We start from the raw sequence: 72,089 nt of genomic DNA, 5'->3' as shown, positions 1-72,089 counted from the left end.
ACAGATGTAGCAGTCACAAGTGACGACAAAAAACGTTCGATAGCTCAGCCCCCGTTTGAGCTATTAACACCAAAATTGAATCAGCACCTGTACCTGTTAGGAGCAACATATGGACCAAATTTCGTTTGATCCCGCCAGTTACTTCTTGGGGAAAAGTAGGAACGCATAACTCAAGAAACGTTACATTGCTCCACCCCGCTTGGAGGAATTTGCGCCAAAAAATGATAGGCACAAGTTCACATAGGGGCACATATGTGTACCAAAATTTCGTTCGATTTCATGCGGTAGTTTTTACTGTAGAGCGGCCACAAAAAACCGGTCACACCCATACAGACACACGGACGGACACACAGACAGAAACTTTCCAAAAGTGGTCGAAATGGACTCAGCACACCTCAAAACGTTCGAATCCGGCAAAATACGAAATTTAATTAGCACGAAACCAATACTTTCTTCTGTATATTAGATATAGAAGAAAGTGAAAAGGAATATTTTTTTAAAATGTAATGAACAATTATTTTTTTTTAAAGAAATCATACATACGTTTGCGATTCCTTAAGCACCAAAATTTTGTTCTTTTAAATTATTAATTTTAATGAAATATATGAGCTGTCATGTCCTTGACAAAATGATCGTTTTTCCGTGGAATGGTCTTACTGCAAATGGGATTGTTTCCTTCGGTCAAAAGTCGGTCAAAAGTCTTTTAGTCACTGAAATTGATAGAATAAGCAAAAATAAAATAAAATAAAATAAAATAACATGGACCCAGAAAATTCTTTCATTCTCCCAACAGTTATTTTTAAATTAATTTTTTAAAATTTTCGATTTTTCAAACAAGACGTGGTCTAGATGACGTCACAAATGATGTTTTTTGGCGCATCTTTGTACCGTGTTTCCTACTTTATGATAATCAAGAAGCGAATTAAAATTGCGCTCTACGCTTGCTATCAACCATATCGTTGCCAATACACGTGAGTAAAAATGCGAATTAAATATTTTGTTCTGTAAATGGCAACACAGAATGGCATTTCATCATTTGTGATGTCATCGGCAAGAAATGTAAACAATGAAAGATAACCGATTTCAGTAATTTTTTAAAAATATTAAACTTAGACAAATTATTTAAAAAATGGTTAGATCCTATGTTTTTAAGCATGTTCTTTCAGAAAAAAATACTTTTAAAATATTGGAAACGACCCCATTGTACCATATATGTGATTTAAATACAGATTAAAAACTTAAGGTATTTTGAGTGCCAAGTATTGTTTTTTCTTTTCTTTTTTTTCAATTTGAGTTCTTATCATTATATGTGTCTCTGAGCTTTGAAGTATGGTGGGATTAGGGCCAATGTAGTTTTGCTTATATTCGCAACTCCAGAGCTCAAATACGCTATCTTGCGGTGATTCATAAAATTGCCGAAAAAGGTAAAACATTGCGTTCCACGTGTACCATTTTGGGCAAAACATGCAGTTTGTTTTGTGTAATTTTTTTTATTTGCGTAACTCATCAAATCGGAAACTTAGAAAAATTAATTAAAAATGAGCGTTGAGAAAATGAAAATTTTTTCTTGGTCCATTTTATTTTTTATTTTTTGTTTATTCTATAAATTTCAGTGACTAAAAGTTGTACTTTTGACTGAAGGAAACAACCCCATAATGTATAAAACGCAATGATTTAAAAATTTTATCTGTTGCCAGTTTCTATTTAATAGCAAATAAAATACTTGACATTGACTTCTTTACTAATAATAAAGCTGAAAGTCTCTCTGTCCGGAGGATGTCTGTAGGATGTCTGTGACGAGCATAGCCCCTAAACCGTTCGGCCGATTTTCATGAAATTTGGCACAAAGTTAGTATGTAGCATGGGGGTGTGCACCTCGAAGCGATTTTTCGAAAATGCGATGTGGTTCTTTTTTTATTCCAATTTTAAGAAAAAAACTATCATAAGTTACGAAATGATCATAACGTGGAACCGTAACATGGGCACAAGCCAATTGGCGAGATACGAAATTATCATAACGTGGAACCGTAACATGGGCACAAGCCAATTGGCGAGAAAATTCACCATACATTATTTGTAAATATACAGGCGAACCAAAAGACCTTTAATTTTTCTATTACGGGCGAAGCCGTGCGGGTGCCACTAGTTTAATAATATAAGACTTTTAAAATTATTTTCAATTTTACCTCTTGATTTTATTCGCAACTCCAACGAACTATAGGGGGCACTGCAGTCACTGACTAATGGCGAACGAAAAAACTAAAACAAACGCATGTGGTAACGAAGAAAATGGTAATAAGTCTAGTAAATTTTGTTCGTATCCATGATTTTTTCGCTTTATTCTTTTTCAATTAATTTTCAAAGTCTTGTGGCTATTCTGGCCCACGTAGAAAGAAATGAGAATTCAAGAAGCATTACTAAACGTCATAGATTAATGCAAACTACGTAGTTCGTAGTTCTAAGCAGCTATTTCCACGATGTTGAATTCGATATTTATCAATTCTTGATAAAACTAAATAATAATTGTGGCCTGACAAGAACAACAATTGATGCTAGAAAATTCAATATGACATTACAAATTATTATCGAAAGAAGATGATACTTTTTTGCCTTGCTTGGCTAGCGCTTATTGTTTTGCATTTGTAGCTGAGTTATTTCTCTAGAATTCCCGAATCGGTTAATTTAAAATTTTTCTGTTTCGATTTTTCTAATTTCTGAGCTACGATTTAATTGTGTCATGTTATGCGAATCATCAACAAAATTCTCACGGATATATGGTGGTAGTTTTCTTTTCAGTTGATTGACCATTATTTCTTTTTACTTATGGAATTCTGTAATCTTACTACCATTTTATTCCACTCATGATAAAAATTAAAAATGGTTTAACTAAAAACGCGAAATCTCGCCAAGGATACTTAGCTCGCACAATACTAAAACTATAACCCTAAACAAATTTGGCGAAACCTTTCAGCTGAGAATAAAAGCAGCAAAATAAATTCTTTCTCGGTTAAACATTTTTCATTTCGTTCTACGATAATATATTCACGAAAAAATTTTGCATACTGTCTATTCCAACTAAATGCTGCTGAAAAATATGAAATGTAAAATTAATTTAAGATTTAAAAAAAACCCATATTCTTACAAATTCACACAAAACAATAAAATTTTTACCTGGTATAACGTTATCCAAGTTTGTTAATCCAGAGTTTTCTGGTGTTAAAGTGCTTTCACCATTTCTCAATCAAATCACTTTTTAGAGGGAAATAATGAAAACCAACATTATTTTGAGGAGCTCGAACACTTTCTGTTGCTGAAAGCAATCCAAGACACATCGGTTGCGTTAATAAATACTCAGAACAAATTGCCTATGTTTAAGTCAACAGACTTACGTGGAACGCAATGTGGCAATGTTTTAGTTTTTCCGGCAGTTTTGTAAATCACCGCAAAGTAGCGTATTCGAGCGCTGGAGTTGCGAATAGTTGCGACTTAGTCGGGGTTTCAAAAATTTTTAACTTTATCCTTGCTTGTTGAATATAGGCACAGCCGACATTTGCGATATGCTTTCATTCAAAGAACGCATTTTTACAATAATCACAAAAATGGCAACATTCGATAAGTGAAAACATAAAACTAATTTGTAGTCACTTCAAATGGCGAACGAAATACTTGCAACATTATTGTTTCACAGTAGAGAAAAATCTTTATTTGTTGATAAATTCAATTAATAAGAGAGGTTTAAAAAAAAAAATATGTCTCTCTCTAAAGCTAAAAGCATTAAAGAATGTAATATCGTTACATTTAATGCATCAAAAAATGAAATATTGAAGGTTGAACAAATGAAAGTTTTTCTTAGGAAATTGGTATCAAAAGGTTTTACTGTAGCCGTTAATAATGGTCGAATTTCAGCTAAAGTTTTAGCTAAATCCAAGATATATGTTTTGCTGTGTTCAAGGAGTAATTTTGATGGTATTGAATTAAATCTATTTCGTACGTTCATCAAACAAGGTGGAAGACTGTTGGTGACATCTACAGAAGGAAAAACGACATCAAACATCAATGTTCTTTTAAAAGAATATGGCGTAGAATTTAGATCTGATACCGTGATTGGAATAGTTAGAAATTCTAATTACTTCTATCCCAAAGAAGTATTAATTGCAGATGGTATTGTCAACGAATCAATTCATGCAGTGAATTTGCAGTTCAAATACTGTGAGAAATCACCCTTGTTCGAAAACAAAAGGCCTTTTCCGATACTGTATCCATTTGGTTGCACAATTAATGTCGACAAACCAGCAGTGGTTCTTGTGTCCACAGGCAGTTTTTCATATCCTTTGGATAGACCTACGTGTGGTTTTTACCAAAATTCAAGCAATGGAAGAATATTAGCTTTTGGATCATCGTGTTTTTTTGCTGATATATATATACGAAAAGAATTAAATTCAAAAATGGTGGACTCTTTCTTGCAACTGCTTTCTGACGAAAAAATTGAATTGAGTATTGCAGACATCCAGTGCCCCGATATCGCTGATTATGCCCAAATGCCATGTACTGAGAAAATGTCTGATATGCCATATTCTTGTCTTACAGAAGGTGAAGAGATCCCCTCGGAAATTGATTCGCTCTTTAATCGCAAACTTTACCAAGTGGACATGAGATATTTACCTGGAGTTTTATCAGCATATAAAACTTTAAATATGCCAAAAGAACCTCTGAAAATTATTAAACCGAAGTTTGAGGTTCCGCTACCTCTACTTCAACCTGCATACGTTCCACCGCGATCCAGAAGCGCTCCTAATCCTTATTTAGAGTTAATGGATCTGGATGAATTTTTTACCAATCCATGGACGAGATTAGCCCAGTTAACAAATAAATGTTCGAACATGGACCTGGAATATTACATTATAGAAGCTGCGGAAATATTAAACATAATGATGGATTGCGAAGGAAAAAAGAACACTAAACGTGTTTTAGAATTTGTGCTTTGTAAAATAATAGAACTTAAAAAGTATCGATATTAAACTTGTTTTGTTTTTACGAAGATACATATGTCGTATGTTTTCTCACTTTTTGAACACTTTTTTTTCATTAGTATGCAAGCATTGTTATTATACTCGATGGAATTATCCCATCATGGAACACTTGGCGTTATAAAATGTTTTCGCCAAACTAATCTAAGCAAAGCGCTTATCTGCTTCCCAAACTTTGACAAAACAATGCAGATGAAACTTTAAACGAAATGTCTAAATTTTAAACGAAACAAGGTTAAACAAAACAAGTTAATTTTTAAACACTAGTGGGCTCCGCCCTGCGCTCGTTAGTGCTCACTAACCTTCAAAGATTGCTTCGCAATCTTATTTGATTTGCAAAAATTTAAATTATCTATTAGAATGAATGAGAATAAAAAACGCGTCACAAGTTCCGTTTCGAATAGGATGAAAAAACCCCTCTCCTTCTCGCAGAAAATAGAATTTAAGTATAGAGCTTATAATTAGAACACAACTCATTCCGAGTACAAAAAGAACGTGATAGAAATATGCACAGCCGAGATATTTTTATGTATAAAAAAAGGCGCTTTGAAGAGCACTCCTTTACAGAATTGCAAACTAATTTGCACCTACCAACTTGCACAGCTAAGGGGCTCATGAGTATTGCAAAACAGGGTCGAATTTAGCTTCATGCCGCCCCTATAGGGGCGGCATTTCGAAATCTGCCGCCCCCTCCATTTACCCAAGGTTAATTTTAATACTGAAAAGCACTTATTTTCACGAGCCCGTCGTAAGAGAGAAAATTTGAGATTCGCGAAATATTTCAACTTTATATATTACTAGCTGCGTTGCCCGACTTTGCCCGGTCTACTTTGAAAATAAAAATTGTGTCAAGTGACGTATAGTCAACAATCAGGCTTAAATAAAAAAATAAAAAAAAACCATCATGCAAAATTTTCCCTCCTAAGAATTCGCAACTCCAGCGCTCGAATACGCTGCCTTGCGGTGATTTACAAAATTGCCAAAAAAACTAAAACATTGCCACATTGCGTTCCACGTGTGTCTGTTGACGTAAACACAGACAGTTTGTTCTGAGTATTTATTAACGCAATCGATGTGTATTAGATAGCTTTCAGCTACAGAAATTATTTCCTCCCTTAATATTATTCCTGAGCTTCTCAAAATAATGTTAGTTTTCCTTATTTCCTTCTAAAAAGTGAGTTGATGGAGAAATGGTGAAAGCGTTAACACAAGAAAACTCTAGATTAACAAACTTGGATAACGTTATACCAGGTAAAAAAAATTATTGTTTTGTGTGAATTTGTAAGAATATGGGTGTTTTTTTTTAAATCTTAAATTAATTTAACTAACCATATTTTACAGCAGCATTTAGTTGGAATAAACAGCATGCAAAATATTTTCTTGGATATATTAACGTAGAACGAAATGAAAAATGTTTCACCGAGAAAGAATTTACTTTATTGCTTTTATTCTCAGCTGAAAGGTTTCGCCAAATTTGTTTAGGGTTATAGTTTTAGTATTGTGCGAGCAAAGTACCCTTGACGAGATTCCGCATGTTAGTTAAACCATTTTTAATTAATTCATCATGAGTGGAATAAAATGGCAGAATGATTAAATAGAATTCGATAAGTAAAAAGAAATAATGGTAGATCAACTGAAAAGAAAACTACCACCATATATCCGTGAGAATTTTGTTGATGATTTGCATAGCATGACATAATTAAATCATAACTCAGAAATTAGAAACATTCGAAACAGAAAATTTTTAAATCAACCGATTCGGGAATTTGAGAAAAATAACTCAGCTACAAATGCAAAACAATAAGCGCTAGCCAAGCAAGGCAAAGAAGTATCATCTTCTTTAGATAATAATTCGTAATGTCATATTAAAATTTCTAGCATTAATTAATATTCTTGTCAGGCCACAATTATTATTTAGTTTTGTCAAGAATTGATAAATATCGAATTCAACATTGTGGAAATGGCTGCTTAGAACTACGAACTGCGTAATTTGCATTAATTTCTAACGTTTAGTAATGCTTCTTGTATTCTCATTTCTTTCTACGTGGGCCAGAATATCAATATGACTTTGAAAATTAATTTAAAAAGAAAAAAGCGAAAAAATCATGCATACGAACAAAATTTACTAGGCTTCTTAGCATTTTCTTCGTTACCACGTGCGTTTGTTTTACCTTTTTCGTCCGCCATTAGAAAGTGGCTACAGCGCCCCCTATAGTTCGTTGGAGTTGCGAATGATGACAGATATTAAAATACTTTTAAGAAATTTAAATGAGAAAGATGGATTTAAAAAGCGTAACCATGGAAAACACAAAGTAAAATAAGTTTAAGAATTGAAAATGAGAAAGATGGAAATAAACAATGGATTTAAAAAGCGTTACCGTGGAAACGGAAAAGAAAATGGTTAAAAACTAGTATAGAGAACAGATTTTTGAACTTCATTTAATTCGCATGTAAGTTTTTTTCTAACGGAGATAGAGAGTTAAACTTTCGACCATAGGTCATGTTAGATCTGGAGTAAAAAAACCGCTCTTTTCAGTTTTGTGGAAAAGAAAACTGTGGGACAATCCTTTCACTTTATATTAATAGATTTAATGCAGAAAGTAGTGCCTAAATTTCAGCTAAGCCTAAAAAAATTCGAGCTAAAAATGCAGATAACTCCCGTCGTAATTAAGTTAGATCATTGAAACAAATTGCGCAGAACGCGGAAAGTTCTACTCTTTCCAACGATATATAATATTAATATGTGCAAGTAATTTTTTTTTATCACCATAATCGGGAATTTATGAGAAAATTGGCCCTAAATTGGAATAAAAAAAGAACTAGTCATCGAATTTTTTTTCGAACTGGTCTGCAAACCTTTTCAGGACTTGAAGGAACAAACCGAAAATTTCATCGAAATCGGCCGTGTAGTTCTCGAATTTTGCGAGTTCAAACACACAGACGCTTTTTGGGGACTTCATTTTATACTTAGAGAAAATTAAATTTTGATTCTGTTAATAGTAAATTCACAAAATATTCTAAAAGCGAAATCACCGATATAACTTTATTTTCGTGAAAATATATATGTGTATGTACTCTTTATACTTCTTATAGTCATGTAGTGAATCTCTATGGGGCTTTAAATCTACACAAGACTTTGCGAGTTTTTATACGCACACACACACACACACACACACACACACACGCACACGCACACACACACACACATATACACACACACACACACACACACACACACACATATATATATATATATATATATATATATATATATATATATATATATATATATATATATATATATATATATATATATATATATATATACTAGGGTGGTCCTTATTTATATGGGAAATTTTTTTTTGCGGAATTCAACAAGTGACCCCCCTAAGTTTTGTGACACTATAGTAAAAAGTAACGTGTGCAAAATTTGAACTCGACCGGTCAATAATAACACGTGCTCCTAGGCCGTTGAACTTTAACACTTTTGATAATTTTCTCACAAATCTTCCGAGTTTTTACTTCAGACGATTACGTCGTTTCTCCTAAGTTTGCAAAATATTTTACAGTGAGGTAGCACTAAAATTAAACTTTTTAATTACTTTATATCATCTAAAGATTTTACTTTGAATAAGAATGAAATAATGCTTTAGAAACTTTCCTGAATCGTACGCGTTTCTCAATGTATCTCGATAGTGTGTATTTTTTTCCGATAGTCTTGGACGGTCTGTAAAATAAATTGCTTTGTGACTCATATTTGTTAAATCAGTTGTGAAATTCTTCGATTAATATTGTGCTCGCTCCTCTTTCAGTTGTATCATTCACAATTTTCAGTATTTTAACAATCTCTCTTCCCTTTAAATAGCTTAAACATTTTGCCGTGAATCAGGATCAAATAGGAAAAAATCTTTTAGTGTTTTCAACTTATCAAACAATTTTATTGACTCGTAATTGATTCCATCAAGAGGAAGATCTTTACTAAGAAAGTATTCTAAATCATATACTGTTATCTGAAATTTGTTAAACAGTCATCAGACACGTCTTCCTTATCACAAGCAATTTTTGGACTAGTCTTTTCCTATCTTCAAAGTGAATTCCTTCATCCAATACGGACAAAGCTACTAGTTGATCCCCTAAATACCATAAGTGATTTATGAATGTTCCAATCACTGCTTCTGCTGCATGTTTGTCGTCATTTTGTACGCTGCTAGTTTTTCAGACATATTATATTATTCAAAGGAGCCTCGATTGGGTTACTGCGAAAAACCATATCTTCATACAGCATTTAATTGTAAAAGAGCTTTGTAAAACAGCATTAAAGGGCTTTCTTTTCATGTAAGGTCAATTTAAATTGTTTTCTAAATATAAAAATTTTCAAACAAAAATTCATTTTGCCACCCATGTGGCTCAGAGATAAGCTCCAAGTTGTCGAAAACATATCCCTGTAGGAGGAAATTCTCCAGGAAATATTATTACAAGTTATGAGAATTCTCTGTAATCTTTCTCAATTCCGCTTTTTACGAACACTAATATGTCATCCACTTCGTCTTTTAGAATTTAAGTGGTATGTGTACTTGATTGAAATTTTATAAGTTCTGAATGATGGAGATCTTTCCACAAAACTTTGAAGCGCTTAAATAATTAAATATCTGATCTAGGAATAAGAAAGGCAAGAACTTCTTTAACGACACACTCTGCAGTACGATTTCAAGTGATGATGATGGCAATCCAAATGTAATATATCACCGTTCAATTTTTGCTCCAAAAAATTGCATGCACAATTTATACGGTTAGTATTTCAAGTCGTTGTATCAAACACTACAGCTAGAACAGTTAGCAATAAAGAGTTATCATCTAAGATATCATATACAACTGAAGAAATATCTAAGGAATTCCGAGTAGCTGTTCAATATTAGGACCCGAAGCTATCACAGTAATCCTGTCGGCGTTCTTTTTCCAGTTACATCTGGATGTAGCTTTGTATCCCAGTGAATAACTACAAAATCTAAATTTAAATTAATGAAATTTAATTTTACCTCTCGAAGATTTTCTTTTGCTCGATCTTAAGGAATGAACGATTGATCACTAGGTCATTTGGATTTAAATTTACTACATCTACATAGGCTGTAAATAAATGAACAACATCTTTATTCCTAATATGGCATTTGTATAACAGTGATGAAAGGCGAGCAGATATCAATAGTTGTCAAGCTTTTTTGCATTGTGGTAGACCAGCTGTAGAAAACAAAAGTTTAACAGGTTAGGATAGATACCCATTTCGGTTTCTAAATCTTGTGAATCACAAGAATTTGACGATAATAAAGGACTATGTACTGAAATAGAAGAAAATTAATTTTAAGTATAGATTTCTACATTGTTCCGATCTGGATATTTTTTTTTAGTTTATATTTTTTAGCTATGGAAAATACAGTATATTTTTATGTTAGCAGTAATCGAGGATTTTTCGAAATTTATATTTTAAAAATTAAAAATTGCATAAGCATTTAGGTATGTTTATAACTAAAGAACAGCGAATTAAAATATAATTACAGTTACTTATATTTATAGCATTGAAACCTTGCGACTCTATTTGACACACCTATTACATACACAGGGAATTTTGTAAATCAACACCCCCAAAGCCTGGAGGAGGCAATTTGTTGTTGTCAAAGATCGTTCATTAAGGGCTTAGGTCATACATTAATGGACTATAGAATCTCTTGTATCCATCTTGATGGGAAGAAACGTTCCCCTGCCGCTTGGTTGGAACCAGTGCAGAAGAGCGGTACGCTTGACCCAAGGCCATTGGTGTACATTTTATTCTCTGTAACATGTTAAATTTTACAGAATGAAAGTGAGAGAATGGTCAATCTGCAAGTAGCAGCACCTATTGAGGTTCAAAATTACTTTAAATATAAAACGTTAGAATATTTTTGCATAAAAATGAGAAAATCCGCAATTTTTTCTTCTAAACTCAAAAAAGGGGGCCCTAGGGGCACGTGTTAATATTCATGGATTGACTTTAAATTTTGCAAGGATCATTTATTTGTACAATGGAACAAATTGAGGGGGCGTCGCGTAAAATATCTGCAACTTCAAAAATAATGACCACCCTAATATATATATATAAATATATATATATTTTAGTTCGTTTCAAAAGCGTGATAATTTCAAAAACTATTTATTACAATTATATTCTTCCTTTTAGTATTTGTGTGTCTAAAATTTTGCCTTCGATTTTAAACACTTTCATAAGACAATGACAACGGCATTTAAATTGCCAAAAACATAATCTAGCTCATTTTTTCGTTTCCAAAGTAATCGCACAAAATTAAACTAAGCAATAAAAAAACACCGTAATTTCAAAATCATTTGGTTCACACACAGCACGTAGTAAAAAAAGACAGGTTAGTAAAAAAAGTATTTAAAAAATATTATTTATGTAAAAAAATGTTTCTTTAAAAATGACCGTCTAAATTTCTTTGAATATGAAGCTTAGAGCTGCTTTCATTTGAAATATACATTAGCGTAGATTTTTCACTGCGCAAATTTGTAAGTAAAAATTTATACTTTTAATTTGAACATTAGAAAAACTAATTTTTTGAAATGAATCATTTTTTAATCAAATTGGAATTTCCTTTAGTCGCTCTAAAAAAGGTTTTTAACCATTTTTGAAACTTTCTCGGGGTGGCTATGGCTCCCTCTCATTTTTTCCCTTATTGTTAGACTTTGAAGGGGTGCTCACCTGGAGGGAAGGGGGGTCACGGTACAGACTGCGCCATTAAAATTTGTTTTGGGGGGAGGGGCGTTTTAAATGCTGTTTTCCTCTTTTTTAAGGGGCTTCCGATTGGGGGGTCATGTTATTGGCATCCCTGAACTTTGTATGTATCATAATCAAGGGTGTCCACCTAAAAGGGTCATGGGGCATTAAAATTGGGGGGGGGGGTCTGCGCGATATTGGGAGGCAGCGCCCTTGTCCTTAAGGGGACACTCCTGTTATAAGGGATATTTTTTGCATTTTTGCTCAAAAAAGGGGATTTTAACTATTCTTGAAATTTTCTTGGGGGGGGGGGGGGTGGCCCCCTCCCTGGATCTGCCCATTCGTGATTATAAAACTATATTTGGAAACATTCAGGCCGGTACTTTTTCGAAATTGAAACTCAAAAACGCAATTTTAAGCGATTTTCTATGTTGTTAGGTATTTGGAGGTATCTTTGCGAAATGTATGATTTGGAAGTAAAAATTTGAGATGCTGAATAATGTTGTGTGTGTGTGAGTAGGGGAGGTTGGTCGGAGGAGTAGCATTTTGAAGACGTCTTTTAGATGAGCTAGGAAAAAAAGAAAGAAAAAAAGAAAAGGCCAGAAAAATAGAAGGATTGCGGGGGGGGGGACACTATTAGATGGACCACTAAACTGTAACTATTGAATCAAAAGATTTCTTTTAAAAAGAAATTAAGGTTTTCCCCCAATATTATTATTTTCCTCTACTCAAAATCACTTTGTTTTCCCAAGACGCGTTATTTTCTTCTCTTCCAATAAGAAAGATGTTTTAAAAAACATTCAACTCGGCATCCTGGGGTGAGGGGGGGGGGAGCACGGGCCTGTGCCTATCCTCTGGTTGCGCCACTATTAATTACTACTAGTGATGGGAATAATCGAGATCTTTTGATAATCGAGATCTCGGGAATTGAGCACTTCTGATAATCGAGTGATAACTAATCGAGATCTTTTTAGATCGAGTACTCGAACGATTGATAATCGAGTGATGGATGATCGAGATCTTTTGAAATCGAGAATTCGAGCGATTGCAATCGAGATGTTTTGAAACCGAGAACTCGAGCAATTGACTTCTCGCGATCTTCTGAATCGAGTACTCGAGCGATTGACTCCTCGAGATCTTTGGAATCGATCAGTCGAGCGATTAACTTCTCGAGATCTTTTGAATCGAGTACTCGAGATGTTTCAAATCGAGATCTCAAGATGTTTGAATCGAGTACTCGGTTAGTTCATTTTCTGAGCTTTTTTTGAATTGAGTTGAAATTTAAGGGGTGCCCACTTAAGGGGGGTAGGGGACATGGCGCAGCCTAAGCCGTTAAAAGTTTAAAGGCCTGTTGTTTGAGAGGTTTTTTTTAATCTCATTTTCGGGAGGGGGGAGGGGGTTTCCAGGGCGCATCCTGCGAAACTGAAATTTTTGGGAACGGTTTTTTGAGAGTTTTTGTTTTAAATCTCATTTCGGGAGGGTGGGGACGAGCTTTTTCTAGAAGGATGCTCCGTAACATTTGAGAGAGTGCGCCATTGACCTGCGAGAGGGGGGGGGGGGGGTGGCACCCGTGACTTTTGGAGTTGAATTCTCGAGTTGTTTTGGCAAGGATGCGCTTGAGATACAGATGTGCCATCAAGCCTGTCATTTAGGGTTTTAAAAAGGGACGAACCCTCCTGGCTTTTAGAAATTATTGTGCTCATATAAATGAAATTTTTATTGTTATTCGGCACAATATGCACTCCGTAAGATGCTCTTTAAAACCCCTCCTCTTTTCTTGTAAAGTTCGAAATAACGGTCCTGAGTGTCATGAGGCATACGTAGGCACTGAAACTTCAATTTATGGTTGTCATAGGGGGGGGGGGGCAACCCTATGACAACAGGGCAGTTGATCGCTCGAGAACTCGAAAAGTGATAATCGAGAACTACGATAATTGAGAACTCGAGATACGATAATCGAGAACTTGAGATACGATAATAGAGAACTCGAGATACGATAATGGAGAACTCGTAGTAATCGAGTTCTCGAATGATTTTGAATAATCGAGTGATTCGATTATGAGAACTCGATTATGCCCATCACTAATTACTACTGCAATTATATTAAGAAATAATAACCAAATCCTAAGAAATCAAGCATAAAATATGAAAAAAAAGGAAGGAACCATTCTAAAAACAATTGGAAAAGACATGATTCATTATAGAATAACATAGCAAAAAATAATAGCAGCCTTGAGTAGGTTTCTCTGCTAGTGCCATTTGCTGCAATATTTTCGAAACCGGAAACCCAAAGCCATGATTCAGTGCTTATTGAAAAGGAGAGACTTATATAAACGAATTTCTCTCATTCCTTTCTCGCTTTCTGCTGAATATAATGTAATTATGTTTCTCGTATCAAAAGGTGAAAATTCGCGCTTTCTTTAGGCCATGTGCGTTGTTTACTTTGCTGCCTACCTTTTGTAAACCCCTTTTCTGAAAATATTTGAAACTATGGCATTTGAAAAAAATATTAATGATGTGTCTTCCGACGAAGAAGTTGAAAATATCGAAATGGAAGGTACAGAAGAATCGGGAAGTGAGGAAGATGGTGAAGATATGGAAGAAAATACAGCAAATGGGGAAAGCAGTACGTCTAGAATATACCTGCCGGGTAGTTCAAGCCAAACTGACGTTGAATTAGAGTGTGATGAAAGTGCATACAGATGTTTCCATGCCGTGAAAACAGGTTATTTCTCTTTTGTTAAAGCAATTGTTTGTTGGTTTACATAAAATTTATAAAGCAAAGATTCTAATACTTCAATCTAAATGTGTTAAAAATGCAATGACAATAGAAATACCCTTTTAGGCTATGACGACGCCTTGTGTGCAAATGCTACATTGCTTGTTCTTAAAAAGAAAACCAGTAAGAATGCATTAGCTGTCTTATTAAGGGTGTATTTAACGGGGGAGTTGGAGGGGCCCGAACTCCTCCCTAAACAAATTTGAAACTACTCATTTTGAGTAAGGATTTTGATATTACTAAACTTAAATCTAAGAAGCTTTTAATTTGTCTTGGGGCACCTCCCAAAATAAATTCCATCCTATATATGCTCCTCATGCTGTCAACTTGCATACTAAAGTAAATATTAATTAAAGAAAATAACTAAAATTTTTAAATTGCTTTTCACCTTTTAATTGCTCTTGATCAATGCTCAAAAGGTACAGTGAGCCTCGTTTATTGCTGTAGTTTCCGACTGCCACATGAAATGAATTTCCTCAAAGTACGATTCTTTCTCTATCTATAATTTTCTACTTAGAGCATTAAAAACTTGTTTGGCCTCTTGAATATAATTTTTAGTAGAGCCATCTTGACTTAAATAACCACTCTAGCCATTCTTACACTTACCAAATAGTCTTACCAAATATATGAGACAAAAAATGAAAAAATAAGATCATAAATGAGACAGTGAGGAGCAAAGGGTAACATGTAACACACATGTTAGTGTACATTTTTATGTTTTGAGTGAAACACGTTTAAAGATAACGTCCTGAGTAGGCTTTCATTGAATTTTTTTCTAAATCATACTGTACTGCAGCACCTATCAGGGGGGCTAGTACTATCTCTTGCCCCTAGAGTTTCACATGCCATTTGTGCTTGTTATCTCTGCCAAATTTTTAATTTTGCCGCTTACATCCCTTTTCTTCTCACTGCCTCAAATGTTATAAATATCTTCTTATTGTGCACTGCTAGATTTAGGGGGAGCAAACGGCAATTTTTAGGGTGCAACAAATTCATCTTTTTCCGTTACAAGTCTATATAAAAGATGGAAGGTAGTTGGGTAAGGGCGGCTGTTGCAAGATTTGTCGTGACTGGGAAAAATCAGATGCAGCAGTTACTGTGCATTAATCCCACACAACCGCGCACTGTTGTTATTTACCACCACCAACCTATGAAATGCAACTTGTTCAATGATGAATTAAAGGGAAATGCATGGTAGTATCTCCATTGCTAGTGCATTCTTTCTCCATTAAAGATTTTGCTTGCTGTTTTAAAAACAAGTCGTGAACATCATTTTTAAATACAATTGAGGCAGTGAGAAACGAAGGGATGTAAGTGAACAGTAAACATTTTCAAGTTTCGAGTAAAACACGTTTAAAATGAAGGTCTTAGGTAGACTTTCGAAGGGTTTGTTCAGGATTTTTCACAAGGTCTGTTTTTTGTGAAAAATCAAATTTTTTTTGTTAAAAATCAAATAATTTTATAAAGAATCAAATAATTTTGCAAAAAAAAAAAAAATCTTTTTGTAAAAATGAAATTTTAGAATTTTGAGATATGGCAAACTGCATCATTGACACTTTAAGTTGAGTTTTCTCTGTTGAGAATATCATTCTTAAGCGTTTTTCTAGTATTCGGGAGGGGGGAGGGGGGCATCGCTCTCTGGGAGATGGGCACCCCTCAAGTATCAATATTTATCAACCATTCTACATTATGTTTAATTAAACTATAAATGTTACATGTATTATAGTATTTGAAACAATTATAAGAAAAAAAAATCAGGCAGGGTTTCAGCATTTAACTTTTTGCACCAAGACACTGTTAAAGAGCACAGAATTTTGGTTTAAAACTTATAAACTTCATGATTTATACAAAAATAATATTTTTTTATTTGTTTACCTCTTAACAAAGCATACATCAAAAATTCGAAAAATCCGATTCCCCATGGATGGAAAGAAATGGCATTGCAATCCATAAAGTGAAGGTATCAAAAGTATAAAAACAGCTTGTAAAATAAGTATTTTTGATAAAATTATTTTGAAATTGCATTTTAGAGTCCTATGATAAATATATCATTAATATCTGGACACAGTTGAAGCAAAAATAAAAAAATAAACCATCGATTCAGCATTTTAATTTTTGACTCATAAAAGAAAATAGAATTTTGTTTAAAAAACTTGAAATAAGCGTTGTTACATAAATAGACGTTTTATTTATTTGCATCCTAATAAAGCGAAGTTAGCTTGAAGAAAGAAGAGGGGTCTGTCCAGGATTTTTCACAGGGTCCGTTTTTTGTGAAAAATCAATTAATTTTTTGAAAAATGAATTAATTTTGTAAAAAATCAAATAACTTTGCAAAAAAAAAATTTTTTTTTTTGTTAAAACAAAATTTTAGAATTTAGAGATGGCACGAACTGCATCAATTAAACTTAAAGTTGAGTGTTTTCCTCTTCTATGTGGAGAAAATCATTCTGGAGTGTTTTTCCGATATTTGGCTCGGGGGGGGGGGGGGGGGAGGAATCTCCCTCTCAAGTATCAATATTTATCTACCCTTCTACATTATGTTAAATTATACTAGGAATATTTCTGTACAGCATTTAAAATAATTGTAACAAAAAAATAAATAGCATAAAATTCAGAATAGGTGGTTCAAGCATTTAACTTTTTGACCCAAGACACTCTAAAAAAGCACAGAATTTCGTTTAAAACTTATAAATTCCGTGATTTTAACAAAAATAAAAGGATATTTTTAATTGTTTACCTCTTAACAAAGCGTAATAATCATCAAAAATTCGAAAAATCGGATTCCCATAGCGGATGCAAAGAGATCGCAATTCTCAAAGTGAAGGCATCAAAAGTATAAAATCGGCTTGTAAAAAATATTTATGATAAAATTATTTTAAAATTGCATTTTAGAGTCCTATGATAAACATTTCATAAAAATCTGTGAACACAGTTGACGCAAAAAAATAAATAAATAAATAAAATAAAAAAAAACCATCGATTCAGCATTTTAATTTTTGACTCATAACAGAAAATGAAATTTTGCTTTAAAAACTTGAAATGAGAGTTCTAACAGAAATAAAGAGACTTTTCATTTATTTGCATCCTAATAAAGCGAAGTTAGCTTGAAAAAAGAACAAAATATATGATTCTCATATCGGATGTTAAAAGATTGCATTTTTCAAAATGTAGACATCTAAAGAAAAAAAAAACGGTAATTAAAAGAGTTTATTAAAGTTAATCATCCTTGTTAGCATTGAAAAATCAAAACCCATATAATTTTCTCCCAAAATAACAATTAAACATTGCACCGCACCCGTAAAAACGCAAATATTGACAAGCTGGTAAAATGATGAGAATATTTTCGAGTCAAGTCATTTTAAAGGTTCAACGCCAGACGCCAGACCCTAAGTGGTGATAATTTTGAAGTTGGTAACCCTATCTGAAAGTGATCATATTTTTCCCCCACCCTTACTATCCCTTTGCAGTTCTAAGTTCATTTCGCAGATATATATTAATTACTGTTTATTAAATCATGAGCGGGGGGGGGGGGGGAAAGTGCTTACCAATGCCTTTTCAGAAAAGTTTACAACAACACCACTGCTAATTAGCTGTGATAAAACAACAACCATTATATTTATTTGGCAGTAGCAATTATTTATCACTTGCAGGAGCATCCCTAGACTGCAGATTTTTTTTTTTCAAAATTAGCCGATTTTGTAAAAGCTGATCCCTCTAATTTGACTTTAAAAAAGGTTCCAAAAATTATCGGTTTATACACAGAAATATGCGGATTATACACAGAAATATGCGTTATTTTGCTTTCAGATTTGCTCTTTCAATAAACAATTTCTGAAAGATCCGATCTTGTTTATCAGAATTTTGTGAAGGGTCCGTTTTGTTTGATCGGGATTTTGTGAAAGGTCCGTTTTGTTTGACCGGGATTTTGTGAAAGGTCCGTTTTGGTTGATCGGATTTTTGTGAAGGGTCCGTTAACGGACCCAAATATCCTCTGGGCAGACCCCTGAAGAATAAAATATGATTCTCATATTGGATGTAAAAAGATTGCATTTTTTCAAAATTTAGGCATCTAAAGAAAAAAACGGTAACTAAAAGAGTTTATTTAAAGTTAATTATCCTCTTCAGCATCAAAAAAATCAAATTTATATAACTTTCTCCCAAAATAACAGTTAATCATCGCACCGCCAGGGGCAGATTTATGGGGGCGAAGGGGGGCAATGCCCCCCAGTCTTGGGAGGACTTGATACATAGTCTAGTAACAATAAATCTTCAAAAATCTTAAAAGAAAAAAATCATGATTTTTTTTCTTCTTTGAATAGTTCAGAAGCGAAAATGAAGAGAAAAGCGACTGTCCTTTTCTGGGGGGGGGGGAGAGAAATCCGTAGAATATATTACAAGTAGTAACGTGATCACTGGGATGCTGAAATGTGTTGAAAATGACTACTTTGCACTGAAAGCTATTAGGACAAGTATATAAGTGAAAATATCGACTGAACGAGCTATGTATTCAGCTGCATTACTTAAAATAATCAAGGATTATTTCAGCAAATTAGAAACTGAAACAAAGATTTCAAAAAAGCGGATTTGCCTATAAACTAAACAAGCTATATAGCTTAGGACACCCGCTTTGTTGAAGTCCCCCAACTCCAGAAAAATTCATGATTTGTTCCTTACCAAAAAGAAGGGGGGAAGGACTTGAAAAAATAAATTTCACTTTAAAGTGCTTAAAAACCTTGAAAATTTTGGAAAAGTACGGATACAAACCATAAATTTAATTATTTATAACAACTGGGAGGGGATAGACGGTAGAGGAATAAATGCCGAAATATGTTAAATTCAGTTCCTTGCCTCATCCTGCGTCAAAAATGTAAAAATCATGGTTCTCACATTTTTTGTGACATAGTACTTGAGATAGATTTTTTGTGACTCACATGTTTCACATCTTGCTATTATTTAATCCCAAATGCAGTGCAGTATTTTGGAAATTCTTTTGTATTGCTTGCTTCTATCTTACTTCTACTGCATATTGTTATTCTGTTCAGCATGGGGGAAATAAACAGGGTTGGCAAAAACCTGGGTTTTTTTTAAAAAAGCCCATGGACCCAGGTTTTTTGGGTTTTTTTAAATAAAACCCAAAAAAAAACCCAACTAAAGCTGGGTTTTTTTAAAAGAAATGTGGGTTTTTTTTGTCTTTTTTTAGGGAAAAATGTAGAGTACTTGTAGCATATTGTAGCGTAAGTATATGAACAAAGCACAAGAATTGTCTTGGGGTAAAAAAAGCTGGAAAACTAGTTAAAATTCAGCGTTTTCTGAAGAAGAGTATGAAAGACAACGAAACCCAAGAATGGTGAAGTTTCAGATTTTTTAGTTTCCATGATTACCAACAGTTAAGGCAAAATTACTTCTTGAGTGATAAAATCTATTGTTCGTTTTTAATTGACTACTATTTTTTTTTGCATTTTACTTTATTGTATTTCATTTTTTTTATGCAAAACTACTGTAGAACCTCAAGTAGTTTAAATCCCTATTTGCTGAATTCCAGCTTAATCAAGACATTTCTTTGAATTTTATGTTGCCTGTTTTTCTATTTCTGTGTACAGATTAAGAAATATTAAACTTTTTTGTAAGATAATGAAAATACTGTACATCCTATTCTGTTTTCTGTCCGACCATTTGTAAAACCTGTTAATTTCGTAAAAAAAATATAACTTGTTAATTCGAAAATTTGTGACGTGTCGGGTTGCAGAAAATAATTCACATGAAAGCCTTTTAGCTAGAGTAGTTTCCTCTGTACAATCTACAAATATTGAGAAAACCAGACATGACAGGACTTAGTCAAGATAATTTTGAGTTATTTATTGACCAGTTAAAGATAAAAGTTAAATATATATTTTTTAAATCTTTGAAGTATTTTTAATTGCCGTTAAGAGTTAAGAAATACTATTAAAGTTCAAAATTCATTTTTTATGTCCATTGTCTGTGGTGAAGAACAAATAAAATAGAAGTTTAAATTGTAAAAGTATTTAAATTAATTGTTTTTTAAGAAACTTCTCAAAAAATTTAAAAAAACCCAAAAGTGCGCTAAATAATGGGTTTTTTTAAATGGGGTTTTTTCAAAAAAACCCATTGGGGTCCAACCCAATTGGGTCCAATCCGGCCAACCCCTGGAAATAAAACACCACCTCTATTCCTTTTCGTTTTCTGCACTTCTTGTAATTAAATAATTTTAATTGTTCACAGAGTCCTTGAAACGGATTAGATGAGTCTTTGAAATTCCTAAGCAAAGGGTGCTTCAATTTAATTTCTTATTGAGTGTATAAATTATGAATTGTCCAAATGGACAGCGTGGTACTCTCCTGTTATCTATTTTCTAAATTTGTACACCATGTTTTTAAAAGCATTTTATACTATTGATCATTTTGTACTTAATTCATTGTTGTATTTGTGGGTGGGTTAAAGGCTTGACCAAAAACTAATTGAATTGAACCAACAGCCAGATGTAAGTAAATAACAAAACATAAATCTTATCTTCTCCCTCGCTTTTTCTCTCTGAGGACTGCTGCCACTGAATTGTCCAGCCCAAAACAATTTTTATTGTGTATTATCGTAATTGGCAAAAGAGTATTTTGATATTTTTTTCAGAGTGGTTCGAATTGCAGAAGGCTTCAAATGCAGAAATTTATATCTATTTTACAAAAACTACCGGGGGAGAACCCCCGGACCCCCCTATTCTACTGTATATTCCCTACTTAAAAGGGACACCATTTCCCATCATGTAACATATGGAGAAAACATAGGTGGGGGGGGGGGGCACTTTGGCCTTTTTTGCCACCGACAGAAAAGTGTCCGGGTCTACAAAACATACCAAAAAATTGAAACAGCTTAGGGCCATATTAAGTCTAAATCCAGCCTTGATTACAACTCATATTGCTCAAAAAAAAAAAAAAAAAATCTTGCCCCCCCCCCCCCCCCAGGAACTTAGTCCTAAATCCGCCTATGCCAGATAAGTGGCAATAAGTTTGGATAAGTTTGAAGTTTGTCCCCCCCCCCCCCCCATCTGAAGCGATCACATTTTCCTCCCACCCCTACTATCCTTTGCAGTTCTGAGTTCAAGAGCATCATAAGAGTGCCCTTTTTTTGTTGCAAATTTAGCAGATTTTGTAAAAGCTGATCCCTCATATTTAACTGTAAAAAAGGTTCCAAAAATTGTAGTTTTTGTGCACGGAAATATGCATTATTTTGATTCGAGAATTGCTCTTTCAATAAACAATTTGTGAAAGATCTGTTTTTGTTTATCAGAATTTTTTGAAGGGTCCGTTTTGGTTGATCGGTTTTTTGTGAAATGTCCGTTAATGGACCCAAATTTCCTCTGACCAGACAACTGCTTTCATTAAAAAGTTTTTCAAATTGTGCTGTATAAAAATTTTAGAACTAAGGTGTGTCAACAAATAGAATTTTGCCAGCCTATAATGCTCCACAAAAGCTAATAAAACTGGCAAGAAAACACAATATTAATTTAAAATTTAAAAAAAAACTAAACCCATTATTATTCTTTTTGAATATATATAAAAAATCTTTCATTCATTTTTCATCAAATAACTTAGATTACAAAATAGACTATATTTCATTAAGAGAGATAACCTTAACTTTTTTTCTCTTTGAGAATCTAGTTTTACAATTTCAAAGCAGATGATAATTTGAATTGTTGGTGATGTCAGGAGCATTATTTGATCAGTTCTGGCTATTATATTATGAAGATGTAAAACTCTTGAATATTTATAAGGTCATAAAAAAATTTAAAAATCAGAAAGCAAGAGAGGGGCTGTTGATAAATGACGTCACACTTTTTTCCCAACATATTAGATCTGTTTGTGGGCAAGTCACACACTTGACCTTACCCCCAGCCCTCATCTTGTCAGTGCCAGTTGCAGTCGGTGTTTTACATAAACATATTGTCATAAAAAATGTTTTATTTCAGCCAAAATGTGATGTCACCCTTCGTTTTACCCCCTACTTATTACAAGCTGTCACAATTTGCTGCCCCCACCTCCTCCTCAAAGCAGACATCCTTTGTAGATAATCCTAAAAGCCATTTATTTATTTATTTATTTTTTGAAATGAGCTAAATTTTATGCGATAAATAATTTTTCTGCTTGAGTTCTATAGTTTTTATTTTTATGGTCTCATTGGCTTGTAATATTTATATTAATATATGTATTTACAGCATCTTCATGCCTTAGTTTTGATATTATTCCTGATGAACTGGGTGATGACAGAGCGAATGCATATCCTTTAACAATGTCTATTGTTGGTGGCACACAAGGAGAGAAAAAACACCTGAACAATTTGTTGGTAATGAGATTTTCTAATATGGGAAGCACGAAAGGAAAAAAGGAAGAAGACGAAGAAAGTGAAGAGAGTGATTCCGAAAGCGATGATGAAGATTCCAAGCCAGTTATAGAATGTGCTTCTGTTCGTCATTCTGGATGTGTAAATAGAGTGAAGGTAAGAATAAATAATGAGTTTTTAATTATTGCACTTGAAATGAAATGAATGAAAGGGGGCTCAACCGAACTAAGCATTGCAACCAGAGGTCTATTGTACTACTCCCCAAACAGAAGTCTTAAAACAGACCAGTAGTTGAAGCAGAATTCAGCAAACACCTAATAGGAATATCATGAATTACGCATGGTTCAAGCAAATGATGACCAAGGTGTTCAAACCTATAGGCAGAAAACACTTTGCAATCACACAGGGGTGTGAGTAATAGTTTCCTCCTTAAAGAGGAAACCTCTGCAAATTGAATCATTACTGACACACATTACAGCAAGGTGCCACTTTAAGGTGTAAAGTCCAGTAAGAAGACCAAAAGCCTTCCTAATACTAATTTTGTTAAGAAGCCTACTGCATTTTGGGCATGTGATCCTCAAAAAGAATCAGGTCTGTCCTCCTTAGAAAGACAAGCTGAATGTCATCGCAAGATAACCTCTCCTACGGGAAGGTGTCCCTCATTTCTCTCACATTCAGCCACCTTAAACATACACACTGGTTGAGCATAGGACTGGTTGACCAGTCCTTACTCTTTAAGATGCGGCAGTTTGTGCAGAAGAAGGAGTCCGAAACCTCCGATCGATGGCGTTTGGTTTCCTCCTACCTTCTCAGGAATGACTGGCCCAGTGAGGCTTTTGCCTTCTGTAACAGCCTCCCCTCTCCTGCCAGCGCCTGTTGCATTTCTGTGCATGAATGAGTACTCCCCTGTCCCCCTACTGCAGTGTTGGTGGGTTGCAGAAATGCCCCCCTCACCAGTCGGTGGGTTGCAGACCAGCACCCTCACCTACTCCAGCAGCAAGGTTGCTGGGTCTCTCCTTCAAGCCAGTAATCCAATTCCAAAGGAGCTGGAAACTGGATGGTCGTAAAAAGTCAACACCAGCTCAACCACCCTGTACGAGTGCAAGGCTAATTACAACAAGGTTTCGCCCAGTTCCTCGAGGGGACCATTTAGACATCATACAACCCAGATGCCATCCATCCATCAGCACAGTGCCTCACACCTTAGATTGGGTATCCATTTTAGTCGCCTTTTACGACAGGCATGGACTACATTAGGACTATTCTGCTCCGGTCACCACACGGAGTATTATTGCACTTAGTTTTAATTGTAACTGCAGTTTTATTTATACAGACCCACAAAATTTAACAAACGTGTGAACGCTGTTCACAGAAAAATTTCAAGGTTTGCATAGTTTGACATTTTCTTTTAAAATTTCTTTATTTATCCAGTTTTCTATTTGCAACATGTCTTGCCTTTGTTGATTGTGTGGCTTAGTACATATGAAACTGACACATTTATTAATAATGATGTATTAACACAGGGTTCGCCGATATATATCAGTTCATAATATATCATGATATGTATCACGATATATATCCAATATTTATTTTTGAAAATATCATGATAGTTTAATATTTTTGATATTTATTTTTTCAACTATGATATTTTCAAAATAAAAAGTCTTAATCATAGTAATTTAATACATCATTAATATAACAAAGTAATATAATATTCCTTTTTTACTTGTGTTTAATATTCATAAAATTATTAGTAACATAACAATTTTAATTCAGATTGAAAGTCTCTCATTAAATTTTAAACATTGCTCGGAAAAAAAAGAAAAAGTCTTATGACTGTGCCCCGACTAATGCATATTACTTATTTTTGAATCATCTAACTGTAAAAGTATCTAACAGAAGAAAAATGAGGAAAACAGCTAATGCTAATTTAACTCCATTAAAATTGAATAGAAATGTAAACTGAAATATTAAATATTAAATAATGAAAGAAACATTAATTTTAAGTTACATAACATTATATTGTAATTATTATAATAAATTAAAGAGTGATTTGAGGATGCATTTACTATTTTGAAGACTTTAGTTTGCGTTGATTGAAAATATCAGATATATATCAAAATATCGAGTATGTATCAAAATATTGGATATTTTCGATATTTTCGAAAGTATCATATTTTTGAACCCTGATTAACAACCAAGCTGGTTTCATGACAGTGGCCCTCCACTTGTATTATAACTTGATATTTTTGCTGTTGGACTTGGGTGACCCTCTATATTTTGCAGAAAATTTAGTGAGAAATAATTCGATTTGGCAGACAGTTTTGTCTTATTTTGGTATGAATTTATATTGATCACTATATATAGTCGGTTTTCAAGAGTGTTTAGTGTTTTGGGGTTTTTTCAAAATCAGGGCTCACACCATGGAAATAGCCAAGATGGGATTTTTCAGCTTGACCAAAATGTTAAGTGGCACTTATATAGGAACTGCCTGCAAATGGCATTTTTGTTAAGTGAGGCATTGCGAAAAATTGCAGGAATCACACAATCCTGCTCTGTTAACGAGTTCAAAAGATACTATCGATAAGGGCGGCTTTAGGGCTGCAATCTGGGCAACCGCCTAGAAGTCCCCGGGGGCTACAGGAACCACACTACTCGATATTATCTCTACGGTCTAATTAAAAAAAAAAACCTCTCTGTAGGAGAAATAGTTTCTATAATAATATTTTTTTTATATTTGTGCATCTGTATACAACAAGCTTGATCTAGTTCAAGACTATTACTAAGCGAGGTGGGCCCAAATAAGCATGAGACTGCCAAATTTTAAAATTCCGCTTTTCAATGACTTTTATTCGCTCACAGAACTTTGAGGGATCAATAAAACCAGATTTTCTTCCCTCTGCATTCCCCCATCTCAAGGACGTATCTAAACAGGGTGCCGAAGGGCACCTCCTTAGATACATTTAAAAACCATTCATTTTGAATAAGGATTTTAAAATTTTCAAGCTTAAATTTAGAAAGTTGTCACAAAATTAGCAGCAGCAACTTACTGCTTTAATAATATTGAGTTTTGGCTCCTCCCAAAATAAGTTCCTGCTCCAGTGGGACAAAAGTAAATGTATATAGACTTTCCAAGAGACATTTACACGAGTAATTTGCATATTGGGACAAATTTTTTATGTGTCTCTTTCTTATATATAAGATCTATTTGTTGATTATAAAGTAACAAAGGTTTACCTTTTTTCTAGTTTACCTAGACGAAATATTAATTTACTGTGTTTCAAATTTTCAGGTAAGGTACATATGGAAGGAAAGAGCTTAATTTTTTATGATAAATTTTTAATAACTTTCCTATCTATGTGGAGGTAATAAATTATCATTCATGACTATCAAAAATCAAATCTTGCTCAACTTTGGAAATGATTTCCTTTTATTTTTACCTCCTTGCACAAAGTGAAGGAAACATTCCAATCTCAAACAGGTTTTATGCTCAAATTCGACCCCCCCCCCCCCAGCCTGAAATTAAATTTTTCTCTCAATAAGTTTTGACTCATGTTTTGCCATGTCCTCGCTTGCATATTTACTTATGAATGTAGGGGTATCCAAAATATCCATTTTTGACAATCCCCATGTAAATTATCCCAATTTTTCTGGGGGCTCCTGTACTTACGTATCTCACATACTCCAAAATTATACCCCACAGAAGATTGAAATTTCATATGTACAAGATCTAGTTGTGCTCGTACCTTTTAAATTGCTAACAGATCTTCCAAAATGACTTTTTTTTTGTGGTAAGTCAAGATTCACTTCATTCTAAACTGAAGTAATGCTATAAGTAGGTGACATCTAGGTGATGATAAGATTTGTCACAAAGCCTATGAGCAAATTATGCAGTGTCCCCTTTTATTTTGGTAATAAATATGAATAATTTATTTTAATGTGCATTAATCAGTGAACATATATTTAACTAGCAAAAACACCCACCGTTGCCTGGGTCAGTAACAATTGTGAGAAACAATCGCTACTTTTATTCGTTTTCTGTGTTAACTGAAAGGCAAAACACGCCGCTTTGACATCATTAAAAATCAAGCTCCTTCCTTACTCATAAAAGTAAAAATAGCAATAAGTATAAAGAACAAAATAATATTCAGTTGTAGAAACGAAAGCACGACATTTAAGTATATTAAAATTTGAAGAATTTCCAAAATATGAACTAACAAAAACAAAGATCACGAAAAAATTCGTGTGCTTTATTTAATTAAATAGTACACACATACAAAAAGAAAAAAAAACTCTACTATGTTTCCCTAAGTGTGCAAAATGTAGTTTCCCCATTAAATGTTTAAATGATTTTAAACTCATGTTTGCTGCGGAAAAGCCTTGATTCAAAACTTTCAATATGATTACTATTAATATTGATGTTGTGAGGCAACGAATTTTTGTAACAATGGGTTTTGTATTTAATCATTTAATGGGGAAATTACATGAAACTTCCTGTTTTCCATCATAACTTTTTTAAATTAAGTTTTTTAGAAATAAATTATACCCTATGTTGCTCCATGATAATGTAGCTATCTGTGGTGAAAAAATGGTTAAAATCGGGCCAATAGTTTTGAAGTTTACCCCCGGACATATATGCACGCAGAAGTAGTCATTTATGTATAGAGATTAACAATTCATGTAATCAGTAGTGATTTTATTTCTATTTTCCTTTAATAAAGTGGGGGGCCCTCAAAAATTAATCACATAGGGCACCCGCAAGTGCTAGTGACGCCACTGATTATTGATTTTTCACAAAAGTCAGGATTTTTCAATAAAATTTGGTCTTTTTGGCTCTAAAGGCAAGATTAAAAAAAAAAAAAAAAAAAAAAATCCAGTGAGTTAATTGCACTTAGAAGTTTTGAAGGAGTTATAATTGCAAATGATATGTTGGGGGGAGGGGGGACTTATTTCCAGTTTCAAAATTTTGTGAACAAAATTTTTGTAAAGGGGCCACAAAGTGAACCCCATTTTCGTCTAGCTCAACCTTTGGCTATATAATGCAAAATTTATTTAAAAATATCATATGAGAAAAAGCTTTTAGGTTTATCTAGAAATCTATCATATTGAAATTTACTTAAACCATTCAAAATGTCTGCAGACAAGTATATCATCATACTTGCTGGTCTCAATAACTCATCTAAGCACATTTAGCACTGCTTTTTATCAAGGGCGACCATATAGGGGGGCAAGGGGCTGACCTTTGAAACTAGAACTTCATTCCTTTTGGTACTTTTTTTCTTTTCAAAAATGTGAAAACATTTATTCTCCAACCATTAATAAATAAGTTATTACAAATGAAATATTTTAATGACTCTAATCTGTCCTGAAATCGGTTTCCATGGAGAAAATACCCTCCTAACCCATGGGGAAAATATCTGAGCCCCCCCCCCTTAAAATTTTGCATATGGGCGCCCTTGCTTTTTATGCTTATGTTTTGCATATATTTTTTATCTTAATAATGTCGCATGTACTTTATTATTTATATGTGTATATATACATACTTAATTTTATTTTGAAGGTTGCTAATTTGGACGGAAAAGTTCTTGCTGCTTCTTGGTCTGAAACTGCAAAAGTGTTTTTTGTGGGATCTTTCTCGTCCATTGCAAGCAGTAAATGACCCTCGCATTATGACATGTTATATTCAAAGCAATGAGTCTCCTCAACCTCTTTTTACATTTGGTGGACATTTGTCTGAAGGTTATGCCGTAGAATGGTCCCCATTGGTTCCAGGTTCAGTTTTCACCAATAATACATTACTTTATCTATCAATATGATTTGTTGATGTTGTTTTCTAAATACTATGTCAAAGATGAAATCTTTGAAAAAGAAATCAAATGTACATTTTATGTACATAAAAAACCCTTTACTAATTTTTGGCTCTGTGATTTTGTTCTTTTGATATTGCAATTTGGGGGTGTAAACCTTTTTACTTAATAATTGTATTTGTTTTCTTGCAGAACATTCTATTATCCTCTTTTCACCAATCTGTTTTAATCAAAATTTGTCTCATGAGATTTTCCTAAACTTTGCACCTTTAAATAAACAACAAATTAAGTAGATTGAAAGATTCTACACCTTTTATTTTATGAAGGATTTTACACCTTTGATAAGACATGTGAAAGCTTTAATTAAAAACTTTCTCAAGTCTTGCTTTTCTTTTCCTGATCATATTTTGAACTATTATCTACTTATACTGCCGTAGGAAAATAAATGATAGCACCTGCAATTTTTTCGTTTTGCCATCTGTTGTACTTGAGCTTTATTGTACAAGCTTGCTTATTTGATTTCCACCGACAGTAAAGCTCGAAAAAAAATACAAATTCCAACATTTGTTTGTGTAGAATCCAAAACAAGTTCAAACATCTCAAAAATTCATTTCCGCAGATACTGCCCCTCATTCAGGCGTTGGTCTCACAGTGTAGACTAACAAATTGAAAAACTGTTGGGTGCAAGGACTGCAAGAATGAAATGTTGATTAATGCATTGGAAATAAATTTTTAATGAATCAAACACAGGTCTTGGTAAACGTTTCTCATCTGTTACTAATATTTTTCATTCTGCACATTTTTCGTGTGTTTTAAAAATTAAATTTTTTTTTTTTTTTTTTTGACTTTTAAAGTATTTCTAGTAGTTTAATCCTTAGCTCATATGGAGATTCGAAAAAAAAATTTGGGGGTGGAAACATGTACATTACTGTGAATTGTAATACTTCAATCCTTTTGCATCCTGTAAATCTTTTAATATTTTGAAAGATGGGAGCTATTTTGACTTTGGCTACTTCTAAATCTGTTTTTTTTTTATTCTTTAGTAAACTAATTCATTAATATTTTCCTTGATTTTAGTTCTTATTAGTATATTAGTACATTATTTGCAGTACAATACAGATTAAGTCTCATTATATTATTATGTATTTACATATTTTGAAGTAGTTTTATTGCATTTCAGAACATCCTAACATAGTATGAACTATGAATTTGGACTTATTCCTATTGTAATAATTTTGCTTCTGCACTAAATTCAACTTTTTTAAAAACTTTCGTCTTGAGATCCTAAAAATTCGCTTTAAATTTTATTTTTTATGAGTAATCTATTAAATATGAGTTGGGTGCAAGCTTTTGTTGCACTGCAAATTTCCACCAGGATTTCCATGCTTTTCAAAGCATCCTCCTAGCATCCATGATTTTTTTTTTTTTTTCAAAATGCCATGATTTCTGCAAGTTGTTCCAAATTAAATATTTCTTTTGTTTTTCAACTTGTTCCTTACATTTTAATAGTGATTTATATTCTTCTGAAGTATCAAAATTAATATTATGTGTCCAAAATATTTAGAAGACTAATTTAATAGGAAAACAATGAAATGAGTCAGCAATAAATCCATCCATGTCAAGAAGAATGGTGTATCTAGTATGAATTGCAATCTGTACTAATTGGTAGCAAAACCACCCTTTCTTTGAAATGCAGCTTGACTGTAATGTCAAAGATCCTATATCCTCATAACCGAAAAGACATTGATATGAGAGGATAAAGTACATTTCACAGTCTATAATATAATTTTGGACAAAATATCCAACTTTTCTAAAATTTTAGAAAGCAAATATAAATCCATGAGCACTAAAAAAGGTTCTAAAATTGTGGAAAGAAAAAAAATCAAACTCGTTTCCTTTTGACAGTAACAGTAAACAGATTTGGCAGCCAGCATCAATCTTTTTAAAAGCAAGTATTATTCCCTACTCAAGTCAATACAAATAGTTATAACTTTAAATGAAGGCTTTGACAATTGTTCCATTATTAAAAATGTTCCAATGTTTGAAAATTAAGACGAATGATTTGAGGAAATATGACCAACGAGTTAAATGTGACAAGATAGAATGTTATTCCTAAATGTCTGAAGTAACAGTTCAATATATGGATGCCTCAATTGCCAAATCGATTAACTCCACCTTTTATAAAAAATCCTCATTTCTGCTTTATCAATGCTTAGCATGTGAATTTATATGGAAGTTTTGGTTCAGTACATTTCTGATTTTGTGACGGCAGAAAATGTAACACGAGGGCCTATTTGCTCCTATGGATCACACCATCTTCTTCATAATTATTCTCTACTTTTTGTGTTGTGGAGTTAATCAATTTGGCAAGTGAGGCATCCGTTAGAGTGTGTCTTATTTTTGAAGATGTTATTTTTTCATGAGGCGCCCTCTCATTTTGTTTCTTTGGATGAAAAAAAAATTCACATATCTTAAAAATAAAAATTGTATAAAATTTAGAGGTTGCTACCATTACTGCAAAATTTGAAATCTATTTTTTTTTTGCATTGATTATTATAATATTTATTTATGTTATCTTTTTGTCATTAATTTTAATTAGTAATAAATTAGATTGTGCATAGTGGAACTTTTGGCATGATTTTTGTTTGACATTATTACACAGCCATAGAAACCATGAAATGCTTATTATTTTTTTGTATGTATAGGAAATAAGTATTTGGGTTATGTTTCTATCTTAACCAACCCAATTTCATGTTGATGTGAAATATTGCAATAGAAAATTGGGAATATATTTTTACTCTATGTTTTCACAAAGAACGTAATTTTCAACGCTGGTAGCAACCTCTAAATTTTGTTCAAATTCTATGAAACTTTTAAGTGGGTGTTTTTTCATCAAAAGGAAGCGATTAAAGGAGTGCCCCGTGAAAAATTCAAAATTTTTTCAAAAAGTGCATTATAAAACGCACCCTAGCATCCATATGTCAGTTCCCCCCCCCCCCCCAAAAAAAAACAGTATAAGGATAGTTTTCAAAACATAAAAATGCATTAAGCAGTGATTGAGAAAACATAAACAAAAATAATTATTTGCAATATTTTGTACAACAATTCTGTACATATAACTTAAAACCTCAATGTTGCATGAACAAAGAAAACAAAATTTCCCCTTTCTGTTACATGATTTGTTATTTATAACAAGACTCCTTTTTTTGGCTTTTTTTAAATCTAAAATTTCTTTGACTTTTGAAGAGTGGAATTGTGTGGTGTTTGGATTGTAAGGCAAAAATGGCAGCTAAGCATCTGGTAAAAGTTAAAAGCTGGCCTTGCTCTTGTCTCTCTTTCTCCCAAAACTATATGGGGGGGGGCTGTCTCTGAAGTTCTATTTATTTGGGGGGGGGGGGGCAGGGCCGATCCTAGCAGGTGTGCAGAGTGTGCGCCGCACAAGGGCGGCCAAAGCAAGGGGCGGCCGCAGACCGCATCATATAGTTCTTATAATCAAGCAAAATTCCTCAAGAATTTCTCACAAGATAACTTATAATAAGCAGAATAAATATGCTGATTTTTAAATGTTCAATTGTCAAAGTATGTGTCGATTTCCCGATAGCATTGCATAGTTTAAGAAAAATAGAATGTTAGGGAACATTGTGTTGGTTCATTGTCCATTAATATCTACTCTTAACACACATGCTTCATTGGTTGCAAAGTTTGTGACAGAACCGGTAATCAGGCATGGATACAGGGGAGGGGAAAGGCCCCCTTCTGAAGCATGAAATGGTGCCGTCTAAAAGGAGCACCGAGTGCGGCCACTAATATTTACCCCCAAGCTTTTATAGACCTAAACAATGAAGACATATTTTATTTATTAAAAAAAAGCTATACTGATTAGATTCACTCGTAAGCATTTCAAACAACAAACTTTGTAACAAACTCTGTGTTTAACAATTGTGGATGCGTGGAGAGAAAGTGGAAAATTGCCACTCCCTTGAGAGTAACGTATATGAATGACGAACTAAAATGTTGTACTTTCCCCCTTTACGACAATTTTTCTGATTAAAATCTTGAATGAACTGCCCGGTTTCAGATCAGGTAGAAGGACAGGGCCCTTGCCACGGGAAGTAAATTTAAATGTAGCTCCAAAACGAAGATCCAAAAGGATGCTATCTCCTCCTTGACGAAACTAAAGAAGGCATAAAATTGGGTTTCTAGGACTTGACTTTCGGAAAATTTCGCTGGTTGAACCATCGATCTTAAAGACCTAATTAAGTTTCTGATTCCCCTCCTCCACCTTAACTTGATCAAACATAGCCTAAAAATGTTGGCTCCAAAATCCAAAACGTGTTTGCAGAAGACAGCCCTTCCTATCATCAAACGTCATATAAAATTGCTTTGGCATTTTTTGAAATTTTTGCAGTGGGAGACCCCGAAACCCATTCGCAAACATTACTATCAAAGACAGTCTCAATTAGCGTCTATAGAGAAGCCCCTAATTCCATCCCCTCTCACTTAACGTATTGAAAAACAAACTAAAATTGCGTTTTTCAAACATCAGTTCCAAGAACTTTTGGGAAAAGACCCCGAATCCCCCTTTTCTCCAACGCAATCAGACGGTTCCGTGGAGCGACAGCTTCCTGCCTAAACTAGCCTGAAATTGTCTTCAGTTTCAAAAACACAGTTCGTGAGGACACACTGAACCCCCGCCCGCTCTTAATCCCATCGTAATCAAACAATGATTAAAATACGATTTTGGGACTCCGGAGGAGAACTGCCAGGCTTTGTAACTTTTCACTGCGCTAAGGCATATCCATCAATCGTCGACGTGAGGTGGACAAAGTTATATTTTTCAGATATTAATGTTGAAAAAATACCCGAAAGATCCGTAGAGCTTCCCAGTTTTGTTAACGTCACCAAAGATAATATAAAATTGCGATTTTAGAAATATCCGCTTAAGAGCTTCAAAATCCTTCCTTCCCAAAAATAGCCTTTCAGTTCCGAAAAATATTTTGGTTCGGAATATGTTCACGTTTCCCCTATTGTTTTCAAATATAGCCAAAAATGGATTTTTGAAAAAATAGTGCCGAGAAATTATCGGAGGATAGCCGCCAGATCCCTTACCGTCACCAAAGACGGCCTAAATTTGCGTTTTAAACATATATTTCGAAATCTTTCGATGGGAGACGATTTCCCTCTTGCAACGTCATCAAAGGTAACCCAAAATTGCGGGTTTAAAATTTCAGCTTCGGAGATTTTTAGGGAAGAACGCCGATTCTTTTACTAAGGTACGGTCTACGTACCTTAGCTACGGTCTTAAAAAATAAGCTTCAAATTGATTTCGATTTTGAAAGAATTTTAGGAAAGAACTGCAACATTACTTTCACCTAAAGTCTCGAAAAAGTTCCTGAAATTGCGATATTTGACGTCAATTTCGAAAATTTCTCCATGCACCTTGAATATACTTGAATCTTTTGTCCTTGCAACCAAACACAACTAAAGATTAACTAAAAATATTTTTCATACGCCATTTTCGATAATTTTCTTAGAGCAATCCTCCTCCCCTGAACCCCTGACACCTCCCCCCACGCTTCCCAATTCCTCCGTACCTTCTCTGATGTCACCAAAGAAAGACTATAAAATGCGTTTTTACGACTAGTAAATTTTGGTATCAATTACTTTCTTCAAAGATATAAATTGTACCTAAGTAATTTCTTATTATAAAAAATTTCTTCCTTTTTATAAGACCATTCTTCTGCCCCCCCCCCCCCCCGCCCCGCTTTTTTAAAAATTCGAACTTGGCATAGAAATTTAAAGAAAGGTTTATATAGACGTTTAAGATTAGTCAAAATATGCGAATTACTCTTGAGGGGCGGCACATTAGGTCTTTGCACACGGGCGGCCGACACCCTAGGATCGGCCCTGGGGGGGGGGGTTAAGTAATTTTAGATAATAGTTGATAATAAATTTAGATAATAAAATATTTTCAGTGTAATTTTTTGTGCCTTGTTAAATGTGTCATTCTTAAATAGAGGTATTACTAGCCTTGTAAATGTCAACTAGTGGTTGAAATGTGAAAGAATGCCTTAAGTAATTTTTAATTTAAAATGCAAGTTTTTGATTTGTCCGCAAGTATATTTATTGTACCATTTATTCTTTCAAAATTGAATAGGTATGTTAGCATCTGGTGATTGTAAGAAGAACATCCATTTGTGGAAACCCATGGAAGGAGGGACTTGGCATGTTGATCAAAGACCATACACCGCTCACACAGATTCAGTAGAAGATATAGCATGGTCTCCAAATGAACGTAATGTGAGTATTGGTATTAAAATTTATATTGGCTTTATTAAATAATGTGTACAATATGTTTTGATGGAGGGTCTTTATCCAAATTCTTAGCAGTTGCTTACTTTGAACTATCTTTCTTATTTGCTCGAAATCACTTATTTGATCAGCAATTGCTTTAATTGGAGTAGAAATGATTGAAATGAATAACCATAAATAGAGCACAAATTATCAAGAAAATAGTAATACAGCATATAGCTATTTCAAAGCCATATTGGAGTCTCTTTATCAGTGCAAAAATCAGGGACCCCGCGTTAAGCATTTGCCAATGGGCCAAATGCGATAAAATCGTAAATTCGGCGGAAAAAATCGAATTTGGCGAATGTATTGGCAATCAGAAAATGCTCTGAAATTTCCATAGAAAAAAAAATTCCCTTCAGACATCAATCTAGATAAAAATGAGATCCGTTTACAAAATTCGGACCCCTAAAAATGGACCCTTCGCAAAATTCCGACCCCCCCCCCAAAGCTCCCAGATACCAGTCACTGAAAGTTGTTTTATCCTCCGACCATCTAGCCTCTCCGAGCAGAATGAGGTGCATGCACGCGCTTAGCATCCGAATCGGAGGAAGCATGACGTTTACCTCTCGTTGATTGGAAGACATAGAGTGCGCAGTGTGGCTACCGAGTAGAAATTGTTGGCGGGTGCCTTGTTGCACGGCCTGTCTGTTTCATTGTGTTTGATGACTTAAACATCGGCCTAAGATATGAATGCAGTCTTTACTTTATTAAAAGCTTTTATTTCTACTCTCAAATTTGTTAAAGAATGATAAATATCATTTTAAGTTGTTTTTGGCCATTTTTTTTTCTTTTTACTGTCCGAGTATGAATAATCATGTCTCTTGGCCATTTTATAATTTTCGAACAGAAAGTGCACGCAGAGCGAGTGAAATCCGATACTGTTGCTCAATTAAATCCTTTCTTCTGTCGTAACAAGCTTAAAGCATCATTTATTATTATTTTTCTTAAGGGAAAGAATTTAGTTTTTTTGAAAAATTACATATGATTTGTCAAAAACTACTTAATTTGCATTTTTCCCCTCAAAATTCCTAAAAACGAACAGAAATTTCTGGATTGACCCCTGGCCTTATCCGCAAAAAATTGTCAAAAATTAAGTTACACTTCACTCTCTTATTAAATATTTCTACAGACAAAAATACATTAAAATTAGTAACTTAGTCTTTGAATAAGACTTTTGAAATTTGGCTAACACTTTAAAAAATTGGCTAATTTACTGGCTAACAATTCAAAATCCTTAGCGCAGTCCCTGAAAAATGTTCAACGCGCAATGAAAAGTCATGAGAAAACACAACTTCTGCCATGTAGACATTAGTATTTATACCTAAAGAGTCAGATTAGAAGATAACCAATATGAATACAGGGCAAGAGACAAAAACTAACAAATCAACAGAGTGCTAGTTGACCCAGAGAGTACTCAACTTGGTATTCATACCGGTGTCTACATGGCTGACAATCTGTTCTAACATGACTTTCTTGTTGTGTGTTGAACATTTTTGCACTGATGAAGTTGTTCCATTGTAGCCTTGAAATAGCTATATGCTGTATTTTCTTGATAATTTGCTTTATTTACATTATTTTTTTAATTCAAATGATATTTTAGCACAAAAATTATTTGGTCTTTTTTGAAAAAAGAAGACATTAAGGTGGAGTAATTTTTGTTTTTTAAAGAAATACATATTGCATATGTGTGGGAATGTTGCCTCTAACCAAGCCTATTTATCATACAAAATTTCAGCTAAATCAATAGTATCTTCAGCTGTCCAAATGACTTTTAATTTTAAGTATTGTAGCCTGATTTTTCAGCAAACAAGCAAAAACAGAATGGCAAAATGTAAGTCTTTCATATGAAACTACAAATAATTGAAATTAAACTCGAGTGAAGTAATACTTATTATTATAGTTGAATGACCTACAGGCAACTGCGAGGTGACCCTCAAATGTGCATTAACCACACCCTTTGGGCATGCTCTGATGGCTTTTGCTAGTTTTTTCTCTGTATCCACTGATACCAACTGCATGCTTTCTTCTAGTTGACTGTCTATCTCTTTCAAAGATTCTATTTGGATTGAGTTATTTCAAAATATTGTTTTATTACTTCAAATGTCAATGAATATGCTGTTTTCACATATAAACAACTTGAGAATAATAATAAAAAAAAAGCAATTATAAGTGAAAATTTTATTTCAGCATCGTAAATGAGAATTGAACTTCCAAATGTAACGTAGGTTGGTGTGTTCTGGCAGATCAGCATCAATTACTGAAAAGGCTGCTTTAAAAAATGTGGGAATAATTACGAAAGAAGATTCCTTTAATGTAGTCAATTATAGGAAAAGAAGAAAGAACCTCATTAACTTGAAAGAAAAAAAAAATTAATCAGAATATGCTGTACTTTGGCGGTCGAAGAAGCAATACTTAGATCAAATTAAGGAATAAAAAGGAAAGCTATATAAAAAGAAAGCTTATTTTTTGAGCGTTTTTATCCCACCCTATTCTACATACAATGCAGTTGATTCAACTCCAGTTTCGGAAAACCACAGCCCATTAAGAAACTACCTTCAGAGCAATTCTGTTACTTCATCAACGACTGAAGAAAAAGTTTTACTTAAAGAAAATGTTTGGAAGCCTCCACCTGTATAAATTTCCTTCTTTTTCTTGCTCTGAATCAAACCATCAGAGATCTTTCCAAATTAAATGGCTTGAAGAATTTGAGTGGTTTAGGTATTTGGAAGGAAAATCCTGATCTTTTTGTAAACATTGTGTGATATTTTCACTCCGAAGGTGTAGGAAATGGAGGTCACCAACTGAGAGGAAGGAGCATTGGTATGCTTTCACTAATTTGAAAAAAAGCCAAGGGAGTTTTTCGTTAGCATGATTATTGCAGTTATCATAAAACATCAGTTATGATGGGTGAAAATACAAACTCAGTTGTTACTTAAAACCTGAGAACATAATAAATCAAATCAATACTCAAAAGTGGTTGGATCTTGAGGGGGGGGACAGAATAAGATTTAGCATTGAAAAACAAACTATAAGGCTATGTAGATGGCAGCAAATATTGATAAGAGGATGTCATGACCTTGGACGAATATAACTTGAAAATTCGGGAAAAAAAATTATGGAAATTTTCAATCTTTGCTGAGATATAGAGTGTAGCATGTATACAAGCTCTGTTATTCAAAATGAGCTTATTAATATGTTTAGTCACAATTTGAGTTTGGATCAATTGACCAATGTATGGAATTCAATTTTTTATTTTGTTTTAGCAGATGAAACGACAGACTTTAGTCAAACAGAACAGTTTTTTTTGTGTACGGTACATTGAAGAAGAATCATACAAAATTAGGCAAGACTTTCTAACTTTTGTATGTGACATCACTGACAAAGGTTTAGCAAATACAATGCTAGAGACTTCTAGTTTAGGGCTTGATTTAATGAAAATGAGAGATCAAGGATACGATGGTGATGCATTGATAAGAGGACAATACAGAAGAGTACAAGGTTTTATCTAAGAAACACTACCTCTAGCCTTGTACGCACATTGTTCTTCACATAGTTAAAATTTGTTTGTCGGGCACGAGTAATATTCCTTCAATATGAAATTGTGTGCTATTTATCAGAGAAGTCCTTGTGTTCTTTCATAAGTCAGGCCAAAGAATTGCCATCGGAAGTCAACAATATTTGACTTTTGTCCTGAACAGAAAAAAAAAAGAAACTTATCTCACTTTGTGAAACAGGATGAGTGGAAAGATATGACTTGATGCTTTTATTTAAAGGCATTTTAGAACGAATTCTTTTTGCTTTAAAAATAGAAGAAGAATCAAGTGAATCAGCAACTACAGCACATGCTCTTTGTAGTTCTTTGAGTCAATTTCAATTTATTGCAAATCTTTTTATCTTGAGCCAGTTGCTATCAACTACGCATAGCTTATTTGTAACTTCTAATCTCTTATCACTAACTTCAAAACAAAATGTAGATCTTTCTCAGGTCATGGCAACTGTTAGCAGTGTCTTAGATCTGCTTCCAAAACAAACCCTAAAAGCTACTGACAACTTAAAAACCCTGTATGATAAAGTGAAGGAAATTACTGCAAAACTTGAGATTAAATAAAGAAGAGGTTCGAACAGTTTGCCACCTTCAAACAACTTGCAACAACGTGTCTTATAACTCAGAAAAATATTGTTGATGAGCTGTTTATGTATCCTACCTTGAAGATTTTTGCAGCTCACTGAAAGAACGTTTGAAAATCACAAAGAAATAGTTGCATTCTTACAACACGCCCTTCATCAATTTCAAAAAGTTTCCAGTAGAGAGCCCTGGTAGCTCCCTTTTCCCTGACATCACTGAAGATTGTCTACAATTGTGTTTTTTGAACTTCAATTTTGCAATGTTTTAAAGGAGATATAAACCAAATCAAAAAATTGATCAAGCACAAGCTCTGAGTCATATCATTTTCCCTAATAGCCACAAATATGGTAAGTAATCGCATTTTAATTACATCAATTCCGAAAAATTTCCAGGGAGGGTACTCAAACCTTTTCTTCCTTTAACATTACTAAAGATCGTCTAAAACTCCGTTTTTAGAACTAGAATTTCGAAAAATTTTCCCGAGGAGCCCTCTATTTGTGCGTGCTCCATCTTCGAGTACTGACTGACCCCTTTCCAAAATCAGAAGTTTTATCACCTCATTCTCTCCATATACAATGTATACATTAATATGATTGAAAAAAATGCTGGGAAAGAGAGAGACAGAGAGAGAGAGAGAGAGATGAAATGATTGAGATGTCCATTTCAAATGAGAAAATCTTGTTAAGTGCCCCTCCCCTCGAAAATGATTTTCTGGTTGTGCCATTGCTTCTGCCTCTTTGATCCCAGACATTTTCCACTATGAGCCCTGCCAGGTCTCCCTTGTTTTACAAAATTCCTACGCCACTATGCAACTTGTTTAGAGATTCCAAACCCGTCCCGCCATTGTTTTAACCCGGGAGAACTCGCGGTACTTTTCGTTACACGAATGCTTGCGGCGGGCTCCGTAGGCCCGGAGTGGTTATTTCAGTAAATTAAGCTTGCAAAATAGAAAAAAAAATGTGTTTTCAACACTGAGCTATAAATTGATAAACAGCCTCTATAATATGTTTTAAAAAGTAAAGTTTAAGAAAGTTTTATGATACATAAATCTAAATCTTCTTCTGAGCATTACTGATGATCGCTTTACTGTTCCGTGTCAACTTCTTCTTCATCATCTTCATTAAGGGAGTTCTCATCAGTTGAAACCTCAACCGACAAGGTCTGCAACCTCTTCATTTCATCTTTGTAGCTTAAATAGCGATGCATTTTACAACCTCTTCCTTTACATTCACAATCTGAAATGAAAAAGCGTGAGCGCTCGCTCCGGGCCTCTGAGGCCCAAAGCGGAATTTTCTGGGGAAAAATAGGGAATGTACATTCCTAAAAAGCATGTAGTCAGTATGTAGGTCACCTCGAACGCAGCTACTGTGGACCTCATTCATTTCCGTTGAAGGGGTGATTTTTGGCAGCGTAGTTTTGTAATGACCGGGCCTGAGAGGCCTGATGCAAGTTCTCCTGGGTTAAAAAACAGTAGGTTTTTCTTTATTTAGTTTTAAATTACAAATGAGAGAAAAGCAACTTGAAAGTTAAAGGATTACTTTTAATGTACCAGCCTATCTGGAGTATTTAATCTCGGGAAAACAGTGTTAAGGCTGGGATAAAAGTCAGGATTTTATTTCTTTCTTTATTACCGATTTGTATTTGAATAACTTACTTTAGAAAGAGAAATGGAGAAGGGAGGGGGGGGGGTCTCTTGTCAACCTTGTCTAGGGCGGCAACACTACTAGAGCCGGCTCTGGTTCTTTGCAAGAATGTGACAAGACTTTCTTTCCCTACATTTATATTCTATTGAAGTTGCTATCAGTTTTGCCAGTTTTTGTCATAACAGTAGAAAGAAGCTTTTCAAGATTAAGAAAGTTAAACACATATTTGAGAAACGCCATGTCAGAAAATAGCCGCAATGGACAAGCATTGCTTTCGATCCATAGAAATGCTAAAATTAGTGATGAAGAAGTTCTTGATAAGTTTGGTAGAGAGTCAAGAAATCTGGACTTCCTTTTGTAAATTTTTTATGAAAAGGTAATTTCTTAAAAATATTATTTAATACTGTTATTTTTCATGCCTTATTTAGCACTTTATGACAGTTTATTGCAAAAAAAATAGTAGGTCGATATTTATTTCCATTGCTAACTAGGAAAATGTTAGTCAATATTTTATGATAAATGCGCTAAATAGTATTTTACTCTTTTAATTATGTTTTATTATTGCTCAAATAGTATCTTTTACGTATAAAAGTTGTTGTCTGTGACTATCTATGTTATCCGCTACTCCTGGTGAACAGCAGAAAACTGAGTTTTGAACTAGGTATCGATATATTTGTAATTTTCTTGGCTACATGTTTAGCTATGTGGCATTGCTGTGCAACTTTAATTAGTGAAGATTAATTAAGAGGATTAAAACCGCAACTCTTTCTCCTGGCAGTTCTTCATTGGAAAAATTTTCCCTTCTTTCAAAACACTTTTCCCCGTAATTCTGGCAAGCGGCTAAGCGTAAATAACTCGCAGAGCCAAGGTTTTTCTCCCTTTTTTCGGCTTAAAGTGGAAGTTATTGAATAGTTCAGAATCGAATGATTCTAGAGCTGCGGTGCAAAAAAAGAAAAAAAAACTGTTTATTAATTGATGTATCGACCCAAGTAATGTGTTTTTTATAATTTTTTCATCTTTCGCTTAGAAAGAATGTAATTTAGGTACCGAAAACGTGTGGTTTAAGTTTCTTTCGCTAAGCAAAACCAAAGGAAGTACAGCGCTGAAGGTGCTGTACTTTCAGGGCCGGATTTAGGGTAGAGCAGGTGGGGCTACTGCCCCGGGGCCTCCACAACAAAGGGGCCCCCACAATAAAATTTTTACAAAATATCCTAACTTTCACTGGTCGAAAATATGGATATATACATATGTATCAAAATGTTCGGATATTTTCGAAAATATGATGTTCTTTTCAATCCCTGATTAGGGACCTCCACTTCTTCGTTGCCCCGGGGCCTCCACACTTCCAAATCCGGCCTTGTGTACTTTAGTACTTTGGAATAACAGAGTTATACACCAACCAACTGGAGGCATATTGTGCGAGGCGGGGAGGCTGGCTAGTTTTATCACTGTTTTAGATGTTAGAGTGCACGTATTCTGAGGGCTTGTAAGCACTCGGATACATTTTATTCATTTACTTTTAAACTATTTAAGTCATAACAAGTGCATTGATGCAATTTTTTTCTAGCATTTCTTAAGATAGTTTAAAACTTTTTGCATCATTTAATTATGCTTCCTTAAGCTGTATTTTATTGCAAGAATTTTTGAAAATTTCAGCAACTGCATTTTGTTTTTTATTTTGTATTTCACAACATTCATGCTGTTGGCCAATTGTTCCACTTATGCATTAGAGTTTGGCAGTTGTGGGCAAAAGTCACAACGTAATTGCAAGGTTTCTCACCTCCTGCAGGGTTTTCATTATTTTCTTTGCTGTTATGATGCTAGTCTAACAAAGTGTATGTTACGTATTCAATCTCAATTGATGATGTTATTTATTATTATGGAAATGGTTAAGTCAAGCTAGGAGTAGTAGTTTTCTTTGCATGTATTTCTTAACTTGTTGCAAAGTATAGTTTTGTAATGCATCTTTTTCAATGTGTAATGTTTAGTTTCCTTACTTGTGAAAGTTGAATTTGTTTGCTACCATCAAATAACCAATAACTCAAAGCGCTTTTCAAATGGTTTAAGTTGAATGGCTTTTTCTGAGAGTTACAACATGTTTCATCCTATTCTTAAACTTACAAAAATTAATTATTCTGTAGTTTGATCTCTCTGCAGCTATTAAAATATTATAATCTGAATAGAACTTTTGTGCGGGGAAACAGTAGTTTTCTTTGTGTAAACATTCTTAATTTGTTATTTTGTGGTTTTGTAATTTTATGGTTGTAGTCTTCTTATTGTGAAATGTAAATTTGTTTGCTACCATAAAATACCCAACTATCCCATACCGTATTTAAAAAATATTTTAGATAAATAACTTGTTCTGAGAGTTGCAATGCATTTCATCTAGTTCTTACACTTAGATAAATTAATAATTTTGATATAGCTGTAGCTGTTACTTAAAGTAATATAATCTAAGCAGAAAACTCTAGCAGGGAAGTAGTAGTTTTCTTGGTATAGTGCATTCTTAATTTGTTGTTTAGTTTTTTAAGGCATAATGTACTTACTAGTGAAATGTGAATTTTTTTGCAGCCATCAAATACCCAAATTATATGTATAAGATAAAGTTGCAATGCGTTTCATCCAGTTCTTACACTTGGATAAATTAGTTATTTTGATATTAATTAAAATAATGTAATATAAATAGACAAGTCTAGCAGGGAAGTTGTAATTTTTTTTTGTATGTCACATTCTTAATTTAATGTATAATTTTGTAATGTTTTTTTACTAGTGAAAGGTAAATTTGTTTACTATGATTAAATAGCCATATACGTGTACAAGATACGTCGCAAGGCGTTTCATCTAGTTCTTACTTTTAGAGAAATTAGTCATGTTGATCTCTGTGTAGCTATTAATTAAGGTAGTGTAAACTAATTGTAGAACAGGGTTGCCACGCCACAGGGAAACCTGAAGAAACAGGGAAAACACAGGGAATTAAAAAAAACAACAACAAAGCATTGAAAATCCAGGGAATTTTGAAAATTTTCTCAAAAACCTGGAAAATGCAGGGAAAATATTTTTTTTTAAATTAAAGTTGCAAAAATCAATGCTCAAGTATGTAAATTATCAATAAATAAAAAAATTACAATTAATAATAAGTTTTATGAAGTTCAGAAATAAAGTAAAATAATTTTTTTTTTTTTGAGCAATCACGATTGCTTATTGCTTTCATTTGACTGTTTTTGGTGTGCTATCATTTTTTTCACCGGCGCGACGCCACCCTCTTCCAGCACCACCCGTCGCGTCGGCCGGCCTCACGATGCTGCTCCTCTAGCGAAAACCGTCTCCAGGTTGCGTCCATATCCTACACACACACACGCATATATACACGCACCAACACACACGCACACACAAACACATGCACAAACACCAGCATACACACATACCCCTACACACAGACACAAACACATACACACACAAACACAAGCACATACACACACATGCATACAGACACCTACACATACACACAACTGCCCACACATTCATGCCTGCACACAGACACAAACACATATGTCTACACACATACACATACCCCCCCCCCCCACACACACATACAAACACACACTCGTGATTGCGAAAATCATAATTTGAATTCAAGATGACAAAATTCAAATTAATTTTTTTTTAAAGTGAACATTAAAATGTCTATCACAAAAGCAAAATCTTTTTCTTGTTTTATTTAACATGCATCTTGTATTTTATGATAGCTTAATTTAGAGAGCATGAAATTAGAGGTCAATATTCATTGTTCTGCTTAACTTTTGCTCTTTTAGGTCCAAGTAATGAATGGTTAAGATAAGGCTTTTTTTCCCCTTGAATAAAAAGTTAAATAAATTCAATTGCCATGCTATTGTTTCAGTTATAATGAACTCTTCTTCTTTTCCCCTTATTATTATTATTTTTTTGGGGGGGACAGGGAATTTTTTTTCCAAAAAGGAGTGGCAACCCTGTAGAAATCCAGCAGAGAAATAGTAGTTTTCTTTGTAGGTATATTCTTAATTTGTTATTGAATAGTTTTGTTATGAATGCATAGTTTTATATGCATTTTTCAATGTATAGTTTTCTTGCTTGTAAAATTTAAATTTGTTTGCTAGCATCAAATACCCAAATTCCCCAAAGTTCTTTTCAAATGTATTAATGTAAAATAAATGGTTTATTCTGAGAGTTGCAACACGTTTCATCCAATACTTAGTCAGAAAAATTAATTATTCTGATCTCTGTTTCAAATTTTGTGTATTTATATCAATTTTCATATTTTTGGATCAATTAAAGTAATTATATAAAATGCATTCAAATTTTATTATAATGATATTTTTTCTGCCAAACACCAGATTCGAGCACTAATAATTCTAAATTGGCAAGGCTGCGATACACGCTCTAAAAATCTTTTTGTAAAAAATGTGGATGGAAATACAGAAATTTTGAAAACTACTGTGCTATTTCACGTTTTCCTCTTTTTGTTAATTTGGTTGTTTTACTGTCTGACCACGTAATGTATGAAATGGGCAAGTTAAGGCCATTCCACGAATCTATCAGGGGAGACAGTATAATAGCGATGGGATATTGATGCACACATTTTATAATGCCACTAGTGCCTTACCTATTAATTTATTGTATTCTCTAAGTTGAAAATGAGGGGAAACAGAGTTTCTATGGAAACATCTAAAAGAAAAAACAAATCCATTTTGTCCTGAAATGTAAAAGCAAAATGGCAAAATCATGTGGTAGAAAATATATCAATTAATTTTTGTAGTGAGAATATATATCGAATATAGTTAAGATTAAAAAATTTTTTTGCCATGAACATATTGTCGTTTGTACAAAACTACAGCATTTCTTCGCATTTATTGTTGCTAAATTTCTCTGTAGGCTTTGTCTAAATAAAAAGTGCACACTTGTAACGAACAAACTACCCCCTGTATGTAAACCAATAGATGCGTCCATTTCCGCCTATAAACCAGATGTTTGCTATTATCATATTATCAGTGGTCAGACTGTACATATCTCCATCAATGTTATTAAGTAAGAATATATCTTTTATGTTTTAAACAGGTTATGGCATCATGCTCTATTGATAAGACCATCAGAATATGGGATATCAGAGTAACAAGCAATAAAGCTTGCATGTTGACACGTGAAAATGCCCATGACAGTGATGTGAATGTCATTAGCTGGAATAAGCAAGAACCCTTCATTCTTTCTGGTGGAGATGATGGTAAATTAAGAGTGTGGGATTTAAGAAAGTTTCCTGTAAGTAATACTCTCAAAATATTTCAATCAATATATTTGAGTTTCAATAGTTTTTTTGTTTTTTTAATAACATTAAAAATATTTTTATTATTTGAAATGCTTTTATTCATTTGTTTAGTAGAAGGTATTTTAGAATTTTTTGCTTTTAATTTTCATTTTAACCTTTTGAACCACTTTTAAAGAATATAAGTTTATATAGAAAAATATCAGCTTTAGAAGAGATTACAGCTGAGATGGTGAACTTTTTTCAATTAGTGTGCCAATTGTTATAGTTTTTTTTTTTTTTTTTTTGAAGTCTTTTTTAAAAACCTGCTTTGCTTTTCAAGCAGCAGAATTAGATTGTGGAAACTTATTAGCTGCCTAGTGAGCAACTTGCACCAAATAACAGAGTTTTCAAAATTTTTGTAGTAAAAAATATCAGATGTATCAATATACAATTCAAAAGATGTCATTAATTCCCTTTAATTTTTCAGTTGGAATAAATTATTTTCAAATAAAAAAAAGAACTGACTTCAAAAAACAAAGAGGAACTAAAAAGTAAAAAATAACTGATCATACTTATATACTCTTTCCTACCCAAACGTATAAATCAAATTTATTTTACAATTCCACTAAAACTGAACATTGAATTGTAACATAAACACTGATTTTAATTACTATACGATGAATTATTTAATACCTAACTAATTATATGTGATCTCTTAATTTTGAATAACCTTTTGAAGTCAAGTCCTTTTAACATAACTGAGTAGATTTAGATTTGAAGGCTAATGTCGCGTTTATATAGTTAAATTTGTGTTCAACTCAGGTGGGTTGTCAGTTACATTAGGTAGTTTTTTTATAGGAGGCCCCCGACTTCAAAAGGTTATTCAAAATTAAGAGATCGCATATAATTAGTTAGGTATTAAAATAATTCAGGGTACAGTAATTAAAATCGGTGTTTATTTTACAATTGAATGTTCAGTTTTAGTGGAATTATAAAATAAATTTGATTTATACACTTGGGTAGGAAAGCATATATAAGTATGACTGGTTATATTTTACTTTTTAGTTCCTCTTTGTTTTTTGAAGTCGGTTCTTTTTTTATTTGAAAATAATTTATTTTTTGCTTTTTAGTGGTGTAAGTATAAAATAAGTACGTAGGGTAGAGTATGTGGTGCACTCCTTACGTACATCTTGAGTGAGAAAGTGAGAATTTTTCAAATTGGTCTATGCGCGTTTGAGTTTACGGGAACATACATAAAAAGATTCGACGAATTGAGAACGTCTTTTTTGAAGTTAGTTAAAGAAAAAATCTTAATACGCATAACATTTTATACGATTGGCACTATAAACTGATCTTTGTTCCTCTCCAGGATTTATTTGTGGGCTAATTTAGTTAGAACTATTTAAATGTCAATGGTTTTCCTAACTATTTTATATTTCACAATAATGCGTGTCACTTAACTCGTAAAAAAGTCACACTTCTCTTTACTTGGCCCCATTATAGATCAACACCACACTAGAAACAGAGTATCTACTGTGATGTTGTATATATGAAGATCAAAATACTATTAGAGCAATGATACTAAATGAATTTCCTGTTTGTTTCAAAGGAGTCTTTATTCACAATTTGTGATATGACTACTAATGATTAATACAGGGGAAATATTTAGGGGGGAAGAACTTCCCCAAAGCAAGAGCCTCCCTAAAAAGGAAAAATACCCCTCAAAACACCACCACCCTCGTACTTAAGGGGGCACCCCTTATTAATATTAATGTTTTATGGTACTTTCTTTAACACTGAGTAAAGAAAGTACCTTTGTTTTATGGTATTTTCTTTAACAATGGATTTTATATTTAATCGTTTGATATTGAAATTGAGTGAAGTTTATTGTTTTTTGCCCATAACTTTTTTCTAAAGAACAAATATGGTGAAGCAAATGTTTGAAGCTAAGTTAGATCACTCCTATCCATTAAACAAAAAAAACCTCATAAATTTGTTTTTAAAGTGAGACGCTATGAATTTACAAACAACAAAGTGCAAGTATGAAATTTGAACAGTTCCCTCAATTTCTCCAGGATCCCTTATACCCTGACTTGAAGACCATTAGACGACCAGGAGAAGTATACCGTTTCAAACACAAAAAGAATTTTCCTAATCGGTCCAGGCGTCTTCTAGTAATCGGGGAGCAGAGTATATAAAAAATTCCAACGAAGTCTGTTAATTAGTATTGCCATAACTAAATTAAACTGACGCCGTCATGAAATATTAAATCTAAAATACTTGTCAAACTTCAGAAATCAGACACCACTTACGATATATTTATTAAGGAATATAACTTGAATCGTCTTTCGATTTTTATCTTCAATTCCCCTTGAGTTGAACACTAAATATATTTCAAAACTGAAATATTACAAAAAAAAACAAACTTTAATGACTAAATGAAGTTATTTATTAGCAAAAAGAATTTTATATTTAATTAATAAATTCAACTATTTTCGTAGCAAAATACATTGAATTTACTGATTTACTACATGAGTAATAAATACATTAGTAAGCCTATAATTAAAATTAACAGTCAGGCGATCGCCCTGAAAATCAAACATCCCGATGCATGAGAATTGAATATTGTTCAAGTCAAGATTCCTTCATTGAAAAAATGCACCGTTCACAGCTAAACTACGTGACCTCCTGTGACGTATCACGGAGCTGACGAAAACTGGTCTACGTAGCCACAACGTATGAAATTTAAAGTTTCTTAGATTTCTCTGAGACCCCTCATCAGATCCAGAGAAAATTTACATGGAACCATCTGGAAAGCATACTCTTCCAAACAAAAAAGTTTTTCAAATCGGTCCAGTATTCTTGAAGCAATACGAAAACACACATAAAAAGCTGCAATACGAAATCATAACCTCCTTTTTTGAAGTCGGTTAATAATGGTGCTTTTTTTATGATGCTTCATTTACTATATATATTTTTTTCTCTTTTCAAAAAACATTCCTTTAGTTATTTATGCAAGTACTACAATATTACACATTCAAGAACTTCACGCATTTACTCCTCTTTATTTCCGCATTGGTTTTGAACTTCTTAAACCATTACGAAAAATTTTTCGCATTTGTGCGATAAGTTGAAAACACTTGTAACATTAAAATTGTACAAATAGGAGTAAAAATTGTAATTCATATTGCTATTTGAAATTGCAAGCATATGAAATCCAAATATTGTAACATAGTAAGTAATGCTATTGAAAACGTTTTCTTGGACAAAAAAAAAAAAAAATGTGGGAGATCATTCTATTTTTGAAGGATGAATTTTTCTGATTTTTAATAATATGTTGTGTGTTTGCATACTTCTCTTCCAATGTTTCATTAAGTTTGAGAAATTTGTTAACCCACACAGAATTTTCTTAAAATTCTATCAATTCCATCAGGGGCGGACTGGCCATGTGGGAGATGTGGAAAATTCCACATGGGCCGTACCTAACTTGGGCCGTTTTCTTTTTTTTTTTTAATGTGTACGTACCGTTTTCTTTGATTTGTTTTCGAAAAAAAAATATTTTAGTTGGGCCGGCCATTCTAAAACCCTAGGTCGTTCTCATCTTTCTAGAGTCAGTCATAACTGTAATTGGGAGAAGAGGATGTTGATGGTTTTCCTCGTCCAGTGGTCACTATTTTCTTGCAGAACTATTGCCGTATCTTGTTACGAAGGGAGGAAACAAAGACTTTGGGATCGCAGGGGCGGACTGGCTATGTGAACATTAGGACAAATACCAGAAGGGGCGGTTCCACCGAAGGCCGCCGAAAAGAGATCAGAGCAGCAGGAGCGAAATTTTCGGACTACGGCCCCAAAGGGATACCGATAGCTCAGGGAAAGGTTTTAAAGTATTGTGGTGTACCAAAAAACTTTTCATGGGGGCCGGGGTCAGGGCTGACACTTGACAAACTTATGCTACTCCCACTCCGATCCAGGCCCTTTCAAGTGCTGGGTCCCTAATTTACCACTTCCTGTAGGCTGACATGGCCTCTTGTGGGTCCAAGCAGTATACATTTTACAAATTCCGCCTGGACATTCATATTTATATGTGTGTGTGTCTGGGTTTGTATGACGTATAGTAGTTTTATGATTTTTTTTTAATGAGTGTTTTGATTCCCCTCTCATTCTCTACGCTGTGCTGTGGTTTGAGAAAAGGTTGTGTATGAGGGGGGGGGGGGGGAATTGCATGACATTTACTCTGGGGCCTGGTTATGCTTAAAGTGGCTTTGTTCCTGGTCCTTCCTGGACAGAATAAGGTCGGTCAAGAGTTAAACACTGCCACTTGTTTTATTTTTGAGAAGAAAATGCAGCTTACTATTTTAATAAAACTAGAACCGTTTTTTTGGCGTCAGAAATAAAAAAAAATCTCTGATTCAATAAAGCCTTTCACATCTGTGTGTCCTGGTGATACGTTTTAGGGCAGTTCCACAGCTGCTTTTCATGAATAGTCATTTGTACAATCTAGCAGTTTAAGCTTTCTCTTCGTTGCGGAGACTCTCCCTGCTAAGAAAATAATGGTGTCAATCAAAAACGTTTCCCTTGACAAGAAAGAAAACGGTAAAAAAGAAACAACAGGAATGGAGAGGGAGGATCCTATCGTCTCGCAACATATTTTTTTACTTCCTTTTTCAAAAAAGGAAGTATTGCATTCGCGAAAAAATTTTCACACAAAAATCGACCTTAATTTCCATTTTGCTCACCCCTGAATGAATGTAGAGGTTTTTTTTTTCTTTTTTTTTTCCGACTTGACCACACGTAGATAAGTGCCTAAGAACGTATAGACACGCGAAACATCCATTTTGAAGATTCCTGAATTAATTACAACGAGTTTTCTCGTGACGTCTGTATGTACGTTATGTATGTGTGTATTTGTAGGTGTGCGTATGTATGTCGCATAACTCAAGAACGGTATGTCCTAAAAAGTTGAAATTTGGTACACAGATTCCTAGTGGGGTCTAGTTGTGCACCTCCCCTTTTGGTTGCATTCGAGTGTTTCTAAAGGGGTCTTTTGCACCTTTTGGGGAAGAAATCATTGTTAATTTCAATGTAAACTGAAGTGGTGTTACAATTTGGCGGACACTTTTGTTTTCAAAAAATACGTGATGTAAAAATTCTAATTGAAAGGGTTAGAGTTGTTGAATCTTGACGTTTTATGTTGAAATTATCACTTTTGAGACCGTTTAATTAAACAAAATGATTAGATCTCGTGGTTTTCTGACCTGGGTCTAAAACAATATCACATAGACTCTATATAGTCCTTGAAAATAACTAGATTAGTCTTTGTAACTCCTAAGTAAAGTGTGCTTCATTTTATTTCTCATCAAGTGTTTGAATTATGAATAGTAAAAATGGGTAATATGTAACTCTCTCGTTCCCCATTTTTGAAATCTGTACACCATTTCTTTTAAGGCTTTTTTTACTACTGTTCGGTTTGTATTTGATTCATTGTTGTATTTGCTGGTGGATTTGAGAGGTGACCAAAAACTTATTGTACCGTAACCCGTTGGAGTAGTAATATTATCTTTTCTCCACCCTCACTCTTTCTGACTGTCGACTGCTGTTATTGATTTGTCGAACAAAAAGTAAGTTTTATTATCTTAATTTGTGAAAGAAACTTAAAAAAAAGTTTTGTTCTCCTCTTTTTTTCCTGATATTTTTTCGTTCCAATTACCCCTTATAAGGCTTCAAAATGCAGAATTTTACACCTTTTTTCAAAATTTCCTCCGGGGGAGAAACCTTCGGACCCCTAAAATTGGGGATATTTTATACCCAAGGGAAACACACGTTAGAAACGAACAAAAATGTAAAGCATGACTTAAAACAAAACTAAATATGGCCTCTTTTACCAGCCAGAGAAAAGTTGTTCAAACTACAAAACGGGGGGAGGGGGGATTTTCTTTTCAATGAAAAAAAACACTATAAACTTTTCGGGTTCAAAAAAATACAACCAAAATTTTTGGGTAGGGCCGGCAAAAATATTTTTCCACATAAAAATTTTAGGGCCAGTCCGCCACTGAATTCCATTTCCAGTTTCAATATCCAGCCAATAAAAACTTCATTTTAAGATGATCCATTTTTATTTTAGCGAAGTGAGATCTTGGAATAAGCTGCAATGTTTTCTTCAAATTCAGAAATTGAGAAAACTGAGCAAACTTTATTTGCTTTGAATTATCTTAATTATCCAAAAAGCTTTTAAATATATTTTCTTTTGTCTTTGGAAAATAATTTACTGGAAATAGTTGATGCCAATCTTTGTTTTTTGAGCTAAGGGAAATATTTAAAGCTTTTCATTTCAATGTTTTTAAAGAATGCATTAAGATTGCGCTCTAAGATTCTTTTAATCTGAAACAATCTTTTTGCAGTTTTTCCTTTACCTTGCAATTCAATATTTACATAAATACATAGAGCTGAATGTCGTTGAAAAACATTAAACCTCACAACCAAATAGGATCCATGTGTTGTAAAAATTTTTGCTGCATTTCAGCCATGGAAAATTTTATCTACTAGAATTTACAAATCTGAAGAATTTATTGACGATTAGCAATCGCCATATTCAGATTCTACGCTTTGATTCTAATTTCAAAAATTTTTAACCATTAAGATGCATGTGTAGATCTCAATTTTAATCAGCACAGACAAAGCCACTAGTGCAGCTAGAAAAATCTTCTGGAGGTTTTTTTTTTGTTGATAAAACTCCTTACATGTGTATAAACAACTGAGTTAGGATTGGCAATAACCAAGGCCTTTGGTTTTTTTACTCCAATCTTCACTTCCCTGTGCCACTGGACAGAACATTTGAAATGATTCTTCATTCTAGCTTTTGCACATAGTGCTTGTCAATGTATAGTGCAATGAAATTTCAAAATGGAGTGTCTTACCCAACAATTTTGCAAACCCATTATTCTGGGGTGCCCGCCACCCCCCCCCCCCCCCCCCCACCTCTTCTACTGCTAAGAATGATTGTTACACGTTTTGAGCACTAAACAGTCAAATTGGTTCGGAAAAGATAGAAGAAAACTTTGTATTGATAAAATAAGTGTAGTAAATATGGCAACAATTATTTTTTTGTACCTTTTCTTTTCTTGGGGGTCTTAATTGCTATCTGAAAAAAGAAAGCTAATATATTAAAAGTTTTGATATGTTCTGGCTCCCGAGATTCACCGTAATATGAGTTGCAGCTCTCTCTCTCTCTCAGTAAAAAAAAGTTTAGGCGCCACTGATCTATCATTTTACTAAATTGGCAAATTCAATCCAGATCAACAAGGTTCTACTGCATTATGAAGATTTCTTTTATGAATTAAATGAATTTTATCTGGGGTAATAGTTTAAACATTTAAAAATTTTTGTTTTGCTTTAATTTTTTTATAGTATAGTCGAGCCCGCCTAATGGAATTAGCTAATTTTTCACGAAAAATTATTCTAATATGCGGGATATTCCATCAAACAGGATTAAAATAATTGATATTAACAGTTTGGTACATTGAAAATGTACTTCATTAAGCGGGCTATTCTTTTAACCGATATTCTAATAAGCGGGCTTGACTGTAATGTGCTTTTAATTCAACTTCTTCTGTTAAAGTTTTTTTTCCTGGTAAAAATTGCTTATTTATTAAAAAAAATTTTTTTTTTTTCACTTTCGCTTCAGACTGGAGATCCTATCTGTACATTCAAGCATCACACGGCTCCCATCACATCAGTCGAGTGGCACCCAACTGACCTCTCAGTTTTTGCTGCTTCTGGTGCAGATGATCAACTCACACAGTGGGACCTTTCAACTGAAAGAGACGAAACACTCGAAGATCAGAAAGACTTGAGTCCAGAGGTCCTTGCATTGCCACCACAGCTTCTATTTGTCCACCAAGGTCAGAAAGAAATAAAGGAACTGCATTGGCATAAGCAAATGCCAGGAGTGCTGGTTTCTACTGCTCAGAACTGTGTGAATGTTTTTCGAACAGTAAGCGTGTAATGGAAAACGAAATGGCTATAGGTTGTCTTAGTTGCAAAATAAAAATGATGATTTTTAAAGAAACTTGTTTTATCTTGAAATGTTGTCAAAGCTGGCCTGATATTACTGAATTATTTTTCTTTTATGTTCTAAACTATCCTTAAAGTTTGCATTTTTAGACATTTTAAATTGTGCTTGTTATTTTTGTTTTAAATGTTTGTTTAATTTCTTTTTAGTATCATCTTAAAGGAGGAGAGAATGTAAATTTTGCTTTGATTTTTATGTTTCTTGAACTATAAACTAAAACAATAAAACTTCAGAATTGCAACTCTCCTGATTTTGTCAAGAGATTTAATTAATGTATTACATTCAAATACATTAATTTCCCAAAGCCTGACCCCCCTAAATAACGGGCCTGTCCTCCCCATAATCCTTTTTAGTCTTTGAGGTACAATGGCTTTGTTTCAGGCTACCAATTTTCTTTTTTCAGGGTGGCAACAGATCAGGGAAAAGTCAGGGAACTTTATCACTTGTGGAAAAATCGGGGAATTTTGAAAAAGAACAAAAATTCAGGGGAAATCAATCGAAAATTTTTTTTTTCCTCGCTAAATGAAATTCTTTGATTCCCTAATGAATTTTCCCCCAATTTGTTAAAAAAAAGTAAAATTAATGAGGCACTGTTATACTGTGCCGCATATTTGTGCATCTTTTTACTTTCTTCTATATCTAATATATAGAAGAAAGTATTGGATTTGTGCAAATTTTCGAATTTTGACGGATTTGAACATTTTGAGGTGTGCTGAGTCCATTTCGACAATTTTTGGAAGATGTCTGTGTGTCACGTATGTGTGTGACCTTTTTTTTTTGTTTGTCGCTCTACAGCAAAAACTACCTCATGAAATCGAACAAAATTTGGTACACATATGTGCCACTATGTGAACTTGTGCCCATTGGTTTTTGGCGCGAATTCCTCCAAGGGGGTGGAGCAATGGGACGTTTCTTGAGTTATGCGTGCCTGCTATTCCCCCGAAAGTAACCGATGGAATCAAACAAAATTTGGTCCATATGTTGCCCCTAACAGGTACAGGTGCTAATTCAATTTTGGTCTCGATAGCTCAAACGGGGGTTGAGCTATAGAATGTTTTTTGTCGACAATTGTGACTGTTGTATCTCAAGAAATAATGAACGGAATCATACAAAAATTTATCGACATGTAGCCCATAGAGGTAAAACAGCCGATATTATTTTGGTGTCAACAGCTGAAAAGGGGCTGGTGCAATGGAACGTTCTTTTTTCCCATTGTGAGTGCCATATCTCAAGAAGTAATGCTACGTTCTGGAGCAAATTTGGTATAAGTGTGAATCCATATGTAAACAGGCGTTGGCAGAGTCAGATAAAAATATAAAGTATCTGCGCACGCAACTCAAAAGTATCTGCAAGCAAACCATTGTCTATCACGTAAAAAAAAGAAAAACGGGGGGGAGGGGGGGGGGAGATATTTTCCTGACTCCAAAAAAAAAAAAAGAAAAAAATTTTTAATCATAAGAAATAAATACTTGCAGGTATATGCTTTGAGGTTACAAAGAACTAATTATCATGCCAATTATATGAGCCTATGGATGCTAAGACCTAAGCTGAATTTCAAACTTGTAAAGCTAAGCTTCTTTAAGCAGATATCTTTGCATTTGTAAGCTCACATATTTTTGGGAATTATGTCTCCACTGCAGATCATACATTAGTGTGGCCTTTCTTTTCTTAAGCTGTCAAGAAATCAATAGGGTACCCAAATTTCTGAGAATGAAGGAAAAACTAGCAATTCGCTGCTTCTTGGAAATGCTCTGTTGAAGGAGGGGACAAAAAAGATACAATAAATCTAGTAGCAAAAGTTTTATTTATGAAGATGAGAGATACCACTAGGAGCAAGTCCCCCATCTGCCTTTGGTCCCTTAATAACCCAATGCACACAAGGATTCCAAAACTATACCGTATTTTCAGGCCTAAGTGCCGCGGCGCTGGCGAGAAAAAAAAAGTTTAATTATTGCCGATGTGGTGGATACAGCAGGAGTGGAGCATACAAGGTTTTTTTTTTTTTTTTTTTTTTTTTTTTCACAGTTTACAACATTTTGCAGAAAATAAACTATTTTGATAAGAAGGAAAATAAAATGTTTGGAACTTTCTTCGAAATTATCAAAAATGTGTTCAAAATGTGTTTTGAATAAAAAATAACAAAATTTTCTTTTGAATTTCTGGTAGCATTATTAAACACGCTTTTTTTTCCCCCAAGCCATCAACTATGTAAAAAATTGATGAATTCATAATCGGCGTATCCCGCCTTTTTCGCACAGTTTAGCTTCTACTATAACTTAAGTCTTTCTTAATTAACGGAAAGATAATATAAAATTATGCCGGAATGTGTTTTATGTCTTTAGTTTTTAGTTAAAAGGGTTGTGCTGAAATCGGGAAAAATGTCCAAATTTTCGAGTAAAGATCGGGAAAATTTGCGGAATTCTTATTTCGCGGTAAAGTCCGAATCTCCTGCTTTAAGCATCGTTTTTTGGACTAAGGTGCTGAAATTTAAACGAGTTTATCCTCTAATTATTTCAAATTAAGTTCATAACTTTTTTAAACATCTATAAAGGCGATCGTTCAAAGTTTTTTTCATGCGCAATGTAAAAATTTTCTGCAGCGATCCGAATTTCGGCTAAGTCCGTGGTTGTCGGATTTAGGGTAATTAACTATCAGAAAGTAGTTAAGATTTTTTTAAGAACATGTTTAAAAACATAGAATCTGACCATTTATAAAATAATTTCTTTAAGTTTAATATTTTTTAAAAATTACTTAAATCGGTGCTCTTTCATCATTTAACGCTTCTGCCGATGGCATCACAAATGATGAAATGCCATTCAGTGTTGCCATTCACGGTCCAAAATATTTAATTCGCATCTTTACTCACGTGTATTGGCAAGGATATGGTTGGTAGCAAGCGTCGAACGCAATTTTAATTCGCTGCTTGATTATCATAACGTGGAAACGTAGTAGAAAAATGCGGTAAAGTGCATCATTTGTGACGTCTTAAAGACCACGGCTTGTTTTCAAAATCGGACATTAAAAAAAATTAATTAAAAAAAAAACTGTTGGGAAAATGAAAGTATTTCCTGGGTCCATGTTATTATTTTTTTTGCTCATTCTATCCATTTCAATGACTAAAAGTAGTACTTTTGACTGAAGGAAACAACCCCATTGCTCAGTTGTCACCACTTGATGCATAGGAAAAAAAGGGAGGATATAAACATCTTAGTAATTTTTTAACGGAACGAAAAAAAGGACTGGTGGAAAACTAGAACATTACTCGCGATTATGGCGAGATGCTCATGTCCATAAGGAATATATCCGCAAAGCAGCAAATATTTTCTTAAAGCAGCGAATGTATCTGCGTTTGTCTAATATTATCTATCTACGATTACTACGTTTTACATTAGCGATATTAATTTTAAACAAATTAGAAGTAAAGAAGGAGAACCTGAATGATTGTCGCGAGATGCGCGTGCTCGCAACGAATGTATCCGCACAGCAGCGAATATATTCGCCTTACGTAGCGCTTGCGTATATACTATCCATTTATAACTTTTACAAATTAATTAAATATCATTTTAAAACAAATTAAAAGTGAAAAGTAAGAACTTGAATGTGATGAACTGTGATTATCGCGAGATGCGCGTGCCCACAGAGAAATGTATCCGCAAAGCAGCGAATGTATTCACCTTAAGCGCGTGCGCATATACTCTCTATATATAACTTTTACAAATTAATTAAACAATATCAGTTTAAAACAAATAAGAAGTAAGCGGTAAGAATTTGAACGATTATTTGCGAGATGCGCGTGCCCGCAGCGAATGTATCCGCACAGCAGCGAATACATCCACCGAACGCGCGGGTGTATCTTAAAATTTTTTACAATCTAAATAACTAATATTAGTATCAATTTAAAACGAATTAGAGGTAAAAGTCTTTACTTCTTATTCGTTTCTAATTGATCTTCAATTGATCTAATGTTTATCTTTTATTTAAGAACTTTTACGATTATCGGACGACGTGCAACTTCGCGGCGAATGTATCCGCACGTCAGTGGATGTATCCGCGCACGGCGTGTATGTACATTAGCTCTGGGCGTTGGTTCAATTTTGGTGCCAATCGCTCCATGGGGGGCTGTTTTTTTTGTGAATAAAAGTAGCTTTATAATTGCAACAATAAGAAAGATAAATCGTAATAGACTGTCATCTTCGTATTTCGCATGATTTTAATCGTTGGAAAATGACCGGAAAATCGCGATGATTTAAACTTTTTAACTGTTGCGATCTTGTGTTTGTTAACAAATAAATGTTTGTAATTATTTTAAGCAAGGCTTTAAAAATAATTTTCAATTTTCATTCTTTGCTTTGCTTTTGAGATAAATCGGGAATGGGAATGGTCGTCAAAGTTTGGCGTAATTTTTTTTTTTTTTTTGGGAATATTGTTTCCTCATCAACATGGTTAGGGATTAGAATTATAAGAATGATATAGAAGAAAGTTTCGTGATGACCGCAACCTCAAGGTCAAAGTATTCAATCTTAGAATGAGCTTCCTTAAGATTACTTCTATGTCTGTAAAGTTATTTTACTTAGCTTGAATTTTCCTTCCACGCATTCCATGCTACGTAAAAAAAAACAGCCTTACAGGTTAGGAGGAAGCCGTCATTAATGATTTGCTCCCTTGCCTTTACTCATTGTCTTGAAGTAATTAGCATGCTGATATCACGATTTAAAGAAAAAATCTTTGTTTTTTAAATTACTGCTGAAAAATTCTTAAAAGTTATCACTTGTTGTTTATAATTTAATTGCTAAAATTGAATTTTTACAGAAAATCTTTTTTATTTTTGCCATGGTATTATTTGCTGTCACTTCAGATTACACCAAAGGTTTTTTTTTTCAGACTTTAAAACTCCTTTATTTTAAAACCATATCCTTTTCCTTTTTTAAATTAATAATTGTTTTTGCATTTCAATGTTGTTTGTTGCTAAAGTAATCTAAGAATTTTTCCCGATAACTAATGAAATCACTTGAAAGCGAGTTGTGTCAGGGCATAACTGGTCAGTAAAAGTCAGTATATTAAAAATTAGTATTTACAGAATTTAGTCAGTAAAGCCAGTTTTTTTTAGCAAACTTGCCAAATAACTAATTTAAAGGTAATATTTACTGCCAATTTTGTTTCCATTTTTTGATAAACTTAAATGAAATTTTTTTTGAGCAATAACGTAGGCCTATACTTGTAATGTATTAGAAAAATATGGATAAAATATTTTATGATGTGAACTGTTAATAAATAGTAAAATACTTTTATTTTCATGTAGTCAAAATTTATACTAACAATAGCGCAATATCATTATTTTCGTCGGAAATGTTCTTCTATTAACTTAGCTCGTAGCAAATTGATGAAAACTATGAAAAATAAAAATGAAATATTGAAAACTTTCTTCCCATTTAAATGAGGACAATAGTACAAAAAACTTCTCATTTCGGAAAGGGAAACATTCCCTAATGTCTCGATTAGAATGGTGATATCAGAGTTTTTAAATAACATCTCCCTGTGAAGATCTCCTTCGTGATTAATTCCGAAAATCTTCATCAGTACAGGTCCGATGTCATAAAAAACAAACTAAAAAAAAGAAAAAAAAGAAAGAACAATACTCTCTATTGTGGCTATTAAAGTAGTCATATTAATTCCACAAAATCTTAATTAGCACCATTAGTCCTTAAACACACATACACACACAAAAAAATAAAAAAAAGAGAAAATTAAAAGTTTTATTAAAATTAAAAAAAAAATCGCCAATGCGCTAACGTAGTTGCCTGGTGAGTCTGGAGATATAAAATGGATTTGGTGGATTAATTTACATTTCAATAGCAGTTTTAATGTTATTTTAGCGTATTGTTTCACCAATTTGGTGGATTAATTTTAACTGCAATACCCTATACATAGTATTTAATGATATTTTTACCAAAATTAGTTTGGCGAAGTTTTTACATTTTAATGCAAATTTTCTAATGGCTGTAGCGCCAAGATTTTTGAACACTCGTCCCGACCGTGTTATCATAACTCTGCCTATCGAATAAGTTTTTAAAATGTTATTTTGTTTTTTTGCAATTAAATTCATTTTCTTCAACGAATGCAATCTAATTCATTATCTATTTTTGCAATTAAAAGCAGCGTAAAAATGTAAAATAACCCACATCCATTATTTATCGGAAAAAGGACTACAGTGCTACATTCGCCAGAGACTTGCCAAGTTTCTAAAACTGCGTAAAATGTTGCATTAATCTACATTCATAAGATACGAATTTTAATTCCAAACAGAAGATGCTACAAAGAAAATGTTTTGCATGTATTTGGCCTTTCCTGGTAAAAAATAAATATTTTTTCTACGGTAACTGGGGGTAGGGGGGGCAGACTCGATTTAATAACTCTCTTTATTTAGTTACCAGATTGTTGTTCATAGCAAAAATACCCGGCGTTGCCTGGGTGTGTAATAATTATGAGAAACAATATACAGTTACTTTTACTCGTTTTCTTCTGTAACTGAAATAACTCAAAACACACCGCTTTGACTTGATTAAAAATCGAGCTTTTTCCTAACCCATTAAAGTAAAATGGCAATAAATACGGAAGGACAAAATAGCACTCTTTTAGAAACGAAAAAACGACATTTAAGAACATACAAATTTGAGAAATTTCCAAAATACGAATTTAAACTGCACTTGTTTAAAACGATTTACCTTTTTTTTTTTTTTTTTTTGAACATATTCTAATATCATCTCTATATTGCTATTGAAGTACAAACTTTTAAAAAATGTAGCCGTCCGTAATCCCTTACTGCGATTTTAAATGTTACAAAATTTGCTGTAATCGTTTTGGGATACCTTGGATAAGTCCCCCCCTTCCTACTTTGTAAAATTGTGTGTTACTAATTTCATCGAAGAGATAGTATCGCCAAGTACTGATACTTCTGATGACCATGAAATGATGCTATCCGGAATCTTTCCAAAATAAGTAGTAAGGTTTGGCAATTGTGTTTGAAATTGTGCGAAACTTGTGCTGTTTATGGATTTGATTAATTTAGTTGACGGATCATTTCACATGTTAACAAATGATATAAAGAAAGAAATATTAAAGAAATGGCGATGTTTTGGTTACATGGGGAAACAGTATTCGCGTAGTTTTTAGCTTTAAAAACAGCGCCAATTGAAAAAACTGTCACATGCCTCAGCTATTGAAATGATTCCGAAAAAAAAGTTTGGCGAGATTCCTGCTGGTCGATCAAGCACCCAGTCAACACAAATAAATTAAAAAAAAAAAAAAAAAAAATGCCTCAAACTGGAAAATAATCAGCCAAATCCATGTATTATTTGCCTATCTTGTGCAAAAAAATCTTATTTAAAAATTTGACTTGAGAAAAGCCTTGAACAGTCAGACGAAAAGCAAAAATAGTCAACAATACAACAATTGTCGCTATCGACAGGGAGTTGAGAGGATACCCTAAATACTATATTGCGTTGAGGAAAGCCTTCGAACATGGAACTAAAAAGCCCATAACTGGTTTTATATTCTACTTAGAAATTCGGAACAGGTGCCATCTTCAGCAGAAAAATTAGAGCTTTCGATGGACATATAATGTTAATACGTGCAAGTAGTTTTTCATCCTCATATTAGAGAATTTATACAAAAATTGGGTTTTATCGTCCCCTAGGAGGGTTTCCCCCCATAACAAAGTGAAAACTACCCTATGTATTATTCTGATGCATAAAATATATTATTGTAAAGTTTCATCAAAATCCATTCAGTAGTTTTTGCGTGAAAGAGTAACAAACATCCATATAGACAAACTTCTTTACTAATAATAAAGCAGAAAGTCTCTCTGTCCGGAGGATGTCTGTAGGATGTCTGTGACGCGCATAGCGCCTAAACCGTTCGGCCGATTTTCATGAAATTTGGCACAAAGTTAGTATGTAGCATGGGGGTGTGCACCTCGAAGCGTTTTTTCGAAAATTCGATGTGGTTCTTTTTTTATTCCAATTTTAAGAAAAAAAACTATCATAAATTACGAAATTATCATAACGTGGAACCGGAACAAGGGCACAAGCCAATTGGCGAGATACGAAATTATCATAACGTGGAACTGTAACGTCGGTACAAGCCAATTGGCGAGAAAATTCACCATACATTATTTGTAAATATACAAGCGAACCAAAAGACCTTTAATTTTTCTATTACGGGCGAAGCCGTGCGGGTGCCACTAGTCCTCATATATAATAATAGTAAGATGAGGCAGTTTTTGCTGGACAAGGGGTGTCATTTTCTGTTCGTTTTCTTGGTAGATCAGCAGCTCTATTTTAGTCCAAAATCTTTTTTTCTTGTCACAAATGAGTAAGAACGGAATTTTTTGTATGCGCATTTGTTATTCTCAAATATTGAGGGGGACTTTTGATTGAAGAGTTCAAAATATTGAGGGGGACGTGTCCCCCCTGCCAACGACGCCCGTGATTGCATTAGATATAATGTTCAAAAACTAGTCTCCTGTGCATGTCCAAAAACTCGGTGTTCTTCGAAGAGATGAAGTACTAAATGCAAGACCTAAAATTGTTCATACATATAAATTTTCTCTATTGACTGTAGCTGTATAAACTCTCAGGAGGAAAATAACTGTATGCAAAAACATGATAGATGAATTCAGTGATTCTGACGATGATACTTCAGAATAAAGAGTTTGCTTCTTGAAAAAAAAAAAAAAAAAAAACAATTTTTTGATATACATGCATACTGTTTTAACGTACTGGCATGATATTTTAAATGTACATGCATAATATTTTTTATGTATTTAAAATTTATCCACCTCTTGCTTGTCAGTTTCACTCCTTTTCATGTATCTCTATTGATCTGTAAAAAAATTATGACACTATTTTTTTTGTAAGTTTTTTGTCATCTGTAGACACTAAGGATTCAGAAAAATATCCCTTTTTGTAGTCCCCGAAGTTGGCAAACGAAACCATGTTTTTAAGCATCTTTTATGCCTTTGTCTCACATCCTAACTACGGCATTTTCCGTGGAAAAACTTCCAACAAACTTTAAACATTTAAAATTTTTTACAAAACTTAAAATAATCAAATAGAAATGAGGGTTGTTTGGTATAAACCAAGTGGGTTTTTTAATAAAAAACATGTGCTTTTTCGAAAATGATTTTTTTTTTTGAAAAATTTCATTGTTTCCGCAAATGTTTTCATAAATGTTACATATTATTGCAAAGAGTAAAATCTAATTAATGCAAAGTAAGTAGCAAAGCTTTATAGATAAATTACAGTTTTTATAAATTTAGAAACTTATTATTATTATTTTTTTTAGGCAGGCAAGTTTGCCAAATAGTTTTTATTTATTTATTTTTTAGTTTTTTAAATCTATGTTGCTTTTCTATTCGTACATAAATATACAAAGCAGACCAACTAAGTTTTTCAAAACTTACATGGAAAAAAATCCAAGTAGCTCTTTTATATTTTTAATTATTAATTTTCAGTCTTTTACATTTCAAAATAGCACAAAAAGCATATTTTAACCAAAACTTCATATACTACCTAATTTGCATAATGTACATCAGACTTTTGATTCATTTGTAGATACTGCAAAATACTTTCCATTTTTAAGAATGCGTGATTTTCATTTTTTTTATTTATAGTAGATGGCTATGATTATGAGGAAATTAATTTGCAAGAATTTATTTTTGGTTATTTACAATATTCTCCTATAGAAATCTCTAAGTATGAGGAAATGAAATTACAAGATTTTTCTTTTCTAATTATTTAATTAAAGAAATTAGGTACAAATATGAATATTAAACATTCCTTCACAATTAATTCATAAAATCTTCATGATTTTCCTAAAATAAAATTCTTTTCTTACAAATAGTAATAAAAACCAAATAAACCAGGTTTAAACCAAAAAAAAAAAAAAACCGGCTTTATACCAACCCTGGTGGAAATTATTAGGTAAAAAATTAGTAATAATTAAGCAAAAGTACTTTTTTTTCCGCTTCTTTTTTCTTTTCCAAAACGGAACTGAGGTATTTGAAGGGGAATACTTCCTTAAGAAAATGAAGTACTTTTCAAAACAGAAATACAATTTTTATGAAGCTATATTCTTTTTAAATAGGAATCTGGGGAATTAGAAACACTGTGTGATACTTGAAATGAAAAAAAAAGTGTAAAAATTCATAAACTTTGGGATGAATGATGAAATAATACCCCCCCCCCCCCTCCAAGTTTCAACCGAGGTGTGAGGAGGAAGCTCTTGAACGTTACTTAGTTTCTTTTTTACTTGTGATTCTTTGTTTGAACTCCTTAACAATCAGTTTCGCAAACGTTTTGAATTTCGATATTAGTTGGCATTATCTTGTCTTTAAAATACTAATCGCTCCCCCTCTCCTCTCGCCTTTCACGTATTTATTGCCTGCTTGAAGTGCCAAATCACACCTTTTGGGACTGATCTCCCTTAGGGTTGAGAACCACTGTTCTAAATCATAGCAACGTCTTATCATGCCAGTATAGTGTAGTCCTGAAAGGAAAAGATGGAAAGTCACACAAATATAAAAATTAATAAAGTTAAAAAAATGGGGAGGGGGCGAGCTTAAGTTCAAATTAAAAAGTGGGTAACGCTGTCCATCCTTGGCTTCACTAACGGTCTCCATTTAATTTAAAGAACATTTTTGGAATTAGCTTGATTAAAAATAGTAGCGATTGCTAGTCATTTCTTCTATATTATTGGTTTGAGAGAGAAGACGGTCGCGGAGGGGGCGGTGGCTCCCACCGCCCTCCTTTTAAATCCGCCACTGCGACAGGGTGCTGTTAGGTTTTGGCCTCTTATGCTCAATGGTGCAGGTTCAAACCTGGCACCTGTTGGTAGTTTTTTAAGTTGTAGAAAATCGACAGAGTCCATTCCGTATGATTATGCCATGCAAAAGATCCCTCGAGTACACATTTGGCTTTAAGTACTCTTGGCAAAATTAAATTCCTAGTGCAGTTTTGCATTGAAGAGAGCCCAGGTGCATCCATCTGGTGCGGAAAAATTCTCATGATAGTGGCATCAGCTGATAATGGTGTTTTATGGAAGAATGGACGCTGTTTCGTGGTATTGTACTAGATCTGCAAAAAGGTTGAAGCCTCTAACACAGCTCCATTAAAAGAAAAAAAATCTGGTTTTAGTCATCAGTCTTCATTACAGAATTACGAAAAAATTGTTGAACGAGATTGATACATAAGGAAATAAAAAGCAATACAAAAACTAAATGAAATAGATTTTATTTGATGAAATAATATTTCCCTAGAAAACAGCATTCTGGTCCGTTCCTAGCACCAATGGCTCTCCTGATGAAATGATAAACATGCTAATAAAAAGCTACTCGCAATTTCTGGTAATTTCGTATTTTGTTAGTTTTGGATTAAATTAAACGGTATATTTCTTGGAATGTTCAGATCGCTATTGAAAAATCATAACTTGTTTCTAGTGATGTTCCGGATATCCGTATACGTGGATATCCGAGGAAAAATAAAGATCTGTATCCGTATCCGTTACTTTTTTGACGGATCTTTTCTATTCTAAAAATTTTTAAATATTTGAATAAAAGACTCTTAAATTTCGTTTAAATTAGGTTTTATTCCCTATTTAAATTATAAGGTATTATTTCAGAAGCCAACGGCCCTGTGAGACATTTTTTTTAAAAATTTTTAGTTTAATATTAGTTTTTGTTATTGATATGGGGTTTCTGTTTTTCTTCATTTTAATTTTTCCCGACATCCTTCAAAAAAAAAAAAAAAAAAAAAAAAAAAAAAAAAAGGCTCTATTTACTGTTTGTAAAGGTGTTCCCGGCTCTGTTATTTCGTCGATAGGAGTAATTTGGGTGGAATGGGTCAGCGCTGCATTTATGCTGAAATAAAATGCGAAAAATTATTTCTAGCCTATCCAGTAGCAGCTTTACATTCTTGCTCCTGCATCCTACATCTATTAAGCAAGATAGAAATAATTTTTTCACATTCTATTTAAGCATTAATGCTGCGCTGACCCATTCCTTCCAACTCTATCAATTTTAACGGAGATTTCTTCAAAGAGTAAATCAGTCTTTATTACATTTTCGGCGTAGATGACATTTTTTGAAGAAACAGTGTTATTATAGTGACGGGAATACCTTCCGTAATAAATTTTACCCTTGGATAGTTGAATTGAGCAAAAACATTTTGAGATCCGTATCCGTATCCGCGGATCTTGACACTAATGATCCGGATCCGTATCCGCGGATCTACTTTTTTTAACGATCCGGCACATCACTACTTGTTTCATCAAATGCATATAGGTGCAATCTATTTTAATATTGTGAACATATGCTTTATTTTGTTTGTTTTTCCTTTGGTGATGCATTTCACTTATCCGTTAAAAGAAGAGTATTTTTCGCGAACTAGGTTTTAAAACTTGTAAAAGAAGTATAAACAATTAATGTTGTATATCATTGTGCTGTTTTAAAACAACGTTATACTCAAGAAAATACAATTGCAAGAGGTATGGAATATGATAACTGCTGGGGCGCCCCAATGTAAATTTTTGGGAGGGAGGTCTTTCTCAATTTACCGAATAAAACTCCAAATTTTATTGAATGATAAAACATGAGCTTTGAAACATACTTGCGTCTAAAGAGAAAAAGCATTACGCATTGTTAAAAAATATAACTAATAAACCAACTAATTGCAATACTGAAATATTGCCTCCATATTTGCCGAATCGCCAGACAAGATTTGCCAAATAAGGAAATTTTTTGGAGGTCAGACTGATTTCCGTGACCTCCCACTGGGGCATCCCTTGATAATAACTGTTGGACCTTTTCTTTTCAGTTCACAATGCAAGCAAATGAAGATGCAGATGTTCTGTACAATCAAGTTATTAAAATCAAGTTAAAGGTCTGCACTATACAGCACTGGTTAAGTTATGTCAATGGGGTGGTTGCATTCAGTCCAAAGTACTACTTTTAGTCATTAAAATGGATAGAATAAGCAAAAAAAAAAAAAAAAAAAAAAAAAAAAAACACATGGACTCAGAAAATACTTTCACTTTCTCAGCAGTTTTTTTAAAATTAATTTAAAATGTCCGATTTTTCAAACAAGACGTGGTCTTTATGACGTCACAAATGATGCAATTTGGCGCATCTTTCTACTACGTTTCCACGTTATGATAATCAAGCAGCGAATTAAAATTGCGCTCTACGCTTGCTATCAACCATATCGTTGTTAATGCACGTGAGTAAAGATGCGAATTCAATATTTTGTTCTGTGAATGGGCAACATTGAACGGCATTTCATCATTTGTGATGTCACACGACAGCACACAATAAAAGCACACCGATTTAAGTAATTTTTTAAAAATATTAAACTTAAATATTTAAAAAATGGTGAGATCCTATGTTTTTAAGCATGCTATTTCAGAAAAAAATACTTTTAAAATTTTGGAAACGACCCCATTCCTTACAACATGAATGAAATATACATGTACATCAACTTGGTGCATATTTCTTAATGTAAGCTCTCACATCAGCTTGGCATGTAGTGATGTTCTTAAACCCGAATCTCTCCACTTCGTAATTGAAATGAAACCTGCTTTTTTCTGCCGTGTAGATAGGTTCCAACAGTTCTGACTGAGATTGGAAAGCTGCTTTGGCGAAAGGGCAGTCCACATAAATTAGTAACGAACCTGGCTTCATACTTGACACAATATTCTGCAAGAGAAAGAGGAATAAATTAGACATGATTAATAAATGCATAGGAATGTCGTAAATTGAGACTTCAGATGCTCATGGGGGTAGTTTTGGCCTGTTGACCATAGTTTGGAGCAGTGGCGGATCTAGCCGATCATTTTGGGTGGGGTCATTCGAATTTTTTTTAACAAACTTTCTTTGGATATTTGTCTTAATATTCACCTCTCAAAGAGTGCGGGATCATTGATTTTTTTCAGAAAAACCACTGCCTCTGCCCATCTTTACGTTAACAGAAACAGGTAGAATTTATAAAATTATTATTTAAGACAATGTTAATACGGAAAAATTCTTTATGTGTAATTTATTGCTTTGAAGAAATGGATATCAATTTTTAGTTATTTTTCGCACATTTTTGGAGGGGCATGGGAATTAAAGGGCACTCCTCCATAACAGTTTCGAAAATGGGGCCATAAAACACAAATTTAGGCTCTCTTTGGTCTCGTGAACAACAGTACTCCGAGGACAGCAACAGTTATAGATCGTCCAAGTGTTTTAAGTTGGCATCTAGAAATAATGTAAATTATACAGCAAAATTTTAGAAACAAAATAGTTTTGTTTCGAAAAGACGGATGTAACTTCTCTTCCATTTAAAACCTAGATTTCTTTTAAAGTAACGTTCATGTATGAAATTTTGTTATTTTCTCATAATGTTTGTTTTCTTTCTTTTTTTTTCTGTTAAAATAAATTCCTACACTCAAAGTTTTGGGAGGGGCCATAGCCCCCTCTAGATCCGTCTTTGATTTGCAGACCCCTGTTGCCTATTCTATATCATTCACAAGCTGTACCTGCACTGTGAAGCCTGTGATAAGGATTTAAGTCCCTTGAATTTGTAACAGTTAAAAAACACCTGAGTCACACACTGATTCAAATCAATTGTCAAATTAAGTAAATAAAAAAAATCTAGTCTTCAATTTGAGCCCTGAAGTATGTTTAAAGAACTAAAAACAAGAAAGATATGAAATCTTTAACTTCGACGTAACTTAGCACATTAGGCCTAAATCACAGAAAAGGCCGATAGTTAACAGTAGATTTTTTTTTTTTTTTTTATGGATTTCGGTTTCATTTTATCGGTTCTGTCAGATGCGACAATAAATGTTGCTCCTTTGTGACCTACTACAGTGAAACCTGTGTATAACGATACTGTCTATTACGATATTTTTTAAAGGTCCCAACAGTATCGTTGTATACAGGTTTTACTGTATTTAAGCTTAAACTTGCCGCGTACTTCGGTTCATTCAACCACTCGCGGCGGATTGGTGTGTACCGCCTTCGGCGGAGTGTTTCGGGTGCTTCGCTCCTTTCTTGCCGCTTGCGGTAGTACATTAAATGACCAGGAATACATTAGTTGATCCCCTTCTCAAGCGCCGCAAAACCACGAGTCTCACTTAATCCCCATTCCTCCGAATCAGGAATGATTCACCGAAGGTCAATATTTTTAGACCAAATATTAAAAATAACCAGAAAAATAAATAAATAAAACTCTTTGAGGATGGTCATCTGACGTTTCAAAATACTTATGTTGTGTACTGAATTTCAAGTCTCTAAGTGTTATCGACATCGATTCTTCTGAACATCGCACAGACATTGACTTTTAGCGAAGATATGAATACTTTATTCTTACGTATTATCAACCCTGCCAAGTACCAAGACTGTTGACATTTCAAAGTCGCTCATTATGTAACTAGGTTGTAGTGATTTGTTGTCTTGAAGAAAACTCAAATTTATGTATCTTTACAATCACGTTGTCGCGATTCTTAGCAGTAGTTTAGATGAAACGAGAAAAACATTGGATTAGGGTTCTTGCCTGCAACCTACCCTTTCTGCTCAAGCAATTTGTACCAAAAAAACGAACCAACTAGTGTTACTAATAAGGTTTGCCTGCACACCAATTTTTGTGCAAATCCTTGCATTACATCTTGAGATATAACTGTTAAGCTTAACGAAAAAGAGGTGCGACTGTGCTCCCCCTTTGTAATACGCGCAAAAAACGAATCAGTATCTGCTTTTATTGAGGTCCACCAGCGTACCAATTTTTTGTTCAAATCCCAGCATAACTTCTTAAAGTATAGCTGTCATGCTTAATGTGAATAAGTTCTATTGCGCTAGTCCCCTTGGCGTGATTCTCACCAAAAACAAATCAGCACTTATTCCCATTGAGGTCGGAGTGTATACCGATATTTTTGTTCGAATTCTTCATTACTTCTTCAGAAATAACAGTTGAGTAAAACGAGAAAAGTTTGATTGTATCACGCTTCTTGAAGCGAGGAGCGCCAAAAATTTATCAGTACCAATTCCTATTAAAAACATATTGTGTTCAATTCCATGCATTACGATGCTGGTCGGCCAAAGACCCTCCTTGCATGTGACTGATGCACGTCAGATCTGTCGCGGTCAGTTTTCCGAGCTCCCATTACAAATCGATACTTCTGGGGATCGCGAATTGTTTTAATTCCTTTCATGGATCAAAAATATCGAAATGTTATTAATTAAAGCATTTGAACCACAACGACATAAAGATGGCAGTTCTCTTTTCCTACACAAGACTTTAAAATCAATTTGTCAATTCTGTATCTCTCGGCCGGTAAGTTCAGAAATGCCGAATTTCCACGTTAATACTGCATCGTATGTCAAATCATCTTCCTCATTAAGCCATAACAACGTAATTGTATAAAAAAATCCTGTTTTAATATTTAAAGTAATTAAATAAGTAAATATTAAAATTAATAAATATAAGTTTTTTTAATTATTAAAGTAAACAATCTTTATTTCATAGTGTTATAAGAGCGCTAGTGTCAACCTTGGTTTTTACGCTCTCCTGCAAAGTAGTGATAATGTGACTTACGTTAGTCTGATTTTGAAGCACAGAAATCATTTTACATTAATAATTAAATTGCTGCAAGTAGCTTAGTGTACTATTCTTTATTTGCGCTCATGGTTTATTTCACAGCAATTATATTTTAACTAAAATTATTAAACATTCTTACCTGCAAGTATGAAACTTTTTCTCTATCTGGCACCACTGACAATACCTTCGCGAGCAAAACGACATCCATGCCTTGAACTAATGTTTTTATTTCAGAACCTTTAATGCACGCATGAATAAACTGCACCTTCGTATTTACTTCTGAGAAGATAGCGCTGGCATTTCCAAGACTTCCTCTACGCAGAAGCTGGCTGGAACTAGCCAGAACAACATCCCAAGCGGATCCACTGTCTAGGACGAACAGATCGAGACTTTGGAGACCATAATGGCGACCATACAACGCACTGATAAAACCGAAAGCGTCGCTACCAGGTCCTCCACCCATGCTTAGGACCTTGAGATTCTGCTTGAGACTTAGCATCCGACGTACTTGTGCTGGAGGACATATATGGAAAAGCCGTACCAGGACGCTACGCATCAGAGCAGCATGGCACGCTGCATATCGATGCAGATACGCAACACAATTGCTCAAGTCATTGAAGTCCAGCTCTTGCGGCGTTTGCCCGTTGTTTGTCTTGCTGTAGTTGGACACAAGATGGTGGATGGCTTGACGAACTTTCTCCTCATTGGTCAAGTTGTTTTGCTGTACGACCACGTCAAAAAGCTGCTCGAAGAAAGAAAGGAAAATAGGAAATTCTTCATCTTTGTCGTCGTCCCATTCTTCCCTAGAATCACATTCTGGCCAGTATTGATCGATGTTCAATGCTTCATAAGCGCTGACAAGAAGTGCTGTTTCTAAGTCGTCCATGTTTAGATCTTCTAAATCCAGATAACAAAAATTAAAAACATTAAATTCAAAGTACACCTTTTGTTTCTAACGCATTATCCTTCAAATCAGTTAAAGATATTCGCTTCACAGTTTATCTGCATTCACGGTTACCTTTTTGCAGTTAACTTTATCACTCATGCTCGAATACGAGATAAGAATAATATATTTAAAGCACTAGTTTCGCTTTAGTTTATCTGTTTCTTTGATAAGAACTACCTACCCCCCATTCTTGCCTCCTTTCAAGTGTTTTTTCAGACAAGAAAAAAAAAAAAAAAAAAAAAAAAACTGAAATAGGCATTTGGAATTGTAACCGGTGTCTGAGACTTGAGTACATACTGGGACTAACGGCAGTTTATGTAAAAA

General features: G+C 33.7%; 3 protein-coding genes across 3 annotated transcripts; 2 read left to right on the top strand and 1 right to left on the bottom strand.

The window, feature by feature from the left end:
• Window positions 1-3,749: 3,749 nt before the first annotated feature.
• Window positions 3,750-5,018, top strand: LOC129226924 (intraflagellar transport protein 52 homolog). Its single transcript, XM_054861553.1, has one exon. It carries the CDS (start codon window positions 3,750-3,752, stop codon window positions 5,016-5,018), a length of 1,269 nt encoding a protein of 422 aa, XP_054717528.1.
• A 9,165-nt stretch (window positions 5,019-14,183) lies between these two features.
• On the top strand, window positions 14,184-54,408 carry LOC129226046 (glutamate-rich WD repeat-containing protein 1-like). The gene is given in 7 exon segments (XM_054860626.1): window positions 14,184-14,512; window positions 22,791-23,071; window positions 28,476-28,532; window positions 28,534-28,687; window positions 34,880-35,022; window positions 45,937-46,134; window positions 53,802-54,408. Coding segments are annotated over 7 exon segments (1,389 nt in total). The 5' UTR covers window positions 14,184-14,277; the 3' UTR covers window positions 54,123-54,408.
• Window positions 54,409-67,713: 13,305 nt separating this feature from the next.
• LOC129226923 (uncharacterized) lies at window positions 67,714-71,705 on the bottom strand. Its single transcript, XM_054861552.1, has 2 exons — window positions 70,959-71,705; window positions 67,714-67,935 (listed from the first exon to the last, which is right to left on the bottom strand). Exons 1-2 carry the CDS (start codon window positions 71,703-71,705, stop codon window positions 67,714-67,716), a joined length of 969 nt encoding a protein of 322 aa, XP_054717527.1.
• Window positions 71,706-72,089: the final 384 nt, after the last annotated feature.

This window comes from Uloborus diversus, chromosome 7 (genome assembly GCF_026930045.1).
Source record: "Uloborus diversus isolate 005 chromosome 7, Udiv.v.3.1, whole genome shotgun sequence".
NCBI classification, from domain to species: domain Eukaryota; kingdom Metazoa; phylum Arthropoda; class Arachnida; order Araneae; family Uloboridae; genus Uloborus; species Uloborus diversus.
Note: the sequence above shows the minus strand (reverse complement) of the source record. Positions and strands in the feature narration are given on the sequence as shown.

Bases quoted from the DNA above. Each gene is read 5' to 3' on its own strand.
- LOC129226924 (XM_054861553.1), top strand. From the start codon at position 3,750: ATGTCTCTCTCTAAAGCTAAAAGCATTAAAGAATGTAATATCGTTACA.
- LOC129226923 (XM_054861552.1), bottom strand. From the start codon at position 71,705: ATGGACGACTTAGAAACAGCACTTCTTGTCAGCGCTTATGAAGCATTG. The intron at 67,936-70,958 runs GTAAGAATGTTT...TTTCTCTTGCAG, and splicing joins AAAAAGTTTCATACTTGCAG to AATATTGTGTCAAGTATGAA.